Genomic DNA, 72,089 nt, shown 5'->3' with positions numbered 1-72,089 from the left:
TCCTCCGCCACGCCGCCCCTTCGGGCTGTCGCGCCGCGGGCCGCGGTCCCTGCCGCCGCCCCGAGGTCTTCCCGTCGTCACCTCGACCTGCCCGCCGCCGCTGCATCGCCCCTTCGGGCCGTAGCGCAGCGGCCCACGGTCCACTTCGTCGTCCACGCGCGTTGACTTCCCGTGGTATGCGTTGCGCCACCTCCCTTGGCGCGGGAACGCCACCGTCCACGCCGGTCTTTGTCATGCTGTCGGGTTCTTCGCCTACTTCGAGCATCGCCGCCGCGCTCCTAACCTAGCCGCCGCTCTTCTTTGACCGCCGCCGCTACCCACGTAGATGCCGCCGCCCGTCCACCTCCTTCATCTTCGTCCAGCACCGGCCCATCGCCAGTGTCACTGTCATCTACCCCGACCACTTCGTCTACTCCGACAACCGCAGGCGACATCTGTTCGAAATATGCCCTAGAGGCAATAATAAAATGGTTATTATTATATTTCCTTGTTCATGATAATTGTCTATTGTTCATGCTATAATTGTATTAACCGGAAACCGTAATACATGTGTGAATACATAGATCGTAATATGTCCCTAGTAAGCATCTAGTTGACTAGCTCGTTGATCAATAGATGGTCATGGTTTCCTGACCATGGACATTGGATGTCATTGATAACGGGATCACATCATTAGGAGAATCATGTGATGGACAAGACCCAATTTTAAGCGTAGCACAAGATCGTGTAGTTCGTTTGCTAAAGCTTTTCTAATGTCAAGTATCATTTCCTTAGACCATGAGATTGTGCAACTCCCGGATACCGTAGGGATGCTTTGGGTGTACCAAAAGTCACAACGTAACTGGGTGGCTATAAAGGTGCACTACAGGTATCTCCGAAAGTGTCTGTTGGGTTGGCAAGAATCGAGACTGGGATTTGTCACTCTGTATGACGGAGAGGTATCTCTGGGCCCACTCGGTAATGCATCATCATAATGAGCTCAATGTGACTAAGGAGTTAGCCACGGGATCATGCCTTACGGAACGAGTAAAGAGACTTGCCAGTAACAAGATTGCACAAGGTATGGGGATATCGACGATTGAATCTCGGGCAAGTAACATATCGATAGACAAAGGGAATTGTATACGAGATTGATTGAATCCCCGACATCGTGGTTCATCCGATGAGATCATCGTGGAACATGTGGGAGCCAATATGGGTATCCAGATCCCGCTATTGGTTATTGGCCGGAGAGATGTCTCGGTCATGTCTACATGGTTCCCGAGCCCGTAGGGTCTACACACTTAAGGTTCGGTGACGCTAGAGTTGTTATGGGAAATAGTATGTGGTTACCGAAGGTTGTTCGGAGTCCCGGATGAGATCCCGGACGTGACAAGGAGTTCCGGAATGGTCCGGAGGTGAAGATCGATATATTGGACGAAGGATATTGGAGTCCGGAATTGTTCCGGGGGTACCGGGTGACGACCAGCGTGTCCGAAAGGGGTTTCGGAGGCCCCGACAAGCGTTGGGGGGCCTTATGGGCCAAGGGGAGGGGGCACATCAGCCCACTAAGGGGCTGAGTGCCCCTCCCACCCATCTCACATAACCTAGAGAGGTGGGGGTGCCTCCCCAAGGGCAGCCACCCCTCCCGGCTTGGGGGGCAAGTTTCCTAGGGGTTGGGGCGCCCAAACCCATCTAGGGTTTCCCCTGTGGCCGCCGCCCCTCCCCTAGGGAACCCTAGGGCGCCTCCTTCTCCCCCTTCCCCCTATATATAGTGAGGGAGAGAGAGGGCAGCCGCACCCTTCCCCTGGCGTAGCCCCTCCCCTCTCCTACACTTCCTCCTCCTCCTCCGTAGCGCTTGGCGAAGCCCTGCCGGAGAACCACGAGCTCCATCACCACCACGCCGTCGAGCTGCCGGAGTTCTCCCTCAACTTCTCCTCTCCCCTTGCCGGATCAAGAAGGAGAAGACGTCCCTGGGTTGTACGTGTGTTGAACGCGGAGGCGCCGTTGTTCGGCTCTTAGATCGGTACCGACCGCGATCTGAATCGATGCGTGTACGACTCCACCAACCGCGTTCTTGTAATGCTTCCGCATAGCGATCTTCAAGGGTATGAAGATGCACTCCCTCTCTCTCGTTGCTAGTATCTCCTAGATTGATCTTGGTGACACGTAGGAAAATTTTCAATTATTGCTACGTTCCCCAACAGTGGCATCATGAGCTAGGTCTATGCGTAGATTATATGCATGAGTAGAACACAAAGCAGTTGTGGGCGATGATTTGTTCAATTTGCTTACCGTTACTAGTCTTATCTTGATTCGGCGGCATTGTGGGATGAAGCGGCCTGGACCGACCTTACACGTACGCTTACGTGAGACTGGTTCCACCGACTGACATGCACTTGATGCATAAGGTGGCTGGCGGGTGTCTGTCTCTCCCACTTTAGTCGGATTGTATTCGATGAAAAGGGTCCTTATGAATGGTAAATAGCAATTGGCATATCACCTTTGTGGTTTTGCGTAGGTAAGAAACATTCTTTATAGAAACCCATAGCAGCCACGTAAAACATGGAACAACAATTAGAGGACGTCTAACTTGTTTTTGCAGGGTATGCTATGTGATGTGATATAGCCAAAAGGATGTGATGAATGATATATGTGATGTATGAGATTGATCATGTTCTTGTAATAGGAATCACGACTTGCATGTCGATGAGTATGACAACCGACAGGAGCCATAGGAGTTGTCTTAATTTATTTATGACGTGCGTGTCAATGAAAACGCCATGTAATTACTTTACTTTATTGCTAACCATTAGCCATAGTAGTAGAAGTAATAGTTGGCGAGGCAACTTCATGAAGACACGATGATGGAGATCATGGTGTCATGCCGGTGACGATGGTGTTCATGCCGTGCATCGAAGATGGAGATCAAAGGCGCAAGATGATATTGGCCATATCATGTCACTTTATAATTTGCATGTGATGTTTGTCATGTTTACATCTTATTTGCTTAAAACGACGGTAGCATAAATAAGATGATCCCTCACTAAAATTTCAAGAAAGTGTTCCCCTAACTGTGCACCGTTGCGAAGGCTCGTTGTTTCGAAGCACCACGTGATGATCGGGTGTGATAGATTCTAACGTTCGAATACAACGGGTGTAAGCCAGATTTACACATGCAAAACACTTATGTTGACTTGACGAGCCTAGCATGTACAGACATGGCCTCGGAACACGAGAGACTGAAAGGTCGAACATGAGTCGTATAGTAGATACGATCAACATGGAGATGTTCACCGTTGATGATTAGTCTGTCTCACGTGATGACCGGACACGGCCTAGTCGATTCGGATCATGTATCACTTAGATGACTAGAGGGATGTCCATCTGAGTGGGAGTTCATTGAATAATTTGATTAGATGAACTTGTTTATCATGAACATAGTCTAGATTGTCTTTGTAAATTATTTTGTGGATTAATAGCTCGCGCTTTAGCTCTTTGTTTTAATATGTTCCTAGAGAAAGACTAAGTTGAAAGATATTGTAAGCAATTGTGCGGACTAGGGCCGTAGTCTGAGGATTGTCCTCACTGCTACACAGAAGGCTTCTGTCCTTGATGCACCGCTCGGTGTGCCAACCCCTCTGGCGTCGTTTGTGGATGTTGTGAACATCTGGTAGACACGTTCTGATGACTACCTGATAGTTTAGTGCGCCATGCTTTACGGCTTAGAGTCGGGGCTCGAAACGCGTTTTGAACACCATAGAACATATGAGGTGTTCAAAGAGTTAAAATTGGTATTTCAGGCTCATGCCCGTGTTGAGAGGTTGAGACCTCTGACAAGACCTTTGCCTACAATATGGAGGAGAATATCTTAGCCAGTGAGCATGTGCTCAGAATGTCTGGGTACTTCAATCACTTGAATCAAGTGGGAGTTAATCTTCCAGATAAGAGAGTGATTGACAAAAGTTCTCCAGTCGCTATCACCAAGCTACTAAAGTTTCGTGATGAACTATAACATGCAAGGGAAGATAATCCCGGAGCTGTTCGTCGTGCTTAAGGCCGTAAAGGTAGAAATCAAGAAGGAGCATCAAGTGTTGATGGTTAAAAAGAGCACTAGTTTCAAAGAAGGTCAAGGACAGGAAGGGGAACTTCTTGAATGGCAAGCCAGTTGCCGCTACAGTGAAGAAACCCAAGAATCCAAACCCGAGACAAAGTGCTTCTATTAGGGGAACGGTCACTGGTAGCGGAACTGCCTCAAATACTTGGTAGATAAGAAGGCTGTCAACTTCAACAAAAGTATATTTGATATATGTGTGTTATTGATGTGTACCTTACTAGTACTCCTAGTAGCACCTGGGTATTAGATGCCGGTTCAGTTGCTAATATTGGTAACTCGAAACAAAAGCTACGGAATTAACGGAGACTAGCTAAGGGCGAGGTGACGATGTGTGTTGGAAGTGTTTCCAAGGTTGATGTGATCACCATCGTACGCTCCCTCTACCTTCGAGATTAGTGTTGAACCTAGATAAATGTTGTTTGCATTGGTGTCTGCGTTGAGCATGAACATGATTAGATCATGTTTATTGCAATACGGTTATTCATTTAAGTCAGAGAATAATGGTTATTCTGTTTACATGAATAATACCTTCTATGGTCATGCACCCAATGTGAATGGTTTATTGAATCCCGATCGTAGTTATACACATGTTCATAACACTGATGCCAAAAGATGTAGAGTTGATAATGATAGTACCACTTTCATGTGGCACTGCTGCTTAGGTCATATTGGTGTAAAGCGCATGAAAGAACCTCCATGCTAATGGACTTTTGAAGTCACTTGATTTTGAATCATTTGACACATGCGAACCATGCCTCTTTGGCAAGATGACTAAAACCCCGTTCTTTGGAACAATGGAACGAGCAAGTGACTTGTTGGAACTCATACATGTTGATGTTGCGGTCCGATGAGTGTTGACGCACGCGGTGGATATCATTATTTTATCACCTTCACCGGTGAATTGAGTAGATATGGGTATATTTACTCAATGAAGCATAAGTCTGAAATGTTTGAAAAGTTCAAGCAATTTCAGAGTTAAGTTGAGAATCATCGTAACAAGAAGATCAAGTTCCTTCTATCTGATCAAAGGGAAAGTATCTGAGTTATGAGTTTGGCAATCACTAAAAACAAGGTGGAATCGTTTCACAGTTGATGCCGCCTGGAATCGTTTCACAGTTGATGGCATTGAATGTAAACCTTTACCAGCACAGATTAGCGCATCTTATCATACCACCGAAGCTATCAATCACCAAGAGTCATAGGGTCATGTTTACTCATATTTTGTTAGTAAATAAATTGGTGAGGCTGCCGGAAGCTGCACAACATGGTCGGCGTGGCCTTCATCAGCCGGTGGAGGTGACGGGGTGGAGAGGTTTGGCTCCATGTCGCTAGAGAAATCATTGTCAACCCTGACGCTTCCACCATCACTGTTGCCCTCGTTACGGCTGTCGTCAGAGTCATGAACCGCAAAAGCAGGGTCGGGGGAAACTCCTCCGAACGGACAACCAATACTGTGGCAATAGCTTCGAGATCCAAGGAGTCATGCACCGGAATGGAATGAAGAACATTGGTTAAGCTGCAGCTCTTGACCGAGACGAGGGCCACGGAGTAATCAAGCCCAATGAGGCAGACGGTGTCGATCTTGATGGGACAAGCGAAAGAGATCATGGAGTTGGGTGTGAACCAGTATTCAATCGAAAAGTCTTCAATGTTTGAGGCAAAAACAGTGCCGAGACAAAAAAAAAGGAAGCAGTTTTTTGTTTCTTCATGGCGAACGAGATCAGCGGTGTTGATGCGACAGGTAAATGGGCTGGCGCAGCGTTTTTACATCATTTATTGAAATCGCCTACTATCATAGAAACTAGAGGGATAATAGCAAAGAAAATCACGGAGCAGACGAATTTGATGGTAAAAAGGCAGCGAACTGGACGATTGGACGGCACAGGAAGCGCTGCCACTGAGGGTGTCAGGCAGTCACGTCTCAAAAGCAAATTTAGACAAATCCTGGTTGGATGGTTAGGAGGACTATGGTATCCCAAGCCCACCAGGGTAAGTCCTGGTGCTCACATTTACCCCAGCCCATCAGGGTAAGTCCTGGTGCTCACATTTATTCCTGGATTTATTTTAAGATTTTCGACGATGCACATTCAATGAGGAGACGTTCCCGTCGATGACAAGGTGCCTACGGTGACTTCGTAAATTTCAAGATAATATGCCGGCTTAGTCTTTCGGAGGTGCTCATAGGGATAGAGTGTGCATGTGTGCATTTATAGGAGTGAGTGTATGCGCGTGTACATAAGCGCTTGCGTTTGTACGGTGTTCAAAAAACAGCCTATAGCAGTTAGTTAAAACTCTAGAGGATCTGAGCCTACTTGATTCTACACGTTCCACGGCCGTGCATTATGAAAGGTATGCTTTCATCCGTAGATATAAGATTATAATGCAATTGCAAGGTTTGCACTTCCAACTATTCTGTGAAGCTTCAATGCATATCCAGTGGCAAGAGTCGGTTTGACCTTCATATCAAATGTCTCACTGTCCCGCAAATTCTTCAAGGTCTCGAATCAACCAATAAGTTATTACTCCCTCCATACCGAATTACTTGTCGCAGGTATGGACATATCTAGATGTATTTTAGTTCTAGATACATCCATTTCTACGACGAGTAATTTGGAACGGAGAGAGTAGATCACAAGGATTGAAATTCAAACAAAAAAAATACATAGCAGCAGCACACAGACAGTACTTCAGAAAGAACACTTTTACAGGCAGAAGAGGTGAAACAGTCCCTCGGTGACAAAAAGAAACAAGTGTTGAACATCATCGCCCTCATGATAAATTCTGAAGTATTAAGCCTTCGCATCATCGCCCTCACTGCGATTCTGAGAAGAAATACCAGCATTTGAGCCCGAAGCACCCCTCTGAAACATGAGTAAGGTTCAAATACAAGACAATGGGGCTTTCATCAACCCATTCCAGAAAAAGGAAGGGTCTGAATCTTAATTATTTACTTTTCCTCAAAGAAAGATAAAGGCACACAGTTTAATCATGTCGTTAAATTTTGAATTCAAAGCTCAAATCAGGAAGTAGGAAATGAAAAATTTGACGTTAACCAATCAATCCATGGTTCCTACTCTGATGTTCTTTAGAACTTCTTATGTTAATTTGTCTGAGTAGGGCATTTTGGAGACCGAGCTCCATCGAGGACTTCAAAATTTTCAAAATTCAAACCTTTTAGTTTCAAAGAATTCTGAAAAAATACACATGTATACAAGGATGTAATGTGTCTGTGTGTAAAATTTCAGGATGAAACACCTTGAATTGCGAGCTGCACAAAATAAAAAATATCATGGACTTTGAGGATGAACAGTACATATGCTAAAAAGCCCCATTTTTTTTGTAGCTCTCATTTTAACGTTTTTCGACCTGAAATTTTACACACGTGTACATTGTATTTAGGTATATGTGTATTTGTTTTCAGAATTTTTTTAAAGTGAAAAGTTTGGATTTTGAAGTTTTCAAATTAAGGCCTTCATGGAGCTCGGTCTCCATTTGGCATTTTCGAATTTGTCTGCCATATATAGGTGTATGATATAGAACAATTTTAAGTACCTCTTTAATGCAGTACTTGGTAGCAACCAAAGTATAACTTATAATTCGATGCCCTGTTAGCAGAGCCATGCTCAATTAACCATTATTCACTGAGTGTGCTAGCAAACGTATAAGAATGGAACTGCAGACAATAACATGCAATTCAAAGAAGATAAAATTTACAGTTTGGCATATCTATATCTATATGCGTAGGTCTGAAAATATAAACACCCAAAGTGTTTTGCAATGAAGCCCATTTCACAAATTTAGGGCACCTACATAAACCTTGATGAAAAAATATTTCTTATTGATGTAAGATATGTTGACTGTGTGATACCTAATTGACAGCCCAATGAACAAAGTAACTAGACAACTTGCAAAGTTAGCACAAAGAACTAAATCAGAAGTGCATGCATAAATTAAAATATGGGATGGAAAATAATTGTATTGCAGGGGAGGCCATTCATTTGTATGGAGAGAGGTAACAATATTATCTTGCTTATAGTTGCTTATTTATTGTGGAAGAGATTAAAACAGATATAGGAGACAAGAACTAGCGAGCTATAGCAGAAAGAAAAAACATGAATAAATTAGACCAAATGTAAACCTTTACCTGATTTTCTACAGCACTAAGTATCATACTCATGATACTCTTTGAAGCCTCCCTCGATGCCTGTAGACAGGTTAACTTTATTAATTTGACATGTTTCAAGGAAAAGTCCTCAATGATCTGGCTTGTAAATTTAAAACACTATACCTTCATAATGCTACTATAATTCTCCAAACGAGCAGATAAATTTTCCCTATCTTGCTTCTGTGCCACACAATTAAGCCGCCTGAGGGGCCTTGGTTGCTGGAGTCTCGTGCAAAACATGACCAATCATGAGGGTACACTTAAACAATCATTACATCTTCTGCTTTTCAAATGATCATTGAATATTTAAACTTAAAATATGAAAATAAAAGCTATGCTGACTTTCGTTTAGATAAAGAATTACCTGATCTGGAAGGCTTGGACATATTTGATTGATTTTCATGCCTATATCCTGTCGAATCGCATCATCCAAGATACGCGGAAGTAGACCATTGAATGATATGCTACTGCGTTCTGCAAGTGCCTATCAAATAGCAACTCATCCATTGTTAAAATTTCCAGAATAATGAATTATCGATAAGCTAAATTTGAGATCAGCTAACATACAATTCCCTCGTGCTCTTCTTCATGAAGGCAAGTCCACAGTTTTTCATAATCGGAGAGCTGGTGCTCCCATGCCTCCCACTTCTTCAATTCCCAGCCTTCACGTTGTTTTGGCCTACGCGCAATGGCAGTCTTCTTGTATACATCTAAACGTACAAGTGACTTCACAGAGATATAGGATTGCATGTTGTCAGGCTTGTGGGGAAAGAAATCTAACAGCTTTGCCATCTTACACAATTTAGTATTGAAGTTCTCCCCGAGCAACTCATAGGAATATAGGTTGCTGTTGCGACGTTGCAGTATGATCTTATTCCTATGAACCAAATTTGGACCCGGAATGTAATCTGGCGAGTACTGAATATTGTACTTCAGGCTCCACCTTTGCTCCGTTTTGTTCTCAAGTTCCCAGATCTGCAGCGTACCAACAAGCCTTCTGGGAAGAGAAGGACAGGCTTGAGCAGTTGCTATACATATCTTCCCATCTACTCCAGTACCGACAGGGACCGACAGGGACCGCCACCTGCACAATCTTCATGTACAATTGCTGGCAGTTGTATCCGTGCAAAACTTTCTTCACTGAGATCAAAGGTCATAACTGCATGCTGCCAGTTAGCTACCATGTCTTCAATTAGCCAACACACTGTTCCGTCAATATTGACTGCTCCAGAGTTTTTTACACGGTTTAAGCTTAGGGCTTCTGGAGTTTCGATATCTCTCCATTTCTCATCACCAAGTGTGTAAACTTGAATGACGCTGAATCTGCTATTATTATGGGAGCGGGTGCTGCCCACAACAGGATCACCAAGGAAGTGTGTGATCTTGTATTCTTTTGTCAATGGGTGAAATCCAAAGTTGTAGAACAAGAAGTGATCACCCCTCAAATTCTTTACAGGTTTCTCAAGATGCAGGCATTCACCAGTTGCAAAGTTAGCTACCTTGAGTGTTGATGACTTTGTGTATAAGACAAGAAGCCCATTGCATGAACCGCAAAGGAAATCGTCAGGCCCAATCACTGGCACTGCATATGTCGATGGCGACCAGGCTTCATCAATCAGGATAGCATCAGCAGGATGGGGCTCACCTGAGACCGACTCTTGCGGAAAGAATAGGACGGCACATTGGGGCGCATCCTGGAGGTGAGAGGTGACAAACTGGGGATCTCGGATGATTTTGTGCCACTGCTCACAAACACCAGTGCACCTCAACAAAGTGCTCACTGGAAGCCTCAAAAATATCCGCTCAATGAGTTCTCCTGGGAGACCGTTTATAATGCATTCCTCATCTCTTTGCTTCTTTGGTTTGGTTTCCTCGGAAGCCATAGTAAGCAATCTAGTCTCTTGAGGAAGCCTAGGTACCAAATCCTCCTGTAGACACATTTAAGAAAATAGGGGAAGTGAGTAAAGATTATGATTAAAGTAATTTGCAGGAAAATAACATGAAGTTTAGGTAAAGTTTGACAGATGTTTTAGTTCACCTGCTTAGAATTGGTAAAGAAGGAAATAAGTGGCACCACCTGTAGCAAACATGGAGCCCTGTGTTGCTATTGATCAGTAACCATAAACAAATCGATATACATATGATGCCTGCAAAGTTGAAATGACAAGCTGGGTTAAAACTAAAAGCATGGTGAGATACACATATCAGGATGCATAGATGAAACACAAAGTGAGTGCGACACTGCTAAATTTTGCTGGCGAAATTCCAGCCACACGACACGCCCCGAATGACACTCCGCACGACACAATGTGTGCATCAGTGCGACAACCATACAACTTAGAAATAGTTTACATTGGATAAAACAAGCAGATGATGCATTTTTGGCATTAGAAAAGACGTACAAACTCCGGAATCAACCAAGAAAACTGCATCAATGACGAAAGGGACCAGTCTCTGACAGCAATTTGTGCACCTTTTGTGAGTTTCAGTGGCTACGGTAGTATGCAAATGTCTGAACACCTCTCTGATGTATTCCGGCACCGTGGAACAGCAGATCAGGCGAAGGAACGAAATGATACTCAGTTACTCACATGAATCAATTGACGGATACTAGTAGATGAAAAGCTTGCAAGTTCACGCTCAGCAATTTGAGGGCAGCAAAAGGGGGGGTCGGAGCTTACCGCCACCGCGAAAACCTGCACCAAAGACCCAAGACGGAACGGAACCCCGCCGCCTCGCCTCGCTTCCCCTCCCTCGAGCACGCGGGTCGCGAGGCCTCGCTTCGTCTCCCGCCGCAACAGGGCGCCGCACGGGCTGTCGGTGTCTAGGGTTTAGAGCGCGGAATGGAGATTGGGGAATTTTCTGCGCGGTTCGCGCACGACTGCCGCCGCGATCAGGCGGGGAGTTAGCAAAGGGAAAGCGCACGGCCCAGCACACCAAGCGAAGGGCGCACGGCCCAGGACGAGACGGCCTCTCACTAAGCAACTAGTCAACGAGCGCTCCTTCGGAAGCCTCACAACGATCAATGTCACTTGACGCGCTCTCAGTTATTCGACACTTGGCGCGCTCTCAGTCATTCGCCACGTGTCGCGCTTTGGACGCTTCCTTTGAATTTTGTTTCTTTATTTTTTCACACGTGTTTTCGGCTTTTTAAACGGTTGTTTCCGGTGGTTTTCGACGTTTTGGTTTCCCTCGGTCTTTCTTAGCTTTTCGATAAAAAAAATTGAAATTTCTTTTTGCATGAAAAAACGTGTTTTCTTTTATTTTTCTTTCGCGAAAGTCACGGTTTTTCTTCCGCGAGAGGCACGGCCGTGCATTTCGGAAACGAAAAAAAACATGTTTTTTTTCTTTCGCGAGAGTCACGGTTTTGCTTCCGCGAGAGGCACGGTTGTGCTTTTGCGAGAGTCACGGCCGTGCCTCTCGGAAAAGGAAAAAACAAAACGCGTTTTCTATTTTTTTTCGTGAGAGTTACGGTTTTGCTTTCGCGAGAGGCACGGTTGTGCTTTCGCGAAAGTCATGATCGTTCCTCTAGAAAAGGGAAAAACAAAACACGTTTTTTGTTTGTTTTTCTTTCGTGAGAGTCACGGTTTTGCTTCCGCGAGAGGCACGATTGTGCTTTCGCGAAAGTCACGGCCGTGCCTTTAGGAAAGGGAAAAAAAATACGCGTTTTTTGTTTATTTTCTTTCGCGAGAGTCACGGTTTTGCTTCCGCGAGAGGCACGGTTGTGCCTTCGCGAGAGTCACGGCCGTGCCTCTCAGAAACGAAAAAAAATGCGTTTTTTGTTTTTTTTTCCTTCCACGAGAGTCATGGTTTTGCTTTCACGAGAGGCGCGGTTGTGATTTTGCGGGAGGCACGGCGTGCCTCTTTCAAAAAGGGAAAAAATCGTGCTCCCGGTTCGGTTTTTTTCGTCCGATTTTTTTCGTGAAAAAAAAAGTTCGTCAAAACCTATCGACATGGGATTTAGTTTTGTTGATCTCGACGCGAGGAATCCAATGATGAAAACGGTACGAGATTTGGACGCACGTTTTAAGAGATAAAACATTGTAAATAAACGGATCTAGAAAAAAAGGAAAACTCCCAGGTTGCGACAAGTGGCGCGCTGCATGTGCGTCACTTGTCGTGACCTGGGAAATGGAGTGTTCTTTGCAACGAGTACTCCTTAATTAGTGATTTTGCTCTCATTCTCATTTTGAGGTAATTCATTTTTTTTGCTCAAAAAAAATTGGCTACTGTCCGTAAAAAAATTGGTTACTGAATAATTTTCTTCAAAAAAATATTGGTTACTGAATAATTTTCTCCAAAAAATATTGGTTACTGAATAATTGTATTTCCGCTATAAAAAATAGTGGAAAGGGGTAACGCCCAGTTGGAAGAAAAGAAAGAGAAAAGACACCCCACTGGTTATGCTTCGAAAGGAAGCATTTTTTTAGAGGAGCATTTCTTTTTTATACTTTACAAAGTAAAATGTATCGGAAAAGAAGTCTTGAAATGCTGTTAAAAAAGATGAAGATCCTACTAGAAGCCAAACTAAGCGATCAAAAATTGTATAGACGAGTGTTCACGCCTCAGTAATCTACACTCTTGGTTTTTTTCATGCTAGTGCCATGCACAAAAGCAGTGGTGGAGCCAATCTACACCGGCAGTGGTTTAGGACCCTGGGTTGTTAGGCTCGGTTTGGCCTGGGGCTTGCTCGGGCCTAGCCCGATCCTGGTGCCGCCACTGCACAAAAAGACATCTTTCAATGAAAGCAATTTCAATGGGTCAATTCAAACAGATGATGATTTCGTCTGTTTTTTATTCATTTGGGTTGGCCGCTCGCCCTGGGTCCGCCCTCTTTTAGATTTAGGTCGGCGGCGTGTTCAACACGCCGATCCATATATGTCGGCGTGACTGGCTGGCCGTCCAATATTTACATTGATTTGTATTCAAACATATTGTCAAATAACATAGTTTTACAGGATAAAAATATTATAGTTTTACAAGCCGGATACAAATAAAAATGTTTCACATAGTTTTGCAGCCGAATATAAGAAGATACATCTATTGGTTGTCAACAATTGGTTGCCAACATGAGCACACATATGCTCAACCAAATCATTTTGCAGCTGCACGTGAGTTTTCCAATCACGCATGTCTTCATGAAATTGGGTGAACTGTTCAAACATTGCCGCTACTCCATGCTCAGGCACAACATTCTCACCCTGAAACTGAAACTCTTGATCATACAAACGTTCCGGGCGCTCGTCTTCTACGATTATATTGTGCATGATCACACAAGTAGTCATCACCTTTCACAGTTTCTGCGTGCTCCAAGTATTAGCAGGATACCAAACGATGCCCATCGAGATTGCAAAACATCAAATGCACGCTCGACATCCTTCCTGGCACTCTCTTGCTCATGGGCAAATCTTTCCTCTTCTCTCCGACAGGGTTGGGTATTGTCTTGACAATAGTGGTCCACTGAGGATAGATACCGTCACCCGAGTAGTATCCTTTGTCGTAGTTGTGGCCGTTGACAGTAAAGTTCATCGGTGGGTTGTTGCCTTTGGCAAGCCTAGCAAACACCGGCGAGCGCTGGAGCACGTTGATATCATTGTGTGATCCAACCATGCCAAAGAAAGAGTGCCAGATCCAGAGATCTTGAGACGACACGGCCTCTAGGATGACAGTGTAAGCCCTGACATGTCCCTTATACTGCCCTTGCCAAGCAGAAGGACAGTTCTTCCACTCCCATTGCATGCAGTTCTATGCTGCCAAGCATCCCTCCGAAGCCCTTTCTGGCATTCATTGCCAACAAACGGGTTGTATCTTCAGCCGTCGGCTCTCTCAAGTACTCAGGGCCAAACACAACTATAACAGCCTTGCAGAACTTATACAGGGACTCTAGGCATGTAGACTCGCACATACGGACGTACTCGTCAATGAGATCACCGGGCACTCCGTATGCAAGTATTCGGATGGCGGCAGTGCATTTCTGATAAGAGGAGAAACCAATCTTGCTGACGTCATCCTCTTTGCACTCGAAATAGTCATCATAGCCGACCACTCCCTCTCTAATACGGTTGAAAACATGCCTACTCATACGAAAACGGCGGTGGAATTTATGATGTTTGAACAACGGGTTTGTTGTATCAAAGTAGTCCTTCCAAAGAAGGAAATGCCCACTCTCTCGGTTGCGATTCAACGCCGGAAGGTGGCCCAGAATGGAGCCACGAAACAACGGCCGCTGGCTGTTGAGGTGGTGATGGACCAACACGGCAGCCAATATCTCCTCCTCGTCGTCGGAGTCACAAAAGAAATTGTGAAAAAAGAACTCATCGGCGGAGTCCATTTTCGTACCTTGGCAAATTGTTGAATAGCTTGCGGGCGTCGAAGAAGTAGACGGCCGGCGAGGGGAGTCGCGGCGCGCACGGACCAGCTAGTTGCCCTGTCGACTTCCGACGAGTGGGCCGGCGTCCGACGAGCGTGCCAGTGAGGATCTGGCCGGCGCGGCGAGGCGACCTCTTGGTCGCGGGCGGCTGTGCGGTTGGGAGAGCGGCGGTGGGAAACAGTTTGCTCCCCGGCGGCAAGACGGCAGTGGCGGGGCGACGGGAGGAGTGAGCGGCGTTGCTAGGCGGATGTGGAGGCGGTAGCAGCTGGCAGAGTCGCCGGCAAAAAAGGGCGACGGCGTCGGCGACGAAGGAGGCGGGCGAGGGTTGCTGGGGGTGGGGGAAGACCAATGAGCCACCGACCAGTGGGCCCGGGGAGAGGAGAAGGCGAGCGTGCGCGCGCGCGGCCGTCGCGTGTCCGCGCCGACGCAAATCCGGCTCAAAATGGGCAGGGAATGGGTCGCCCGCGGACGAAAAGCGGACGCCCGTCCGTTTGGGTCGGCGCGTTGGGCTGATTTTTCTGTCTGCGCCGACCCAAATGGACAGCGACGGACAGGATGGGTTGCCCCATTGAAGTTGCTCTGAGGGCTGAAATCTAGACATAGCAACGTCGTATGAGAACTATGATTTATGTGCACAAGAAGTTTATCATAATATCATGTAGGGGTGCTTGGCTAGCCTAAAGGATGTGAGATTGTAAGGTTACCAATCGGCGGGGCAGGGACTGCCACACCTTATATAGGTGTTCGTGGCTAGGTTTACAGTCCCGAGTCAGTTGGAGGTGTCCTGGTCTATGTGGAGTAGGAGAAACCTAGGCGGTACATGCCATCGTCACCGCCCAATTGCCAATATCTCCTTCTATGGCGTTGGTACCGCTGCCGTTTCGCCCTCACACTTGGGCACCATGTCGCAGCCCCACACAATCTCCCATAGCAGAACGAAGCCCCTCACTCCCCTTCCCGATGTTGCCACGCACGTTGCACCATGCAACCTGGCCCCGCCCCAGTGGACTCCGAGCATCTCAACTTCGAGTGTCATCGACCTAGATGGGTCGCCGCACTCCGCTACCCCAACCCGTCCCGCATCATCTTCCGCTGTGCCCATTCTTGCATTCCATGTTGTGCACCTCCATGTTGCATGGCGCACTTTGCATTCCATGTCGTGCACCTCTGTGTTGCATGTCGCGATGTGCGCCATACCACCATGCCCTTGTCCCCGGATGCAACATGAGGATGACATGTCGGCCAAGAGAGGAGGAAGGGGATGGACGGAAGGAGCCACTGACTAAATAATCATGCACTTTATAGTGAAGTGCATGTGCTAAAAAGAAAATCAAGATTTCTTTTTGGTGTACTTCGCATCTTAACGTATTTCGTCATGAAACTTCCTGTATAGGTGTTAGAGTACGTAATGGGTCTAATGGGCCTGGACTGAAAGTATAGCCCTTAGTCTTAGGGTTAATTAAAGATAAGGGTCACTTGTTTAGGGGTCAAGTAAGCCTTGTTGGGAGTCAAGTAAGCCTCTCTATATAAAAAGAGGAGATGTATCAATCTATTCAAGCAAGAATTAAGAAGGAAATTCCTTTCATCTTGCCCGGCTGTGGGCAAAAGGCCCCCGGCTGGCCCTCTTGCGCCCTCCTTCTAGTAGCACCGTAACAATTTGGTATCAGTTAGCTTCGGTTTGATCATGTCTTCACCGCTGCCCAACCCGTCTTTTTCGCTGCCGGTCACCTTGTCGCCTCCGGCGACTACCATGACCGTCGCCCCGCTCCTGCCCGGGCTGGGATCCTCCGTCGCGCCCGCCCCCGCCGTCCTCACCCCGAAGGAGGTGCTCGGGGCGCTGCGGGACCTAACCCAGGCGGTCCAGAAGATCTGCTTGTTCTTGGCCGGGTCCTACGGGCCGCAACCGGTTGCGCCGCCCATCGCTGCCACCGCGCCGCCGTGGCAGCCGCCGCACCAGGCGGCCTCAGTCGCGCTCGCCGGGCCGTTACAGCAGCCGTTGCAGCTGACATCCACCGCCACCACCACCCCGCCCTGGTTGCAGTGGCAGCCGCTGATGAAGCTATGTACCTAGGGTAGGGGCATGGACCTGTCCTAAGTACCCTACCCAAGGACATCCCTAGAAGAAGTCACCTTTCAATCGACTTGGAGGTATCCCACTCGACGGATTCAAGACACTCGACCACGAAGCAATCACTCGACCAAGATCCAACCACTCGACTGCCAGGAGATCTAAAGTCACCCTGCACGCAAACGGTCGGTCATTAAGTAGCTTTTATGGTCATCATAGCACTTTATTAGGGGCGTTACCAGTAACCCCCAGTCTTAATGTACTTTAAATCTTGCATTACTGAGGGGTGGAGGGGCCTGACGAACTCTACATAAGCCACCCCCTCCTCAGTATCAAGGGTTCGCACCCCTGTTATTCATACACACATAATTCAGTCGACCGCCTCCGGGCACCGAGATGTAGGGCTGTTACTTCCTCCGAGAAGGGCCTGAACTCGTAATCCTCGTGTGCTTACAACTCCTCAATAGCTAAGATCTAGCCTCTCCATACATACCCCCCCTACATCACTATCAGAGTTAGAACCACGACAGCCGCCGCGCCCGGCGCTCCGCTACAGCAGCCACCGCCAGTCAGCTCTGGCCCCGCATCGACTGTGCCGGTGAGAGTCCCGATCCATCAGATCAAATTCCTGCCATCGCCATCACCGCTTCCCCAGGGCGTCCCCATCCAGCAGATCAAGTTCCTGTCGTCGCCGTCACCGCTTCCGGTTTGGATCACTACCCGCCATGTGTCGGTGGCGGTGAGGCTGCAGGCTGCTGCGCGCGGCCTCCTAGCGCGTCAGCGTGTGCGGGAGATGTGTGGTCTGCAGTTGCCGCTCCTCCAAATTGCCCTTCGCTGCACAAAGGACCTCGATCTCGTCCGCTGCGTCGGGGATCTTGGGCATGCGGTTTCCCCCATGGGCGGCAGGCATGCTGTTTTTCCCGCGGGCAGCGACCTCAAAGTCTGCGACATCAGCGATTGGGGGGTGCACCCCTCCTCGTCATTCTCCATCGCAAGCCCTCCACTCTTCCCTGTGCGGTGCAGACCAACAACCGTCCGGCGGGGAGAAGGCATGGTGTCACCGACAGGAGCACACCGCGTAGCACCACTTCATTCCACGCCGGCCGCCGTGAGGGCGCCTCTGTTGGTCGCTCCTGCGACCACTTCCAGGTGGCCATACACATGCACTCCTTTTGTCCAGGTGGTGTCCATAGGATCCAGGTGGCTGTACACGTGCACATCAGACGTGCGGATGGTGTTCACTTTTTGTTAAGGGGTCCAAAATAAAGCGTTTCAGTCCATTTCAGGTTGAGAGTGTTGGAATATCCTCCTCATGTGGGCTGTGAGGAGATGACCATTTCAGGCCTTTTAGGCAGCCCAAATAGGTGCATAAGCCCACTACCCATTAGGGTTATGACCTAGGGTCATTTTGGACTTTGCACATGTGTGGATGGGGATGCTTTTGTTGGAAATATGCCCTAGAGGCAATAATAAATTAGTTATTATTATATTTCCTTGTTCATGATAATCATTTATTATCCATGCTAGAATTGTATTGATAGGAAACTCAAATACATGTGTGGATACATAGACAACACCATGTCCCTAGTAAGCCTCTAGTTGACTAGCTCGTTGATCAATAGATGGTTACGGTTTCCTGACCATGGACATTGGATGTCATTGATAACGGGATCACATCATTAGAAGAATGATGTGATGGACAAGACCCAATCCTAAGCATAGCACAAGATCGTGTAGTTCGCATGCTAAAGCTTTTCTAATGTCAAGTATCATTTCCTTAGACCATGAGATTGTGCAACTCCCGAATACCGTAGGAATACTTTGGGTGTGCCAAACGTCACAACGTAACTGGGTGGCTATAAAGGTGCACTACGGGTATCTCCAAAAGTGTCTGTTGGGTTGGCACGAATCGAGACTGGGATTTGTCACTCCGTGTGACGGAGAGGTATCTTTGGGCCCACTCGGTAGGACATCATCATATGTGCACAATGTGATCAAGGAGTTGATCACGGGATGATGTGTTACAGAACGAGTAAAGAGACTTGCCGGCAACGAGATAGAACAAGGTATCGGGATACCGACGATCGAATCTCGGGCAAGTATCGTACCGCTAGACAAAGGGAATTGTATACGGGATTGATTAAGTCCTTGACATCGTGGCTCATCCGATGAGATCATCGTGGAACATGTGGGAGCCAACATGGGTATCCAGATCCCGTTGTTGGTTATTGACCGGAGAGGTGTCTCGGTCATGTCTGCATGTTTCCCGACCCCGTAGGGTCTACACACTTAAGGTTCGATGACGCTAGGGTTATAGGGAATAGATATACGTGGTTACCGAATGTTGTTCGGAGTCCCGGATGAGATCCCGAACGTCACGAGGAGTTCCGGAATGGTCCAGAGGTAAAGATTTATATATGGGAAGTCCTGTTTTGGTCGCCGGAAAGGTTTCGGGGTTTATCGATAACGTACCGGGACCACCGGGAGGGTCCCGGGGGTCCACCAAGTGGGGCCACAAGCCCCGGAGGGCTGCATGGGCCAAGTGTGGGAGGGGACCAGCCCCAGGTGGGCTGGTGCGCCCCCCCACAAGGGCCCAAGGCGCCTAAGGGGAGGAGGGGGGGCAAACCCTAAGGGCAGATGGGCCTTAGGGCCCATGCCTGGTGCGCCTCCCTCTCCCCTCCACCTGGCCGCCACCCAGATGGGATCTGGGGGCTGCCGCCACCCCTAGGAAGGGAACCCTAGGTGGGGGTGCAGCCTCTCCCCTCCCCCTATATATACTTGAGGTGTGGGCCGCCCAAGACACACGAGTTCCTCTCCTTCTTGGCGCAGCCCTACCCCTCTCCCTCCTCGTCTCTTGCGGTGCTTGGCGAAGCCCTGCTGGAGTACCACGCTCCTCCACCACCACCACGCTGTTGTGCTGCTGCTGGATGGAGTCTTCCTCAACCTCTCCCTCTCTCCTTGCTAGATCAAGGCATGGGAGACGTCACCGGGCTGTACGTGTGTTGAACGCGGAGGTGCCGTCCGTTCGGCACTAGAATCTCCGGTGATTTGGATCACGACGAGTACGACTCCTTCAACCTCGTTCTCTTGAACGCTTCCGCTTAGCGGTCTAGAAGGGTGTGTAGATGCACTCTCCTTCCCCTCGTTGCTGGTTTCTCCATAGATAGATCTTGGTGACACGTAGGAAAATTTTGAATTTCTGCTACGTTCCCCAACAGTGGCATCATGAGCTAGGTCTATGCGTAGTTTCTATGCACGAGTAGAACACAAAGTAGTTGTGGGCGTTGATTTTGTTCAATATGCTTACCGTTACTAGTCCAATCTTGTTTCGACGGTATTGTGGGATGAAGCGGCCCGCACCGACCTTACACGTACTCTTACGTGAGACTGGTTCCACCGACTGACATGCACTAGTTGCATAAGGTGGCTAGCGGGTGTCTATCTCTCCCACTTTAGTTGGAACGGATTCGATGAAAAGGGTCCTTATGAAGGGTAAATAGCAATTGGCATATCACGTTGTGGTTTTGCATAGGTAAGAAACGTTCTTGCTAGAAACCCATAGCAGCCACGTAAAACATGCAAACAACAATTAGAGGACGTCTAACTTGTTTTTGTAGGGTTTTCTATGTGATGTGATATGGCCAAGAAGAATGTGATGAATGATATGTGATGTATGAAACGTTCTTGCTAGAAACCCATAGCAGCCACGTAAAACATGCAAACAACAATTAGAGGACATCTAACTTGTTTTTGTAGGGTTTGCTATGTGATGTGATATGGCCAAGAAGAATGTGATGAATGATATGTGATGTATGAGATTGATCATGTTCTTGTAATAGGAATCACGACTTGCATGTCGATGAGTATGACAATCGACAGGAGCCATAGGAGTTGTCTTTATTTATTGTATGACCTGCGTGTCATTGAACAACGCCATGTAATTACTTTACTTTATTGCTAACCGGTAGCCATAGTAGTAGAAGTAATAAGTTGGCGAGACAACTTCATGGAGACACAATGATGGAGATCATGGTGTCATGCCGGTGATGATGATGATCATGGAGCCCCGAAGATGGAGATCAAAAGGAGCAATATGATATTGGCCATATCATGTCACTATTTGATTGCATGTGATGTTTATCATGTTTTTGCATCTTATTTGCTTAGAACGACGGTAGTAAATAAGATGATCCCTCACTAAAATTTCAAGAGCAGTGTTCTCCCTAACTGTGCACCGTTGCGAAAGTTTGTCGTTTCGAAGCACCACGTGATGATCGGGTGTGATAGATTCTTACGTTCGAATACAACGGGTGTTGACGAGCCTAGCATGTACAGACATTGCCTCGGAACACATGCGAAACACTTAGGTTGACTTGACGAGCCTAGCATGTACAGACATGGCCTCGGAACACAAGAGACCGAAAGGTCGAGCATGAGTCGTATGGTAGATACGATCAACATGAAGATGTTCACCGATGTTGACTAGTCCGTCTCACGTGATGATCGGACACGGCCTAGTTGACTCGGATCATGTAATCACTTAGATGACTAGAGGGATGTCTATCTGAGTGGGAGTTCATAAGATGAACTTAATTATCCTGAACATAGTCAAAAGGTCTTCGCAAATTATGTCGTGGCTCGCGCTTTAGTTCTACTGTTTAGATATGTTCCTAGAGAAAATTTAGTTGAAAGTTGATAGTAGCAATTATGCGGACTAGGTCCGTAAACCGAGGATTGTCCTCATTGCTTCATAGAAGGCTTATGTCCTTAATGCACCGCTCAGTGTGCTGAACCTCGAACATCGACTGTGGATGTTGCGAACATCTGACATACACATTTTGATAACTATGTGATAGTTCAGTTAAACGGTTTAGAGTTGAGGCACCAAAGACGTTTTGAAACGTCGCGAAACATATGAGATGTTTCGAGGGCTGAAATTGGGATTTCAGGCTCGTGCCCACGTCAAGAGGTATAAGACCTCCGACGATTTTCTTAGCCTGCAAACTAAGGGAGAAAAGCTCAATTGTTGAGCTTGTGCTCAGATTGTCTGAGTACAACAATCATTTGAATCGAGTGGGAGTTGATCTTCCAGATGAGATAGTGATGTTTCTCCGAAGTCATTACCACCAAGCTGCTAGAGCTTCGTGATGAACTATAATATATCGGGGACATATATGATGATCCTTGAGATATTCGCGATGTTTGACACCACAAAAGTAGAAATCAAGAAGGAGCATCAATTGTTGATGGTTGGTGAAACCACTAGTTTCAAGAAGGGCAAGGGCAAGAAGGGATACTTCATGAAACGGCAAATCAGCTGCTGCTCTAGTGAAGAAACCCAAGGCTGAACCCAAACCCGAGACTAAGTGCTTCTGTAATAAGGGGAACAACCACTGGAGCAGAATTACCCTAGATACTTGGTAGATAAGAAGGCTGGCAAGGTCGCTAGAAGTATATTGGATATACATTGTGTTGATGTGTACTTTACTAGTACTCCTAGTAGCACCATGGTATTAGATACCGGTTCGGTTGCTAAGCGTTAGTAAACTCGAAATAAAAGGCTACGGAGTAAACAGAGACTAGCTAAAGGTGAGCTGGCGATATGTGTTGGAAGTTTTTCCCAAGCTTGATGTGATCAAGCATCGCACGCTCCCTCTACCATCGAGATTGGTGTTTGCATTGAGCATAGACATGATTGGATTATGTCTATCGCAATACGGTTATTCATTTAAGGAGAATAATGGTTACTTTGTTTATTTGAATAATACCTTCAATGGTCTTGCACCCAAAAATGAATGGTTTATTGAATCTCGATCGTAGTGATACACATTTTCAAGCCAAAGGTATAAGATAGTAATGATAGTACCACACAAATGTGGCACTGCAATTTGAGTCATATTGGTATAAAGCGCATGAAGAAGCTCCATGTTGATGGATCTTTGGACTCACTCATTTTTGAAAGGATTGAGACATGCGAACCATGTTTGTTGGTAGATATGCACGAAGAAACTCTATACAGATGGATCATTTGGACTCACTTGATTTTGAATCACTTGAGACATGCAAATCATACCACATGGGCAAGATGACTGAAAGCCTCGTTTTCAGTAAAATGGAACAAGAAAGCAACTTGTTGGAAGTAATACATCTTGATGTGCATAGTCCAATGAGTGCTGAGGCATGTAGTGGATATCGTCATGTTCTTACTTCACAGATGATTTGAGTAGATACTGAGTATATTTACTTGATGAAACATAAGTCTGAATTATTGAAAGGTTCAAGTAATTTCAGAGTGAAGTTGAACATCGTCGTGACAAGAGGATAAAATGTCTATGATATGATCGTAGAGATGAATATCTGAATTACGAGTTTGGCACAGAATTAAGACATTATGGAAATTGTTTCACAACCAATACAGCCTGGAACACCATAGTGTGATGGTGTGTCCGAACATCATAACTGCACCCTATTGGATATGATGCATACCATGATGTCTCTTATCGAATTACCACGATAGTTTATGGGTTAGGCATTAGAGACAACCACATTCACTTTAAATAGGGCACCATGTAATTCCGATGAGATGACACCGTATGAACTATGGTTTAGAGAAACCTAAGCTGTCATTTCTTAAAAGTTTGGGGCTGCGATGCTCATGTGAAAAAGTTTCAGGCTGATAAGCTCGAACCCAAAGCGGATAAATGCATCTTCATAGGACACCCAAAACAGTTGGGTATACCTCATGTCTCAGATCCGAAAGCAATAAGGGATTGTTTCTAGAATCGGGTCCTTTCTCGAGGAAAAGTTTCTCTCGAAAGAATTGAGTGGGAGGATGGTGGAGACTTGATGAGGTTATTAAACCGTCTCTTCAACTAGTGTGTGGCAGGGCACAGGGAGTTGTTCCTGTGGCACCTACACCAATTGAAGTGGAAGCTTATGATAGTGATCATGAAACTTCAGATCAAGTCACTACCAAACCTCGTGGGATGACAAGGATGCGTACTACTTCAGAGTGGTACGTAATCCTGTCTTGGAAGTCATGTTGCTAGACAACAATGAACCTACGAGCTATGGAGAAGCGATGGTGGGCCTGGATTCCAAAATGGCTCGAGGCCATATAATCCGAGAGAGGATCCATATATGAAAACAAAGTGTAGACTTTGGAAGAACTACTTGATGGTCGTAAGGCTGTTAGGTACATATGGATTATAAAAGGAAGACGGACAATGATGGTAAGTATCACCATTAAGAAAGCTCGACTTGTCGTTAAGATGTTTTCCGACAAGTTCAAGGAGTTGACTACGATGAGACTTTCTCACTCGTAGCGATGCTAAGAGTCCGTTGGAATTATATTAGCAGTCACTGCATTATTTATGAAATCTTGCAGATAGGATGTCAAAAAAAACATTGTTTCCTCGACGATTTTCTTGAGGAAAGGTTGTATGTGATACAACCGGAAGGTTTTGTCAATCCTGAAAGATGCTAATAAGTATGCAAAGCTCCAGCAATCCTTCTAAGGACTGGATTAAGCATCTCGGAGTTGGAATGTATGCTTTGATGAGATGATCAAAATTTTGGGTGTATACAAAGTTTATGAGAAACTTGTATTTCCAAAGAAGTGAGTGGGAGCACTATAGAATTTCTGATGAGTATATGTTGTTGACATATTGTTGATCAGAAATGACGTAGAATTTCTGGAAAGCATATAGGGTTATTTGGAAAGTGTTTTTCAATGGAAAACCTGGATTAGGCTACTTGAACATTGAGCATCAAGATCTATGAGGATAGATCAAAAACGCTAAATGGTACTTTCAAATGAGCACATACCTTGACATGATCTTGAAGGTGTTCAAGATGGATCAGTCAAGGAAGGAGTTCTTGCCTGAGTTGTAAGGTATGAAGTTAAGACTTAAAGCTCGACCACGGCAGAAGAAAGAGAAAGGACGAATGTCGTCCCCTATGCTTTTGTCATAGGCTCTATACGGTATGCCATGCTGAGTACCGCACCTGATGTGTGCCTTGCCACATGTCTGGCAAGAGGGTACAAAGGTGATCCAGGAGTGGATCACTAGATAGCGGTCAAAATTATCCTTGGAGTAATAAGGACATGTTTCTCGATTATGGAGGTGATAAAGAGTTCGGCGTAAATGGTTACATCGATGCAAGCATTAACACCTATCTGAATGACTCTGAGTAGCAAACCGGATACGTATAGTGGAGCAACCATTTGGAATAGCTCCAAGTGGAGCGTGGAAGCAGCATTTATAATATGACCTAGAGATTTGCAAAGTACATACGGATCTGATTGTTGCAGACTCGTTGACTAAAACCTCTCTCACAAGCAAAACATGATCAAACCCCAGAACTCATTGAGTCTTAATCACATGATGATGTGAACTAGTTTAGTGACACTAGTAAACTCTTTGGATGTTGGTCACATGGCGATGTGACCTGTGAGTGTTAATCACATGGCGATGTGAACTAGATTATTGACTCTAGTGCAAGTGGGAGACTATTGGAAATATGCCCTAGAGGCAATAATAAATTAGTTATTATTATATTTCCTTGTTCATGATAATCGTTTATTATCCATGCTAGAATTGTATTGATAGGAAACTCACATACATGTGTGGATACATAGATAACACCATGTCCCTAGTAAGCCTCTAGTTGACTAGCTCATTGATCAATAGATGGTTATGGTTTCCTGACCATGGACATTGGATGTCATTGATAACGGGATCACATCATTAGAAGAATGATGTGATGGACAAGACCCAATCCTAAGCATAGCACAAGATCGTGTAGTTCGCATGCTAAAGCTTTTCTAATGTCAAGTATCATTTCCTTAGATCATGAGATTGTGCAACTCCCGGATACCGTAGGAATACTTTGGGTGTGCCAAACGTCACAACGTAACTGGGTGGCTATAAAGGTGCACTACGGGTATCTCCAAAAGTGTCTGTTGGGTTGGCACGAATCGAGACTGGGATTTGTCACTCCGTGTGACGGAGAGGTATCTTTGGGCCCACTCGGTAGGACATCATCATAATGTGCATAATGTGATCAAGGAGTTGATCATGGGATGATGTGTTACAGAACGAGTAAAGAGACTTGCCGGCAACGAGATTGAACAAGGTATCGGGATACCGACGATCGAATCTCGGGCAAGTATCGTACCGCTAGACAAAGGGAATTGTATACGGGATTGATTAAGTCCTTGACATCGTGGTTCATCCGATGAGATCATCGTGGAACATGTGGGAGCCAACATGGGTATCCAGATCCCGCTGTTGGTTATTGACCGGAGAGGTGTCTCGGTCATGTCTGCATGTTTCCCGACCCCGTAGGGTCTACACACTTAAGGTTCGATGACGCTAGGGTTATAGGGAATAGATATACGTGGTTACCGAATGTTGTTCGGAGTCCCGGATGAGATCCCGAACGTCACGAGGAGTTCCGGAATGGTCCAGAGGTAAAGATTTATATATGGGAAGTCCTGTTTTGGTCGCCGGAAAGGTTTCGGGGTTTATCGATAACGTACCGGGACCACCGGGAGGGTCCCGGGGGTCCACCAAGTGGGGCCACAAGCCCTGGAGGGCTGTATGGGCCAAGTGTGGGAGGGGACCAGCCCCAGGTGGGCTGGTGCGCCCCCCCACAAGGGACCAAGGCGCCTAAGAGGAGGAGGGGGGCAAACCCTAAGGGCAGATGGGCCTTAGGGCCCATGCCTGGTGCGCCTCCCTCTCCCCTCCACCTGGCCGCCACCCAGATGGGATCTAGGGGCTGCCGCCACCCCTAGGGAGGGAACCTAGATGGGGGCGCAGCCCCTCCCCTCCCCCTATATATACTTGAGGTTTGGGCTGCCCAAGACACGCGAGTTCCTCTCCTTCTTGGCGCAGCCCTACCCCTCTCCCTCCTCGTCTCTTGCGGTGCTTGGCGAAGCCCTGCTGGAGTAACACGCTCCTCCACCACCACCACGCCGTTGTGCTACTGCTGGATGGAGTCTTCCTCAACCTCTCCCTCTCTCCTTGCTGGATCAAGGCATGGGAGACATCACCGGGATGTACGTGTGTTGAACGCAGAGGTGCCGTCCGTTCGGCACTAGGATCTCCGGTGATTTGGATCACGACGAGTATGACTCCTTCAACCTCGTTCTCTTGAACGCTTCCGCTTAGCGATCTACAAGGGTATGTAGATGCACTCTCCTTCCCCTCGTTGTTGGTTTCTCCATAGATAGATCTTGGTGACACGTAGGAAAATTTTGAATTTCTGCTACGTTCCCCAACAGCTTTACCCTCCATCCAGCAGCCACCACCAAGAGTGACGAAAATCAGTTTAACCTCCAAGAGAGAAGATGAGAGAAAACCAAGAGAGCAAGGGAAGAAGAGGAAGATTGAAGAAAGAAGCAAGGGATCTCCTCCCCAAGGTTGTGATGGTCCAGATCCATTACCTTGTCTCCTTCAAGCTTCGGTTCCACCATCTTTGGTGAGGTTGTTCCAATCCCTAGTTCTTGAGCCCCAATCTTGTTGTGTTCATCCAAGATTCAGAAATCTTGATGTATGAGATCCTCTAGTGCTTTCTAGAGAAGAACTTGTTGTATCCCACATTTGATAATAGTGGAAGAGGATTTGGGTGGCTTCGGGCCCGTGGTTTTCCCCCTCAAGTTGAGGGGTTTTCCACGTAAAAATCTGGTGTCTCTTTGTTGATGCTTGGTGCTGTCCAGAAACCTACTCCTACCACAAGACACTAGGTTGAGGAGTGTCTTTCCTGCTGAGTAACATTTTCTGCCTCCATATATGCTGCTGCATATGTTTCCTTCCGTGCTAAGCAACAATCCTTGAATTAGTTTATGATGTGGTGCTGAGATTACTTGTTTCCGCTGCAGTTATCAGTTAACCACAAGTGCATTTGTGTGCTAATTCCCAACAGAGTGGCATCAGAGCCTTGGTTGCTTAGAAGGTTGCAAACCCAGTTGCTTGATTGTTGCTGGAAGTGCTGCTCACAATGGCTTTAGAAGAAAGCGCTACTGCAAGTGGCATGATAAAACTTGATTCCTCCAATTACTCATTATGGAAGCCCATGATGGAAGATATCCTTTATTGCAAGGATTTGTATGAGACAATTGTGAAAGACAAGATACCCACAGGTGTCACGGAAGAAGAATGGAGAGTGTTGCACAGAAAGGCAGTAGGTATGATTCGGTTGTACATCAACCATAATATTTTCCACCATGTTGCAAATGAAACAAATGCTTATGAGATGTGGCAAAAGTTGGAGTCTATGTATGAGAGGAAGACATCAATGAACAAGGCCTCGGTGATCAAAAGACTTGCAAAGCTTGAGTACCGAGATGGCACAAGTTAAAGGAAATATGCCCTAGAGGCAATAATAAAGTTATTATTTATTTCCTTATTTCATGATAAATGTTTATTATTCATGCTAGAATTGTATTAACCGGAAACATAATACATGTGTGAATATATAGACAAACAGAGTGTCACTAGTATGCCTCTACTTGACTAGCTCGTTAATCAAAGATGGTTATGTTTCCTAACCATAGACAAAGAGTTGTTATTTGATTAACGGGATCACATCATTAGGAGAATGATGTGATTGACTTGACCCATTCCGTTATCTTAGCACTCGATCGTTTAGTATGTTGCTATTGCTTTCTTCATGACTTATACATGTTCCTATGACTATGAGATTATGCAACTCCCGTTTACCGGAGGAACACTTTGTGTGCTACCAAACGTCACAACATAACTGCGTGATTATAAAGGAGCTCTACAAGTGTCTCCAAAGGTACATGTTGGGTTGGCGTATTTCGAGATTAGGATTTGTCACTCCAATTGTCGGAGAGGTATCTCTGGGCCCTCTCGGTAATGCACATCACATAAGCCTTGCAAGCATTGCAACTAATGAGTTAGTTGCGAGATGATGTATTACGGAACGAGTAAAGAGACTTGCCGGTAACGAGATTGAACTAGGTATTGAGATACCGACGATCGAATCTCGGGCAAGTAACATACCGATGACAAAGGGAATAACGTATGTTGTTATGCGGTCTGACCAATAAAGATCTTCGTAGAATATGTAGGAGCCAATATGAGCATCCAGGTTCTGCTATTGGTTATTGACCAGAGATGTGTCTCGGTCATGTCTACATTGTTCTCGAACCCATAGGGTCCGCACGCTTAAGGTTTCGATGACAGTTATATTATGAGTTTATGAGTTTTGATGTACCGAAGTTAGTTCAGAGTCCTGGATGTGATCACGGACATGACGAGGAGTCTCGAAATGGCCGAGACATAAAGATTGATATATTGGACGGCTATATTCGGACACCGGAAGTGTTCCGGGTGATTTCGGAGAAAACCGGAGAGCCGGAGGGTTACCGGAACCCCCCCCGGGAGAAGTAATGGGCCATATGGGCCTTAGTGGAGAGAGAGTGGGGCAGCCAAAGGTGGGCCGCGCGCCTCCTCCCCCCTGGTCCGAATTGGACTAGGAGAGGGGGGCAGCGCCCCCCCTTTCCTTCTCCCTCTCCACTTCTTTCCCCCTCCTAGTAGGAGTCCTACTCCTACTAGGAGGAGGACTCCTCCTTGGCGCGCCATAGGGGCCGGCCGGCCTCCTCCCCTTGATCCTTTATATACGGGGGCAGGGGCACCCCTAGACACACAAGTTGATCCACGTGATCATATTCTTAGCCGTGTGCGGTGCCCCCTTCCACCATAATCCTCGATAATATTGTGGCGGTGCTTAGGCGAAGCCCTGCGACAGTAGTACATCAAGATCGTGACCACGCCGTCGTGTTGACGGAACTCTTCCCCGACACTTTGTTGGATCGGAGTCCGGGGATCGTCATCGAGCTGAACGTGTGCTAAAACTCGGAGGTGCCATAGTTTTGGTGCTTGATCGGTCGGGCCGTGAAGACGTACGACTACATCAACCGCGTTGTCATAACGCTTCCGCTGTCGGTCTATGAGGGTACGTAGGCAACACTCTCCCCTCTTGTTGCTATGCATCACCATGATCTTGCGTGTGCGTAGGAAATTTTTGAAATTACTACGTTCCCCAACAGTGGCATCCGAGCCTAGGTTTTATGCGTTGATGTAATATGCACGAGTAGAACACAAGTGAGTTGTGGGCGATATAAGTCATACTGCTTACCAGCATGTCACACTTTGGTTCGGCGGTATTGTTGGATGAAGCGGCCCGGACCGACATTACACGTACGCTTACGCAAGACTGGTTCTACCGACGTGCTTTGCACACAGGTGGCTGGCGGGTGTCAGTTTCTCCAACTTTAGTTGAACCGAGTGTGGCTACGCCCGGTCCTTGCGAAGGTTAAAACAGCACCAACTTGACAAACTATCATTGTGGTTTTTGATGCGTAGGTAAGAACGGTTCTTGCTAAGCCCGTAGCAGCCACGTAAAACTTGCAACAACAAAGTAGAGGACGTCTAACTTGTTTTTGCAGGGCATGTTGTGATGTGACATGGTCAAGACATGATGAGATATAAGTTGTTGTATAAGATGATCATGTTTTGTTGAAGTTATCGGCAACTGGCAGAAGCCTTATGGTTGTCTCTTTATTGCATAAGATGCAAGCGCCAAATAATTGATTTACTTTATTGCTATGCGATAGCAATAGTTGCAAGAGCAGTAGTTGGCGAGACGACCATGTGACGACACATTGATATAGATCAAGATGATGGAGATCATGGTGTCATGCCAGTGACGATGGAAATCATGACGATACTTTGGAGTTAGAGATCAAAGGCACAAGATGATGATGGCCATATCATGTCACATATTTTGATTGCATGTGATGTTTATCTTTTATGCATCTTATCTTGCTTTGATTGACGGTAGCATTTTAAGATGATCTCTCGCTAATTATCAAGAAGTGTTCTCCCTGAGTATGCACCGTTGCGAAAGTTCTTCATGCTGAGACACCACGTGATGATCGGGTGTGATAGGCTCTACGTTCAAATACAATGGGTGCAAAACAGTTGCACACACGGGATACTCAGGTTATACTTGACGAGCCAAGCATATACAGATATGGCCTCAGAACACGGAGACCGAAAGGTCGAGCGTGAATCATATAGTAGATATGATCAACATAGTGATGTTCACCAATGAAACTGCTCCATCTCACGTGATGATCGGACATGGTTTAGTTGATTTGGATCACGTGATCACTTAGAGGATTAGAGGGATGTCTATCTAAGTGGGAGTTCTTAAGTAATATGATTAATTGAACTTAAATATATAATGAACTTAGTCCTGGTAGTATTTTGCAAATTATGTTGTAGATTAATAGCTCGCGTTGTTGCTTCCCTGTGTTTATTTTGATATGTTCCTAGAGAAAATTATGTTGAAAGATGTTAGTAGCAATGATGCGGATTGGATCCGTGATCTGAGGTTTATCCTCATTGCTGCACAGAAGAATTATGTCCTTGATGCACCGCTAGGTGACAGACCTATTGCAGGAGCAGATGCAGACGTTATGAACGTTTGGCTAGCTCAATATGATGACTACTTGATAGTTTAGTGCATCATGCTTAATGGCTTAGAATCGGGACTTCAAAGACGTTTTGAACGTCATGGACCATATGAGATGTTCTAGGAGTTGAAGTTAATATTTCAAGCAAATACCCGAGTTGAGAGATATGAAGTCTCCAACAAGTTATATAGCTAAAAGATGGAGGAGAATCGCTCAACTAGTGAGCATGTGCTTAGATTGTCTGGGTACTACAATCGCTTGAATCAAGTGGGAGTTAATCTTCCAGATAAGATAGTGATTGACAGAATTCTCTAGTCACCATCACCAAGTTAGTAGAACTTCGTGATGAACTATGATATGCAAGGGATAACGGAAACGATTCCCAAGCTCTTCGTAATGCGGAAACTGACGAAGGTAGAAATCGAGAAAAACATCAAGTGTTGATGGTAGACAAGACCACTAGTTTCAAGAAAAGGGCAGAGGGAAGAAGGGGAACTTCAAGAAGAACAACAAGCAAGTTGCTGCTCAAGTGAAGAAGCCCAAGTCTGGTCCTAAGCCTGAGACTAAGTGTTTCTACTGCAAAGGGACTGGTCACTGGAAGCGGAACTACCCCAAGTGATTGGCAGATAAGAAGGATGGCAAAGTGAACATAAGTATATTTGATATACATGTTATTGATGTGTACTTTACTAGTGTTTATAGCAACCCCTCAGTATTTGATACTAGTTCAGTTGCTAAGATTAGTAACTCGAAACGGGAGTTGCAGAATAAACAGAGACTAGTTAAGGGTGAAGTGACGATGTGTGTTGGAAGTGGTTCCAAGATTGATATGATCATCATCGCACACTCCCTATACTTTCGGGATTAGTGTTGAACCTGAATAAGTGTTATTTGGTGTTTCCGTTGAGCATGAATATGATTTGATCATGTTTATTGTAATACGGTTATTCATTCAAGTAAGAGAATAAATTGTTGTTCTGTTTACATGAATAAAACCTTATATGGTTACACACCCAATGAAAATAGTTCGTTGGATCTCGATCGTAGTGATACACATAATCATAATATTGAAACCAAAAGATGCAAAGTTAATAATGATAGTGCAACTTATTTGTGGCATTGCCGTTTAGGTCATATTGGTGTAAAGCGCATGAAGAAACTACATGCTGATGGGCTTTTGGAATCACTTGATTATGAATCAGTTGATGCTTGCGAACCATGCCTCATGGGCAAGATGACTAAGACTCTGTTCTTCGGAACAATGGAGCGAACAACAGATTTGTTGGAAATCATACATACTGATGTATGTGGTCCGATGAATATTGAGGCTCGCGACAGGTATCATTATTTTCTGATCTTCACAGATGATTTGAGCAGATATGAGTATATATACTTGATGAAACATAAGTCTGAAACATTTGAAAAGTTCAAAGAATTTCAAAGTGAAGTGAAAAATCATCGTAACAAGAAAATAAAGTTTCTACGATCTGATCGTAGAGAAGAGTATTTGAGTTACGAGTTTGGCCTTCAGTTAAAAACAATGTGAAATAGTTTCACTACTCATGCCACCTGGAACACCACAATGTAATGGTGTGTCCGAACGTCATAACTGTACTTTATTAGATATGGTGCGATCTATGATGTCTCTTACCGATCTACCACTATCGTTTTGGGGTTATGCATTAGAGACAGCTGCATTCACGTTAAATAGGGCACCATCTAAATCCGTTGAAACGACACCGTATGAACTATGGTTTGGCAAGAAACCTAAGCTGTCGTTTCTTAAAGTTTGAGGTTGCAATGCTTATGTGAAAAAGTTTCAACCTGATAAGCTCAAACCCAAATCGGAGAAGTGTGTCTTCATAGGATACCCAAAAGAAAATGTTGGGTACACCTTCTATCACAGATCCGAAGGCAAGATATTCGTTGCTTTGAATGGATCCTTTCTAGAGAAGGAATTTCTCTCGAAAGAAGTGAGTGGGAGGAAAGTAGAACTTGATGAGGTAACTGTACCTGCTCCCTTATTGGAAAGTAGTTCATCAAAGAAATCTGTTCCTGTGACTACTAGACCGATTAGTGAGGAAGCTAATGATGATGATCATGTAACTTTAGATCAAGTTACTACCGAACCTCGTAGGTAAAACCAGAGTGAGATCCACACCAGAGTGGAACGGTAATCTAGTTCTGGAGGTCATGTTACTTGACCATGACGAGCCTACAAACTATGAGGAAGCGATGATGAGCCCAGATTCCGCAAAATGGCTTGAGGCCATGAAATCTGAGATGAGATCCATGTATGAAAACAAAGTATGGACTTTGATTGACTTGGCCAATGACCGGTGAGCCATTGAGATTAAATGGATCTTCAAGAGGAAGACGGACGCTGGTAGTAGTGTTACTATCTACAAAGCTAGAATTGTCGCAAAAAGGTTTTTGACAAGTTTAAGATGTTGACTACGATGAGAGTTTCTCACTCGTATCTATGCTTAAGTCTGTCCAAATCATGTTAGCAATTGCCGCATTTTTATGAAATCTGGCAAATGGATAAACAAAACTACATTCCTTAATGGATTTAAAGAAGAGTTGTATATGATGCAACCAGAAGGTTTTGTCAATCCTAAAGGTGCTAACAAAATATGCAAGCTCCAGCGATCCATCTATGGACTGGTGCAAGCATCTCGGAGTTGGGATATACGCTTTGATAAGTTGATCAAAGCATATAGTTTTATACAGACTTGCGGCGAAGCCTGTATTTACAAGAAAGTGAGTGGGAGCACTACAGCATTTCTGATAAGTATATGTGGATGACATATTATTGATCAGAAATAATGTAGAATTATTCGGCAAAGCATAAAGGAGTGTTTGAAAGAAGTTTTTCAAAGAAAGACCTCGGCGAAGCTGCTTACATATTAAGCATCAAGATCTATAGAGATAGATCAAGACGCTTGATAAGTTTTTTCAATGAATACATACCTTGACAATATTTTGAAGTAGTTCAAAATGGAACAGTCAAAGAAAAGAGTTCTTGGCTGTGTTACAAGGTGTGAAATTGAGTAAGACTCAAAGCCCGACCACGGTAGAAGATAGAAAGAGAATGAAAGTCATTCCCTATGCCTCAGCCATAGGTTCTATAAAGTATGCCATGTTGTGTACCAGATCTATTGTATACCCTACACTGTGTTAAGCAAGGGAGTACAATAGTGATCTAGGAGTAGATCACTGGACAACGGTCAAAATTATCCTTAGTGGAATAAGGATATGTTTCTCGATTATGGAGGTGACAAAAGGTTCGTCGTAAAAGGGTTACGTCGATACAAGTTTTGGCACTGATCCGGATGACTCTTAGTCTCAATCTGGATGCATATTGAAAGTGGGAGCAATTAGCTAGAGTAGCTCCGTGCAGAGCATTGTTGACATAGAAATTTGCAAAATACATACGGATCTGAATATGGAAGACCCGTTGACTAAACTTCTCTCACAGGCAAAACATGATCACACCTTAGTACTCTTTGGGTGTTAATCACATAGCGATGTGAACTAGATTATTGACTCTAGTAAACCCTTTGAGTGTTGGTCACATAATGATGTAAACTATTGGTGTTAAATCACATGGCAATGTGAACTAGATTATTGACTCTAGTGCAAGTGGGAGACTGAAGGAAATATGCCCTAGAGGCAATAATAAAGTTATTATTTATTTCCTTATTTCATGATAAATGTTTATTATTCATGCTAGAATTGTATTAACCGGAAACATAATACATGTGTGAATACATAGACAAACAGAGTGTCACTAGTATGCCTCTACTTGACTAGCTCGTTAATCAAAGATGGTTATGTTTCCTAACCATAGACAAAGATTTGTTATTTGATTAACGGGATCACATCATTAGGAGAATGATGTTATTGACTTGACCCATTCCGTTAGCTTAGCACTCGATCGTTTAGTATGTTGCTATTGCTTTCTTCATGACTTATACATGTTCCTATGACTATGAGATTATGCAACTTCCGTCTACCAGAGGAACACTTTGTGTGCTACCAAACGTCACAACGTAACTGGGTTATTATAAAGGAGCTCTACAGGTGTCTCCAAAGGTACATGTTGGGTTGGCGTATTTCGAGATTAGGATTTGTCACTCCGATTGTCGGAGAGGTATCTCTGGGCCCTCTCGGTAATGCACATCACAGCATTGCAACTAATGAGTTAGTTGCGAGATGATGTATTACGGAACGAGTAAAGAGAATTGCCGGTAACGAGATTGAACTAGGTATTGAGATACCGACGATCGAATCTCGGGCAAGTAACATACCGATGACAAAGGGAACAACATATGTTGTTATGCGGTCTGACTGATAAAGATCTTCGTAGAATATATAGGAGCCAATATGAGCATCCAGGTTCCGCTATTGGTTATTGACCGGAGACGTGTCTCGGTCATGTCTACATTGTTCTCGAACCCGTAGGGTCCGCACGCTTAAGGTTTCGATGACAGTTATATTATGAGTTTATGAGTTTTGATGTACCGAAGTTAGTTCAGAGTCCCGGATGTGATCACGGACATGATGAGGAGTCTCGAAATGGTCGAGACATAAAGATTGATATATTGGATGGCTATATTCGGACACCGGAAGTGTTCCGGGTGATTTCGGAGAAAACCGGAGAGCCGGAGGGTTACCGGAACCCCCCCCCCCCCAGGAGAAGTAATGGGCCATATGGGCCTTAGTGGAGAGAGAGAGAGGGGCAGCCAAAGGTGGGCCGCGCGCCTCCTCCCCCCTGGTCCGAATTGGACTAGGAGAGGGGGGCGGCGCCCCCCTTTCCTTCTCCCTCCCCACTTCTTTCCCCCTCCTAGTAGGAGTCCTACTCCTACTAGGAGGAGGACTCCTCCTTGGCGCGCCATAGGGGCCGACCGGCCTCCTCCCCTTGATCCTTTATATACGGGGGCAGGGGGCACCCCTAGACACACAAGTTGATCCACGTGATCATATTCTTAGCCGTGTGCGGTGCCCCCTTCCACCATAATCCTCGATAATATTGTAGCGGTGCTTAGGCGAAGCCCTGCGACGGTAGTACATCAAGATCATCACCATGCCGTCGTGCTGACGGAACTCTTACCCGACACTTTGCTGGATCGGAGTCCAGGGATCGTCATCGAGCTGAACGTGTGCTAAAACTCGGAGGTGCCGTAGTTTCGGTGCTTGATCGGTCGGGCCGTGAAGACGTACGACTACATCAACCGCGTTGTCATAACGCTTCCGCTGTCGGTCTATGAGGGTACGTAGGCAACACTCTCCCCTCTCGTTGCTATGCATCACCATGATCTTGCGTGTGCGTAGGAATTTTTTTGAAATTACTACGTTCCCCAACACAAGTGTGATTGAGCACTTAAATGTCTTCCAATGCCATATAAATCAACTTTCAGCCATGAAGATCAACTTTGAGGATGAGGTGCAAGCATTGTTGCTGCTGAGTTCCATGCCTGATAGTTGGAACATGCTTGTTGTATCACTTAGCAATTCAGCTCCGGATGGGAAGCTGACTTTGGAGATGGTGAAGAATAGTATGCTGAATGAAGAAGCCAGAAAGAAGGAAAAGGGTGATGCCTCTTCTTCTGATGCGTATGTGGCTGAAACTCATGGGAAGAATGAGAACCGTGGACGCAACAATACAAGATTTCAGCAAGGCAAAAGCAAATCCAGGGGAGATCAAAGTCAAAATAGAGAAAATATATTACTTGCTTTCATTATGGCAATCCGGGACACATAAAGAGCGAGTGCAGGAAGTACAAAAGAGAGCTTGCAGAGGGAAAACTCACAAAGAAAACCGAGCAAAAGGCTGAGAGCAGTTCAGCAATGACCGCAACAGATGAGGACTATCTAGTCATTGAAGATGAAGATTGCTATAGTGATGTTCGTGATGATGCCATGAGTTGGGTTGTGGATTCAGGTGCGTCCTTCCACATCACATCACACAAGGAGTATTTCACATCTTACACTAGTGGTGTTGCTGGCCAAGTGAGGATGGGAAATAGTGGTTCGTCAGCAATTGTTGGCAAGGGCTCTATATGCATTGAAACAAACACAAGTTGCAGATTGGTGCTCGATGATGTGAGGCATGTTCCCGACATAAGGCTGAATTTGTTGTCAGTGGGCAAGCTTGATGATATCAAACATCCTAGTTATTTTGGTGAAGGAAAGTGGAAACTCACCAAAGGCTCTTTGATTGTGGCTCGAGGGAGTAAGCAAGGTAATCTCTATGTGACTAAAATCAAGTTGTGCAATGAGGTGTTGAACATTGTTGAAAAAGACACTTCGGTTGAATTGTGGCACAAGAGGCTTGGGCATATGAGTGAGAAGGGCATGCACGCTATTGCTCGCATGGAGTACCTCCCTGAGTTGAAAGGTATATCCTTGAAACCCTGTGCACATTGTTTTGCTGGCAAACAACATAGGGCTGCATTTCGTACACTCCCTCCACATCGTGCAGAAAATGTTCTTGATATTGTGCACACTGATGTTTGCTCCACGACTGAAAAATCTCATGGTGGAGCATTATACTTTGTGACTTTTATTGATGACCATTCCAGAAAGGTTTTTGTATATGTGCTGAAACACAAATACCAGACGCTTGAAGCCTTCAAGGAGTTCCATGCCAAGGTTGAAAGAGAAACTAGCAGGAAATTGAAGTGCGTGAGATCAGACAACGGTGGTGAATACAGAGGTCCTTTCGAGAGGTATTGCAGAAATGTTGGCATCAGGCTTGAGAAGAGTCCACCAAAGACACCTCAGCTCAATGGTCTTGCAGAGAGAACGAATAGGACACTCATAGAGAGGGTCACAGCTATGCTCTCTCATGCTCATTTACCAAATTCATTTTGGGCTGAAGCATTGATGAATGCTATGTATGTGGTTAACCTATCTCCCTCAGTTCCTCTTGCAGGTGATATTCCTCAGAGAGTTTGGTCAGGGAAGGAGGTATCATACAAGCACTTGAAGGTCTTTGGTTGCAGGGCATTTGTACATGTTCCAAGGGACGAGAGATCCAAGCTTGATAGCAAGACAAAGCAGTGCATCTACCTCAGCCAACCAAGTGAAGAGTTTGGCTACAGGTTGTGGGATCCAGTAAATAGGAAGATTGTGAGAAGCCGAGATGTGATGTTCATTGAAGATGAAACAATAAAAGATATTGGAAAACCAGAGAAGCCAATGACCAACACACCTCAGGTTGACATGGATCCAATCTGTCCTCCTCTCGTGCATGACAATCATGGGGGAGATGATGACACTGAAGACAGTGGAGATGCAACTGATTAAGGCAGTACAAGTCAAAGTGGCGAGCAGCCATCAAGTGATGATGATGATGATGAAGTTGGTAATGATGATGCCAACGAAAATCCACCTGATTCACCACCAGTGCAGTAGCAAAGAAGAAGTGAAAGAAGTCACATTCCTTCTTCTAAATATCCACCACATCAATATGTGTTGATGACAGATGCAGGTGAGCCCTCATGCTATGAGGAGGCAATGTCTGATGAGAACAAGGAAGAATGGTTAGAAGCCATGCAGGATGAGATGAATTCCCTGTATGAGAATGATACATTTGAGTTGGTGAAACTGCCAAAGGGCAAGAAAGCACTCAAGAACAAGTGGGTGTACAGAGTGAAGACTGAAGAAAACACCTCACATCCAAGGTACAAGGCCAGATTGGTTGTGAAAGGATTCAGTTAGAAAAGGGCATTGATTATAGTGAGATATTCTCTCCAGTGGTCAAGATGTCTTCGATCCGAGTTGTGCTTGGCATGGCTGCCACCATGGACTTGGAAATTGAACAACTTGATGTGAAGACAACATTCTTACATGGTGACCTAGAGAAGGAGACATACATGGAGCAGCCAAAGGGATTTATGGTTGCAGGCAAGAAGCACTTAGTTTGCAAATTGAAGAAGAGTTTGTATGGCTTGAAGCAAGCTCCTCGGCAGTGGTACAAGAAGTTTGAGTCTTTTATGACTGGGCTTGGTTACCATAAAGCACAACGTGACCATTGTGTCTTTATGAAGAGGTACGCCGAGGGTGACTTTATTATTCTCTTGTTGTATGTTGATGATATGCTGATTGTTGGAAATGGCACAAAGAGGATTGCTCTCCTCAAGAAGGCATTGAGTAAATCATTTGCCATGAAGGATTTAGGACCAGCTAAGCAAATACTTGGCATGAAAATCTCCCGTGATAGATCAAAGAAGCTGCTTTGGCTCTCATAGGAAAGATACATTGAGAAGGTACTTGAAAGGTTCAATATGAAAGATGCAAAATCTGTTATCTCTCCGCTTGCAGGCCATCACAAACTGAATTCTAAACAATGTCCTACAAGTAAGAAGGAGAAAGAAGAAATGAGGAAAGTACCTTACAAATCTGCTGTGGGCAGTTTGATGTATGCCATGGTATGCACTAGGCCTGACATTGCCTATGTAGTTGGAGTTGTTAGCCGGTTCATGAAAAATCCAGGTAAAGCTCACTGGGAAGTAGTGAAGTGGATTCTCAGGTATCTCAAGGGTACTTCTACATCTTGTCTATGCTTTGGAAATGGTGATCCTGTATTGCAGGGCTATACAGATGCAGATTACGCAGGTGACAAGGATCGTAGGAAGTCCACATCTGGATACCTGATGACTTATGTAGGGGGAGCAGTGTCATGGCAATCAAGATTGCAGAAATGTGTTTCTACATCAACTACAGAAGCTGAGTACATTGCAGCAGTTGATGCTGGCAAGGAAGTTTTGTGGATGAAGAACTTCTTGCGAGAGCTCGGCATGAAGCAAGAGAAGTATGTTCTGTTTTGTGACAGTCAGAGTGATATTCATCTTGCCAAGAATTCAAGCTATCACTCTCGAACCAAGCACATTGATGTGAGGTACCATTGGATTCGAGATGTCGTGAGTTCCAAGTTGCTAAAACTTGAGAAGATCCATATCGACGACAATGGTTCGGATATGATGACCAAGATATTGCCAAATGAGAAGCTACAAGCATGTTGTAAGGTAGCGGGCATGGCGGTGCCCCCCTCATGAGTCGGAGGGGGAGATTTGTTGGAATATCCTCCTCATGTGGGCTGTGAGGAGATGACCATTTGAAGCCTTTTAGGCATCCCAAAGAGGTGCATAAGCCCACTACCCATTAGGGTTATGACCAAGGGTCATTTTGGACTTTGCACATGTGTGGATGGGGATGCTTTACCCTCCATCCAGCAGCCACCACCAAGAGTGACGAAAATCAGTTCATCCTCCAAGAGAGAAGATGAGAGAAAACCAAGAGAGCAAGGGAAGAAGAGGAAGATTGAAGGAAGAAGCAAGGGGGCTCCTCCCCAAGGTTGTGAAGGTCCAGATCCACTACCTTGTCTCCTTCAAGTTTCGGTTCCACCATCTTTGGTGAGATGGTTTCAATCCCTAGTTCTTGAACCCCAATCTTGTTGTGTTCATCCAAGATTCGGAAATCTTGATGTATGAGATCATCTAGTGCTTTCTAGAGAAGAACTTGTTGTATCTCACATTTGATAATAGTGGAAGAGGATTTGGGTGGCTTCGGCCCGTGGTTTTCCCCTCAAGTTGAGGGGTTTTCCACGTAAAAATCTGGTGTCTCTTTGTTGATGTTTGATGCTGTCCAGAAACTTACTCCTACCACAAGACACTAGGCTAAGGAGTGTCTTGCCTGCTGAGTAACATTTTCTGCCTCCATATATGCTGCTGCATATGTTTTCCTTCCGTGCTAAGCAACAATCCTTGAATTAGTACATGATGTGGTGCTGAGATTACTTGTTTCCGCTGCAGTTATCAGTTAACCACAAGTGCATTTGTGTGCTAATTCCCACCAAAGAGTAATAAAACAAGCCGAGATGTAAAAGGCTTGTTTTTAGCTGTTTGGTTTGTGTTGCCTCGGGTCATGGTTATAAGTTGGTTAGGCTGCAGCTCGAGGACAAGCTGCATGTCTAGGTGAGTTGTAGTGTTATAGTACGTAATGGGCCTAATGAGCCTAGGTTGGTAGTATAGCCCATTAGTCTTAGGGTTAATTAAAGATAAATGTCGCTTGCTTAGAGGTCAAGTAAGCTTTGCTTGGGAGTCAAGTAAACCTCTTTATATAAAGAGAGGAGATGTATCAATCTAATCAAGCAAGAATTAAGAAGGAAATTCCTTCCATCTTGCCCGGTCGTGGGCAAAAGGCCCCCGGCCGGCTCTCTCGCGCCCTCCTTCTAGCAGCACCATAACAATAGGAATGTGCTTTTTTTTCTAAAAAGTTGGGCGCCGTCCAATAGCAATTTCTGGATATTAGGGTGCTTAAAATCAGACAACAGCAGCACATAAAGCCAGCATGAAGTCTGGTAGTGCATTTCAAGTATTTAAAACATGGCAGACTGCTTAAAATCTGTTCAAAAAATCACACCATTGTTTCTGCTTAAGGCAAGGGGCGTGTTGCTGTCGGATTTCTCGGGCCAAGCAGCATTGCGCGCTGGACATCTTGTAGAAACTAGAAACCTGAAAGTGCAATGTAATGACAAGCAACTGATGGAGCAAAAGAGGCCATCCAATCCAAGGGAGGAAGACTCTCCTTGTACAAGTTGCAGAATCACTCAGAGACGAAACGAAGTGCCCCAGAAAGCTAAGTTCAATGCTAAAGGCTCTCTTTCTTCTTGTCATAACCGTCACTGGAAGAAACGCCAGCAGCTGATGTACCCTGCCAAAAGTGAATATGGGTCAGAATATCAAATACAAGAAGCGCTCGCAACTTTCGTCCCATGTGAGGCAGCATGCAAAATTCTGATGAAAAATAAGGTGACATATCAGATATCGATGTTCCTCTCTAACAGGAAACACGGGACACAATGTTGCTAAATTTCAAGACAGGAATCAGAACAATACAGATGAAAATGAAAATTTGTGACAGAATAATCTTCTAGGCTACTCACAAATTCTTTGTTTTAGAACTCTAGCTTGTAACTTAATCTACTGTTCATAGGTATATGGAATAGAACAAGAAGAAGAAGAAGAAACCAGTGAATAGTTACTTATGCACAATCAAAGTAACAAAATCCCATGCTCAATTAGCACAACTATGCTCATCGCTCAGCATGTACAAAATATTCCACCAAACATGAAACTGAAAATGCATGCAAGAAAATGGACAGACAGTAGGATAAGTTGCTTAGTTCTGAAGATAAGTTAATAGGCTTCATAATTACAGCAAATGAGACCAGTACGACACAACAGAAACAAGAAACAAGAACTATAAAGGTTGCTGAAAACATGGATAATTTAGAAGTTAGAGCCCATGCAAAAGTTCACCTGATCCAATATTCTAATACTAGAGATGTTATCCATTGCCTGCTTCACGACCTATACGGAAGACAACTTTGTCAAATATGGCATATTTCACCAACAATAGTAAATAGTGTTAGTGCATCAATAAATGCAAGCACACTGTCACACTGTACCTTAATCATGTGTTTTATCTTACTTGAACGAGCCATTAACTTCTGCTGCTCCCGATTCTGCTCCACCCAATTAAGCCTCCGGACAGACAATGGCTATTAGATAATTGCAAGAAACTTGTTAACGCCATAGTTACAATGCACTTAAAATATTATTATGCATTTGGCCTTAGATAATTATTAATGTTTTGAACTAACACGGAAAAGGTGTGATAACATGTGTTCTATCATTTGAGGAGAGAATTACCTGATCTGGATTATCTGGTTTGCGCTGCAACAGCTGATTGAGTTCCGTGAGTACATGTTCTGCAATGTTATATTGCTTATTCTGCAAAAACTTGCACATTTTACTCGATGTTTCTGTGAGTTCCTACAAAATAGCAAATTAGTAGTTTGTCAAATCTTAAAATAATAATATTCATCAAGGCTTAATAATAACAGTCTGGCACACATACAAGTAAGTCATGCTCAAATTTGTGGATCTGGCTCCGCACATCCGCATCCTTGCCAAGCATACACTTCCATGTCTCCCACTTCTTCAATTCCCAGCCTTCCCGCTGTTTTGGTCTACGTACAATTCCAGCCTTCTTGTAGACATCTAAACGTACAAGTGACTTCACACAAATGTAGGATTGCATGTTGCATGGCTTGCGGGGACTGAAATCCAACAGGTGTACCCACTCTGGTTAACATCAAAGTTCTCACCGAACAACTCACATGAACATACATTATTGCTGCAGGATCCTATCCCTGTGGACAAAATGTGGACCTGGAATATAATTTGGTGAGTACTTAATATTGTACTTCTGACTCCACCTTTGTTGCACTACCGTGTTGTCAAGTGTCCATATCTGCATCTCACCAAGAGCAGTTCCGGGATCATAACGACTTGTTTGAGCAGTTACTATACATATTTTCCCACCTATATCTCTGATCCAGAACTTACGAGGACCGTAACGATCATGATCTTCATGTGCTGCTGGCAGTTGTATCGTTGCAAAACTTTCTTCCCTGAGTGATCAAAGGAAATAACTGCATGCTGCCAGCTAGCTAACATGTCTTCAGTTAACCAATACATTTTGCCATCAACATTGACAATTCCAGAGTTTCTCACAATGATCAAGCTAAGAGCTTCTGGGGTTCGGATATCTTTCCATTTCTCATCACCAAGCGTGTAAACTTGAATGACACCGAACCTATCTTTATTATGGGGGCGGCCCTTAACACAATCACCAAGGAAGTGTGTAATCTTGTATTCTTTTGTCACGGGATGAAATCCAAAGCTGTAGAAAGAGAAGTGATCACCTTTAACATTCTTCGCAGGTTTCTCAAGATGGAGACATTCACCAGTTGCAAGGTTAGCTATCTTGATAGTTGATGTCTTTGTGTATAAGCCAAGGGTCCATTGCATGAACCAAAAAGGAAATCATCAGGCCCAATCACTGGCACTGCATATGTCGATGGCGACCAGGCTTCGTCAACCAGTATAGCAATAGCATCACTAGGGTAGGGCCTGCCTGAGGCTGACTCTTGCGGGAAGAACAGAAGGGCATCTCGGGGCGCACACTGGAGGTGTGATGCGACAAACTGTGGATCCTAGATGAAGTTGTGCCAGTGCTTGCAGACACCAACGCACCTCAACAAAGTGCTGACTGGAAGCCTCAAAAATATCCGCTCAATGAGGTCTTCTGGGAGACTGTTTATAATGCATTCCTCATTTCTTTGCTTCTTTGCTTTGGTTTCCTCAGAAATCAAAGCAGGCAAAATCTAGACTCCCAAGGAGACCTAGGCACCGAATCCTTATGCAAACACACATACAAAAAACAATAGGGCAAACTCTGTAAAGATTATGATTAACAGTAATTTGCTGGCAAGTGACATCAAGTTTAGGTAAAGTTTATCAGATGTTTTAAGTTTATCTACTGAGAATGGGTAAAGAAAGAAATAAGTGGCGGATCTGTGGCAAATATGGAGCCTTGTATGGCCATTGACTAATAATTGTAAGCACATCAATATACGTATGTTCCGAAAATGTTCTCGCTCCAGAGATTGTAGTCGTCGCTAGGTGGTCTACAGACCTGGATGTAATTTTTACTTCTAGTGTTTTTTGTACTACCTTGACAGTTGATGAATAGATCGGAAGTTTTCGCGCAAAAAAAAAAACTAGTTTAAAACTAAAGGCAGGGTCAAGTGCACCACCACAACACATGCCCTGACCGACTCTTTGCACAGCAGAATGTGTGCATCAGCGCAACAACCGTACAACATAGAAATAGTTTACACTGAAGCATCGGACAGAACAAGCAAACTGTGCATTTGGCGTTGGGAAAGGCGCACGAATCCGGATCAGCCAGCAAAAACTGCATCAGCGACAAAGAGAACCGGCCGTGGACAGCAATTTCGGCACCAGTTATAAGTTCCAGCTACGGCGGACATCAATTTCTGCCATTTTGTGAGTTTCGGGTAATACGCGGAGCAGGCAGTAAGAGTAAATGGCACTGGCGGTCCGAGAACTTGTGCTGCGGGTGCACTTAAATTACGGTACTTGCAAACTGAAAAAACCCGTCATAGAACTTGCATTGCGGGTGCAGATAGGTCACATATGACATCTGAATCGGCCAGCTGCCCGGTTTTCGAGAAAAATCCGTCATAGAACTTGCGTTGCGGGTGCAGATAGGTCACATTTCAAATTTTTCGTTTATGGACATTTTTTTAAAGTCACGAATCACAAAGTTTTTTAATAAATATTTTTTAATTTATCGTTCGAGAACATTTTTTTAAAGTCGTGAATCACATTTTTTTAAAATGTTCACAACTTAAAAAAATGTTCGCGAATCACAAATATTTTACAAATTTATCATTCTCGACCATTTTTTAAAGTCGTGAACAAATAGTTTTCAAATTAATCGTTCATGAACATTTTCAAATTTATTGTTCGAAATATTTTCAAATTTTTCGTTCGTGGACATTTTTTAAAATCACGAATCACAAATATTTTTAATAAATATTTTTAAATTTATCGTTCTCGACCTTTTTTTTAAGTCGGGAATCACAAATATTTTTTTAAATGCTCACAACTTTAAAAAAATGTTCGCGAATCACAAATATTTTTCAAAATTATCGTTCTCGACCATTTTTTTAAAGTTGTGAACAAATAGTTTTCCAATTAATCATTCACGAACATTTTCAAATATATCATTCCAAAACATTTTCAAAATTTTCGTTCCTGGACATTTTTTTAAAGTCACGGATCACAAATATTTTTAATAATTATTTTTTAATTTATCGTTCGCGCACATTTTTTTAAAGTCGCGAATCACAAATATTTATTTTTAAAAGTTCGTGGATATTTTTTTAAAGTCGTGAATAAATAGTTTTCAAAGTTATCATTCACGAACATTTTTTTAAAGTCACGAATCACATATATTTTTAAAGTCGTGAACAAATTTATCGCGCTTGACCGTTAGAGGGAGAAAACCAGGCAGCTGGCCGATCCAAATGACCTGTGTGACCTATCTGCACCCGTAATGCAAGTTCTATAACGGGTTTTTCCGATTTGCAAGTACCGTGACTTAAGTACACCCACAGCGCAAGTCATCGGACCGCCAGTGCCATTTACTCAGGCAGTAACATAATGATACCATGAATTAGTTGATTCTCGAAACATGTTTTCTGAGCGTAAATCTGGCAACCTATGCCGAGAAATGCGAGGGCGTTAGGGCGCGCGAGCACTCGGCGAAGGGAAAACGCACGGCCCAGCACCAGGGCGCGCGAGCGCGGCCTGAGTGGCCGGGGAAGGGAGCATAGGAATGCCTACTGATCCTCAATGGCCTAACAAAAAAAAGTCTACTGATCCTTAAAAAAAAGGAATGTCTACTGCTTCTAAAGAAAACCTGACTATACAGGTACAAGTTGGCATGAATGTCGGTGATCTGAACTTTCTTCTCGGGCTAGGCATTTATAAGGCGTGAATTTTATTTTACTTTGCAAAAAGCAAAATGTCTAAGAAGAAGAGGTCTTGAAAATGTTGCTTGTCTACAAATCTTGCGAGGAGATGTGGAACAGAGTTATGGCCGCACTAGATGGCAGGGCGCGGATCCTAAATGTTATGGAGCTGCCAGGGACTGGGGTATGCATTTGCCATTTTTTTCAGTTTGATTGCTACTGCATCGTCCATTCCGTTCAGAAAATCGTTTAATGTTATGTTGCCGATCAGAGGTCACGATTACCGGAGGTTTTAGTGCTGCTTTTAAAAACACAATCGTGGCTCGTGACTTGCTTCTCTCTATAGTAGTTTTGCTTGCTCGGCTGCACCGGCTTCACGGACAAGAGCTTACTGATCGCCTGCACTTCTACTACTCCAACCCTCCCAATTTCTGAGTCCCTACCTCTCTACTTCATCAGGCCTTCCACGTTCTCCTTCCAGATCCAGTCGACAAGACGGAATGAGCTAGGGTTTTGTGTGGTGGACGACCATGTGCCCTAGAACACACACAAGGTGTGAGCAGAAGGTCAGATTATTGACAGGAAACAACAGGGAGGGACAAGACGATATCCGGAGACCTAGTAGCACAGGACGGCGGTGACATCAAAACCTAGCACGGCGAAGGTTTAAATCACGGCGCCAAGTGTATACCGTGAGAACTGGATCAGCAACGACACAGAAAACCAGTATTAAGTCTGGTAGCGTGTCTCAAGTTTTTAAACATGGCAAAGTGCTTAAAATCTATTCATAAAATGAACCACTCTTTCTGTTCGAGGTAAGGAGCAATGTTCCAGTCGGATCTCTAAGGGCCAAGCAGCATTGTGCCCTCGACATTTGTAGAAACCACAAACTTGAATTGCAATGCAATGACAAGCAACTGATGGAGCAAGAGGCCGAATCGGCGCGCGGACAATGGTTGCGCACGTCCAATCCAAGGGAGCAAGAATCTCCTTGTAGAACTTGCAGAATCTCTCAGGACGGAACAGAGACAATTAGTAAGAACTGCCCCAGGAAAGCCAGGTTTAATGCTGAAGGCTCCCTTGTTCCTCCTTGTCAGGACCGTCACTGGAAGAGGCGCCACCAACTGACGCATCCTGCCAAAAGTAAACGTGGATCAGGATATCAAAACCAGAACAATACAGATTAAAACAAAATTTTGTAGTGGATGATAAAAATAATCTTCTTGGCTACTACTCACAAAGTTCTTTGTTTCAGATCTCCATTCTTGTAACTTAATCTGCTGTTCACAGGTATATGGAATAGCTCAATCTATCATGCCTCTCTTATAGTTACTTAACAACAACAGAAACATCTGAATAGTTACTTATGCACCATCAATGTAAGATATTTCAGTGCTCGATTAGCACAAGCACAAGTGCACAACCATGCTCACTGCTCAGCATGTACAAAGTATTCCATCAAACAATGAGACTCGAAATGCATGCAAGAAAATAGATAGACAGTAGGCTAAGTTGCTTATTTCTGAAGATAAGTTAATAGGCATCGTAACTACAGCAAATGAGACCAGCAGGCCAGAACAGAAACGAGAACTGGAAGGTTGTTGCTGAAAACATGGATAATTTAGAAGTCAAGTAAGAACCAATGCAAATTTACCTGATCCAACATATCCTGTGCCTGCTGCACAACCTATAGGAAGGACAACTTTGTCAAATGTGGCATATTTCACCAACAGAAGTAAATAATGTTAGTACATCAACAAATGTGAGCACACTAACACACTGTACCTTGATCATGTCTTCCGTCTTACTTAAACGAACCTCTAACTTCCGCTGGGCCTGACTGTACTCCACCCAATTAAGCCTCCTGATGGACCTTAGCTATTGGACACTTGCAAGACACTTGTTAACACAGTAGTTACAATGCACTTAAAATATTATCATGCATTTGGCCTAACTAATTATAAACGTTTTGAACAAACATGTGAAAAGTGTGGTAACATACATTCTATCATTTCAGTAAAAAAAATTACCTGATCTGGATTATCTGGTTTGTGCTGCAACACCTGTTTGAGTTCCGTGAGTACATGTTCTGCTATGTTATGTTGCTTATCCTTCAAAAACTGGCACCTTTTCCCCATTGTTTCTGCGACTTCCTACAAAATGGCAAACTAGCAGTTTGTCAAATCTTAAAATGATAATTAATATTCATCAAGGCCTAATAATAACAGTCTGGCCAACATACAAGTAAGTGGTCTCAAATTTGTGCATCCGGCACTGCAAATCCGCTAACTTGCTAAGCCTACGCTTCCATGTCTCCCACTTCTTCAACTGCCAGCCTTCCCACTGTTTTGGTCTACGTACAATGCCAGCCTTCTTGTATACATCTAAATGGACAAGTGACTTCACACATATGTAGGATTGCATGTTGTACGGCTTGCGGGGGCTGAAATCTAACAGGTTTACCCCCTTACACAGGTTAACATCAAAGTTCTCGCCGAACAACTCATACGCATATACGTTATCGCTGCAAAGTTGTGCGAGGATCCTATCCCTGTGAACAAAATGTGGACCTGGAATGTAATTTGGTGGGTTCTTAATATTGTATTTCTGGCTCCACCTTTGTTGCTCTACCGTGTCGTCGAGTGTCCAGATCTGCAACTCACCAGCAAGAGCTTTGGGACCATAACGACTTATTTGAGCAGTTACTATACATATTTTCCCATCTATATCTCTGATCCAGAACTTGCGAGGACCAAAATAATAATGATCTTCACGTGCTGCAGGCAGTTGAATCATTGCAAAACTTTCTTCCCTGAGATCAAAGGACATAACTGCATGCTGCCAGCTAGCTAACATTTCTTCAGTCAACCAATACATTTTGCCATCAACATTGATAACTCCAGAGTTTCTTACACTGATCAAGCTAAGAGCTTCTGGAGTTCGGATATGTTTCCATTTCTCATCACCAAGCGTGTAAACTTGAATGGTGCTGAACCTGTCTTTATTATGGGGGCGACCCTCAACACAATCACCAAGGAAGTGTGTAATCTTGTATTCTTTTGTCACAGGATGAAATCCAAAGCTGTAGAAAGAGAAGTGATCACCCTTCACATTCTTCGCAGGTTTCTCAAGATGTAGACATTCACCAGTTGCAAGGTTAGCTATCTTGATAGTTGATGCCTTTGTGTATAAGCCAAGGAGTCCATTGCATGAACCAAAAAGGAAATCATCAGGCCCAATCACTGGCACTGCGCATGTCGATGGCGACCAGGCTTCATCAATTAGGATAGCATCACTATGGTAGGGCTCGCCTGAGATCGACTCTTGCTGGAAGAACAGAAGGACATCTCGGGGCGCACACTGAAGGTGTGATACGACAAACTGTGGATCACGGATGAAGTTGTGCCAGTGCTTGCAGACACTGACGCACCTCAACAAAGTGCTCACTGGAAGCCTCAAAAATATCCGCTCAATGAGGTCCTCTGGGAGACAGTTTATAATGCATTCATCATTTCTTTGCTTCTTTGATTTGATTTCCTCAGAAGCCATAGTAAGCAAAATGTAGTCTCCCGGGGAAACCTAGGTACCGAATCCTTCTGCAAACAGACATAAAAAAAAGGCCAAACTGTGTAAAGATTATGATTAAACTAAGAGTAATATGCTGGCAAGTGACATGAAGTCCAGGTAAAGTTTAACAGATGTTTAAGTTTATCTACTGAGAATGGGTAAATAAGGAATTAAGTAGCGGACAGCAAATATGGAGCCTTGTGTGGCCATTGACTAAATAATCATTAGCAAATCAATATACATATGATGCCTAAAATGTTGAAAAATCAAGCTGGTTTAAAACTAATTAAAGGCATGGTCAAGTACACATATCAACATGCAGATGAAATACAAAGTGAGTACTACACCACCACAACACGCCCTGAATATGACTCTCTGCACAGCAGAATGTGTGCATGAGCGCGAAAACCATGCAGGTTAGAAATAGTTTACACTGAAACATTGGACAGAACAAGCAACCGGTGCATTTGGCATTGGGAAAGACGGCACGAATCCGGATCAACCAACCAAAACTGCATCAGCGACAAAGAGACCCGGCAGCTGTGGACAGAAATTTCTGCACCATTTATAGGTTTCAGTGGCTACGGTGGACAGCAATTTCTGCACCATTTGTAAGTTTCAGTGACTACGGTGATATGCAGATGTCTAAACAGAGAGTAGCATAATGGTACCGTGAACCAGTTGATTCCGAGACATGTTTTCTACTTCTAATCTCTACCTCTGCGCAGCCATGTGAGGGCGGAAAAAAAAGGAGGTCCGAGCTTACCGCCACCGCGTCGAACTGCACGCCGCCGAGAACCAAAGACCACCTCGCCTCCTCTCCCCTCCCTCGAGCACGCGAGTCGCGCGACCTCGCTTCGCCGGCGGAGGCTCCTCTCCCGCCGCAACCGCAGCCGCACCGCACCGCACGGGCGGTCTGTGTCTAGCTAGGGTTAGAGCGGGGAAATGGAGATTGGGGATTTTGAGGATTCGCGGTTCGCGCACCACAAATCGTTTTTTACCTGCCGCGCGGTCGGGTCGGGCGGGCACCCCCACCCAGCAAAACGAAAGCGAGCGCGGCCCAGCACAAAGCAAAGGGCCCAGCCAAACGGCCTTTCCCGATGGAACAAGAGACAGCTCCAACCCCAAAATGCCTCAAAAAAAAAAAAGAGCTCCAACCCCAAAAAAAACTTGTGATTTTTTTGTGTGGAAATTTGACACACTAGTTTTTTTTAGCTTAATTTGATACAGTATTGGCTCGAAAGCTTCTCAGCCGAGAAATTCAGAAGCTCTGAGCTTCCTTTTTTTAGCCTGAACCTACTTGAAACGTGTGCTTCCAGCGGTACCCGCCACTGCTCAGACAATATTATGCGTCTATTTTTAGAAAAAAAAAGCGCACACACACAAAATTACTGCGAAAAAACAGCCTCTATAAGTCAAGATCCCACCATATGCTGCATTACTCTTTGTCCATATGAACTCCAACTCAGACAGCAGAAAATGATCTCACGACTAAAAATGATAGGTGTGATGAATACTCTAGAGACGATCGGGTTGACAGCTATGCAGAGGAACCATATGATCTGCACCAACCAATGGCCAAAATTTGTGGACTGTCACCCTATAACTGAACGGACAACACTCGTTTTGTAAGCGAGTTCTCACGTGATTCATCAAGACCATGGCAATGGTATAATGCAAAGATGACATAATTGCTTCCATTGCCTTGAGTGATTTTCTTCAGAAAAAAAGACACTGCTTCAAAAATTGGAAACTTACATAACATTAGTATGGGAGGCAATTGTAATTCATGCACAAACAAGGTTGGTTTTGCATGCCGAGACGTTCTCTGAAACTTCAGTAGATGTTCATAGTGGCAATAGTCGGTTCAGACGTTCGAACATAGCAGCAGATAGATAGATGTCAGATACATAAACCACCGGCTTACTGGCTGGAAAAGCTAGCAATCACTCGGGACTAAAAAGATGCAATAGCTGGACCATAGTAGGAAGAGTCTAAGCGACCTAAGAAGAATGCCATGATAAGTTCTCAAGTCCCAGGTTTGCATCATCTTACCCAGTACAAAAGGGAAACACCATTAACTCGGTAACTAGGCATTCTCGGCCCAAAAGAAAGAAAAAGCTTAGCAAAATACGCATTCGTTCCAGGTTGGCGCATTTTTAGCCTTCAGACGTTCCAGAATGTTTTCGCCCTCTGCTCACTCAGAGGACACTAATGCACAAGCACAGCCCATTTTGCATTCGAAAACATACTTTGGTTGGAGACAGTTTGGCAGATTAGTCCACACAACATCAGATGCATATCGTGAGAACTAATAAGAGAACTACAGCGCAGAGAGCCAGCATGAAGTCTTGACACTTAATCCCAAGTATTTAAAACATTGCAAATCACATCATTATTCCTGTTTAAGGCAAGGCCATCGTTCCTGTTGGATCTCTCGGCCAAGCGGCATTTTGCGCCGAACATTTATAGAAACTAGAAACCTGAAAGTGCAATGTAATGACAACGAGCAACTGATGGAGCGAGAGGCTAAATCGGACTACGAACAACGGCTGCGCACATCCAATCCAAGGGGACAAGAGCCTCCTTGGCAGAGGTTACAGAATCTCTCTGGATGAAATAGAGACAATAACAAGAAGTGCCCCAGATAGCTAAGTGCAATTTTAAATGTTCTCTTCTTCCTTCTTCTCATCAAGACGGGCAATGGAAGAAGAAGAAGCGCCAGCAGTAGATTTACCCTGCCAAAAGTGAATATGGATCAGGATATCAAATACAAGAAACTGTTCGCTACTTCATCCCATGTGCTAACACGAAACATTTAGAATTCCAATAAAAGAAGAGACATACTATCGTATATCCTCATTGTTCTTCTCTAACAGTAAACAAGGGGCACATTGTTGCTAAATTTCAGGATGAGAAGTTCAAAACCAGAACAATACAGATGAAAGTGAAATTTTGTAACGGATGGTAACAATGATCTTCTTGGCTACTCACTCCATGCTTATGATGATCCATTATAGTTACTGATGCACAATCCGAAAAAAAATCCAATGCTTAGTTAGCACGACTATGCTCATTGCTCATCATGTACAAAGTATTCCAGCAAACATGAAACTGGAAATGCATGCAAGAACATGAAATTTACAGAACTAGGCAACTACTCCCTCCGTTTACAGAAAATGGAGTGAGTACTAGACAAGGCTTACATATGCATGTTGGGTTTGCAATATTAAATAAGAGAATATAGCTTTTTTAGGATGCTGGATATACTCTTTAAAATAAAAGGCATGACATGAAGTTTTTTGACTGCATGTATTTAAACCGTAGTGAATAAATTAATTTCCATACAATGTAAAATATGTGACCCGCTAGATTAAGTGCACGGTGAGTTGAATAAGTAGACAACTTCAATTAAACAAAGTTGCACAGCTGTCAAAAAGTAAAACATACAAGCAGTTGTATAAGATTACGTTTGGTGTGGAAAATAGTCACATTTTAGTGGGCAAGACATTCATTTATTTCTTTCGAGAACATGCAAGTCATTCATTTATATGAATAGAGAACCCAGTTAAGCTGCTTATTTCTGAAAATAAGTTAATTGGCTTCATTATTATGGCAAATGGGACAAGTAGCCAAAAAAGAAACGAGTAACAAGCTGGCAGGTTGTTGCAGAAAACATGGATAATTTAAAAGTTTAAACCCGCAAAAGTTCACCTTATCCGACTTAAAACTTGCAATGATACTCAAGATGTTATCATGTGCCTGCTTCATGACCTATAGGAAGGTCAAGTTTGTCAAATTTGACATACTTCAACAACAGTAGTAAATAATGTTTGCTAGCAAATCAACAAATGCAAGCAAACTGTACCTGAGCCCTTTCTTTCAGTTTCGCTGAACGGGCCATCAACTTCTCATAGTCCTGCTTCTGCTCCACCCAATTAAGCCTCCGGGGGGACTTTGGCTATTGGAAAATTACAAAACACTTGTTAACGCACTAGTTACAACACACTTAAAATAGTTTTGTGGTGTTGGTTGTAATGTATGTCCGGTGGTTGTTAGTTGTGGTCTTGTCTTGAGTGGTCAGTTGTTTAGCCTAGTCTTAGGCCTTGTAACTATATTTTTTCGGTCAAGGCATCAAGATGCAAGCTTTGCGTTTTCTCAAGAAAAAAAATCTTGTTATGCCTTGCCTTATGGATCTTTTTAACTAAAATGTGAAAAGTGTGGTACCCTCGATTCTACCATTTCTGTAGAGAATCACCTGGCTTGGACTATCCGGCATGTCCTGCAACACCTGATTGAGTTCTGCGCGTAGACGTTCTGCTACATCATGTGGCTTATCCTGCAAAGACTGATACATTTTACCCATTTTTTCTGCGTTTCCCTACAAAGTGGCAAGTTAGCGGTTGTCAAAAATTCCAAAATAAGGAACATTCATCCAGGTTGAAGGCTAATAACAGTTTGGCCAACGTACAAATAAGGCATGCTCATGTTTGTGGACACGGCACCGTATATCCTCTGCCTCACGACGCTTACCCTCCCATGCCTTCCACTTCTTCAATTCCCAGCCTACTTGCTGTTTCGGTCTGCGCACAATGCCAGCCTTTTTATATAAATCTAAAGATACAAGTGATTTCACAACGATGTAGGATTGCATGTTGTACATCCAACGGGGTTTGGAATCAAACAGCTTCAACTTCTTGCTCAAATCAATCTCGAAGTTTTCACTAAACAACTCATATGAACACACGCTATTGTAAAGTTGCGTCATGATCCTATCCCTGTGAACAGAATGTGGACCTGGAATGTAATTTGGTGGGTTCTTAATATTGTACTTCTTGCTCCACCTTTGTTGCTCTACCGTGTTCTCAAGTGTCCAGATCTGCAGCTCACCAAGAAGAGCTCTGGGATCATAACGACTTGGTTGAGCAGTTACTATGCATATTTTCCCATGCATTTCTCTGATCCAGAACTTACGAGGACCATAACGATCCTGATCTTCACGCTCTGCCGGCAGTTGTATCGTCGCAAAACTTTCTTCCCTGAGATCAAAGGAAATAACTGCATGCTGCCAGCTAACTAGCATGTCTTCAGTTAACCAATACATTTTGCCATCAACATTGACAACTCCAGAGTTTCTCACACTGATCAAGCTAAGAGGTTCTGGAGTGCGGATATCTTTCCATTTCTCATCACCAAGCGTGTAAACTTGAATGATGTTGAACCTGTCTTTATTATGGGGGCGACCATCAACGCAGTCACCAAGGAAGTGTGTGATCTTGTATTCTTTTGTCACGGGATGAAACCCAAAGCTGTAGAAACAGTAGTGATCACCTTTTACATTCTTGGAAGGTTTCTCAAGATGTAGACATTCACCAGTTGCAAGGTTAGCTATCTTGATCGTTGATGTCTTTGTGTATGACCCAAGAAGGCCATTGCATGAACCAAAAAGGAAATCATCAGGACCAATCACTGGCACCGCATATGTCGACGGTGACCAGGCTTCGTCAATTAGGATAGCATCACTAGGGTAGAGCACGCCGGAAACCAAACCTTGCGGGAAGAACAGAAGAGCATAACTGGGTGCAAGCTGGAGGTGTGATGCGGCAAACTGTGGATCCCGGATGAAGTTCTGCCACTGCTTGCAGACGCCGCGGCACGTCAACAAAGTGCTCACCGGAAGCCTAAAAAATATCCGCTCAATGAGGTCTCCTGGGAGGCGGTTTATGATGCATTCCTCATTTATCTGCTTCTTTGCTTCGGGCTCTTCAGTAACCATGGTGAGCACGCACTGCTGGGGCAGCCGAACTGCCAAACCACTCTGCAAACGCACATTCCAATTAGTGATGCAGTCCCGCAAAAAGAAAAATGATACAGAGCATACTGCTTGGAGTTTGACTTGAAAAATTACTAGACAGAAAGCAGTCATTAAAATTATTTTGCCGGCAAAGAAAGAAGATGAAACATATCCATGTTTGTATCGCTTCCAAATATCTACTGTATTTACCAGCCAATGCGCCAAGGAAGGTAGGTACTGACGGCATCTAAAAAATTCTGCTCTGTTGCAGCGTCCAAAATTTTGACTAGAAAAGTAAATTCGCTTCTTTCGTCTCCACGCTAAAACAATGTTATCAACTACCAAAAGCATAATCTTGCGGTCAAAAGATTAAAGAAACTCTAATGTTATCGTCATCTCTCATGTACCCGAACTGCAGACTAGTGCCAAATCCAAGGAACAATCATGCGCCCTCCCTCCGGCGCCTCAATCCCTCAACTCGGGGCAAGCAGCCAGAAACCCTAGCCGCCGCTGCAGTTACAGATGGAAGGGGCGCGGACGGGAGGGGCGTCGGAGGAGGAGGAAACAGCCCGCAAGCAAGCAAAAGAGGACACGGAGGGGAGTGGAGCACTCACAATCACGGGCGCGATCAGGATCAGGCGAGCTCCGCGGTCGCCGCCATGGGAGGAGGTGACGCGGTGGAAGATTTCCCGCAGGCCCCAAGAGCTGCTGACGAAATGATTTACTGCCGCTCTTTCCCCTCCATTCTCGGCTGCCTTTAGCGGCTTCCGTGATTTCGCCGGGCAGGAAGGAACAGAACAGAGGGGATACAAGTAAAAAAACAAAAAGGGAAGAAGGGGCATTAATTATATGGTAGAGTAGTGTGTATTAGCATGTGGGGCCCAGGTTCGGCCCAGTTAGCGGAACACTTTTTTTTGCGTGCAAGTTAGAGGAAGAGCAGGGGGCGTTTCCTATTTGGCGCCCGTTAGTAGGCATTTTGCAAACGGACGGCTGCAGCCTCCCTCGCTGGGCCGGCCCAACTACCTTATTGTTCTGAAAAATGGTTCATCTTCGTTTTTTTTTCTAAAAAATGTGCTGCGCGTGGGATCAAACTCATGACCTGATCGTTCGAAGGGAGCAACTAGTTAACGAGCGCTCCTTCGGGAGCCTCGCAACAATCAAAGCCACTTGGCATACTTTCAGCCATTCGCCATGTGGCGCGATCTAGGCGCTCCCTCCGGATTTTGTTTTTATTTTTATTTTCCCGCACGCGTTTTCGGCTTTTCCAATGGGTTTTTTCGGGTTTTTTGACATTTTGGTTTTTCATCGGCCTTCCTTAGCTTTTCAATCAAAAAAATGAAAAGGAAAAAAATGCGCAAAAAAACGCGTTTTTTACTTTCGCGAGAGTCACGGCTGTATCTCTCGAAAACGAAAAAAACGCGTTTTTTGTTTTTTTTTGCTTTCACGAGAGTCACGGTTTTGCTTTCGCGAGAGGCACGGCCGTGCATCTTGGAAACGAAAAAAAACACGTTTTCTATTTTTTCCGCAAGAGTCATGGTTTTGCTTCGAGAGGCACGGTTGTGCTTTCGCGAGAGTCACGGCTGTGCCTTCGGAAAGGAAAAAACACGTTTTTTGTTTTCTTTTCTTTCACGAGAGTCACGGTTTTGCTTCCGCGAGAGGCACGATTGTGTTTTCGTGAGAGTCACGGCCGTGCCTCTCGGAAAGGGAAAGAAATGTATTTTCTATTTTTTTTTCTTTCGCGAGAGTCGTGGTTTTGCTTCCGCAAGAGGCACGGTTGTGCTTTCATGAGAGTCACGGCTGTGCCTCCTCGGAAACGAAAAAAACATGTTTTCTCTGGCTTTTTCCTTCGGCGAGAGTCATGGTTTTGCTTCTGTGAGAGGCATGGTTGTGATTTCGTGAGAGGCACGGGCATGCCTCTTTCGGAAAGGGAAAAAACTCATGCTCACGGTTTGGTTTTTTCGTCCCATTTTTTCGTGAAAAAAAAGTTCGTCAAAACCTATCAACATGGGATCTAGTTTTGAAGATCTCGATACGAGGAATCCAACGGTGAAAGCAGTTCAAGATTTGGACACACGGTTTAAGAGGTAAAACGTTTTGAATAAACGGATCTACGGAAAAAGAGAAAACTCCCAGGTTGCGACAAGTGACACGCTGCATGTGCGCCACTTGTCGCAACCAAGAAAACTGAAATGATCTTTGCAACAAGTACTTCTCAATTACTGATTTCATCATTAGAAGGATACGCGACAACCAGCAGGCTACTAACCAGCTTTGTGCACTCTTCGTTCGTTTTCCTCTTGTATTTCTTTGTCAGTTCGTTTTGTTCTTTTTCTTTTTTTCCTTTTTTTCTACTTCATTTCGTTTTTCTTTTATCTTTTTCTTAAATGTGCGGGTTTTTAGTTTGTGAACTTTTTTAAAAAACTGATGAACTTTTTAAAATTAGATGTACTGTTTGTCAAATACGATGATTTTTTTCAAAATTGATGAACTTTTTCAAATTGATGAGCTTTTTTTTCAAAACCAGTGAGCGCCAAACTGCTGAGTCTTTGCGGAAGAGAACCGTGAACGGACTGACCCATTTGGAGCTAGCGAAATCTAGACGCGTAAAAAAATAAAAAATTAACCTCACGAGAAAGCTGTTGCGCAAGGTTCGATCTCCCGCTAGTGGATCCAAACCAGTAGACCAGACAAATTCTAGTCCTATATTTGCAGCGCCCGACTTTAAGAACCAATTTGCATCGCCTGATCAGTTAAAGTGCTAAGTACAACGACAGATCCATTTCGTTATTCAAACTTTTCAACATTTCTTGGGAAAAAATCCTTGATTTTTATAATAATGTTTGAAAATCGTGAACAAATTTAGAAATTTGATTGAACTTTTAAAAGCGTGAAAAATATTGAAAAAATGAACAAAAAGTTTGAATTTTCAAATGATGCTTTTTTGAGAATATACATAGAACATTTTGTGATATACGCCGAACAATTTTGAAGTACGCACTGAACAATTTGTGATATATGCTAAACAAATATTTAAATACACATTGAACAATTGTTGTGATATACGCTGAACAAAAACATTTTTTTAGTATATGTTGAATAACTTTAAAATACACAATGAACAGTTTTTGAAATATGTTGAGCATTTTCTTAATATAGGGTGAGCATTTTCTTAAATATACAATGAACATTTTTGTATATAACATGCAATGAACTGTGTATAATACATGGAAAAAGAGGGGCGTCGGAGGAGGAAACGTCCCGCAAGCTAAAGAGGAGGTCGAGGGGACTAGAGGACTCACAATCATGAGCGCGGTCAGGATCAAGTGAGCTCGGCAGTCACCGCCATGGGAGGACTCTCCACTTGACACGGTGGATGATTTCTCGCAGACCCCAGGTGGTGCTGAAACGATTTTCTGCACTCTTCCCCCTCCTCGTCTGTTTTTGTCGGTTTCCAGGATTTCGCCAAGGAGGAAGGAACATAAAGAGATACTCCTTTCGTCTTAAAATAAGTGTCTCAACTTTAATATAAATGGATGATGTATATAGTAGTGTGTGTGAGCATACGACGGTCGGCCCAGTTAGCGGAACACTTTAGCAAACCGCCATTCTCCGTTGCACTCAAATAAATGCGCTTTTTCACCTAAGGATAAATAGACTTTTCTCTTGAAAAGTAAAAGATAAATAAGTTTTTGTTTTGTTCTCGCAATTTCTACAGGTTTGAGATCCCGCGTATGATGTTAGAACATCTATAGCCAGGCACCCTGAAACCGACGACCGGCACCCCTCATATCCAGTCAAATATGGGGCAGATATGAGGCGCCCGGGCGCGTCCCCGATGTCAAACATGACAACCCTACCCCATCACAAATTGCACCAAACCCACCAAACACTTCCCCTTCCTCCCACCTCCCTCCAACATTTTTCGAGTTCGAGCCCTCGCCAGCCGTCCCCTTGCTCCCCATCATCACCGCCAGTCTCGATCCGCCGCCCTAAATGCCGTCCAGCCCGTCCCCGACCATAGCGACAGAGGTTGTGTGCCTGTGTATGCCTCGTCCGTCAGTGTCGCGTCCTCGGGCTAGTCGGCAAGCCGGAGAACATTCTCCAGAGGAACCACCGACGCCGACAACGAGAGAGGGAAGCAGCGGCGTCGCGGGGAGCGGATGCGGACATGGATGAGCAGTTGTCCCCCCTGCCCGCCCCCGCAGCCACGACCGGAACCCCGCACCCCATCCATCCCACCGCTGACAAGGATTCTGTCGTCGGACCAGGTTGGGATAGAGAAGGATCCGACGTCTGGTTGGGGCATTTCAAAGAGCTTTTCGCCCACGCAGATGCCGCTGGTGGACGTCTGTCACTCGTTGCAACTCATTTGGGCGTGGAGAAGCACGGGCACCGGCGGCGCCCGGGCTGCCCACGACCTGTTCGGCGGAATGACACAACAAGACTAGGTATGTTCTTCTTGCTCTTGTCTGATCAACTTTGCATATGCCATGTTCAATGTTTTGCATAGACCGTTAGTTCATGGATTTTATCAAATCTCAATCCGAGCAAGAATAAGAAGGCAAGGACGACAAAGGCAAGAGGTCCGGCATTCTCAACTTTTCAAGATATCTTGTTGGTCAAAACTTGGTTGGCCACAACAATGAATCCAATACGTGGCACCAAGGAAAAGGGGAACAAGTATTGGGAGAAGATTGGAATGTATATCATTAACAAAAGGAATATGTGCAGCCGCATCGTGTCGTCATCAATTGCAATGTGGGACCTCTCCAACATCGATGGGGAATCATTCAAGGGAAAGTTAACAAGTATGTCAGCTACTACTCACAAGTGATCGGCCATCCTCAAAGTGGGATGGGAGTGGCAACTAGCGTAAGCTACTTGATAACCCACAAATATAGGGGATCGCAACAGTTTTCGAGGATAGAGTATTCAACCCAAATTTATAGATTCGACACAAGGGGGGCCAAAGAATATTTGCAAGTATTAGCAGTTGAGTTGTCAATTCAACCACACCTGCAGATTAATTATCTACAGCAACTTGATCAGTAGCAAAGTAACATGATAGTTTTGATAATAGTGACAACATCAGTAGTAACAGTAACAGTGATAGCAGTATTTTTGTAGCAAGTGCAACAGTAATGATAGCAATGGTAACTTGTCAAGAACAATATAAGATAAATTCGTAGGCATTGGATCGGTAATTTGTTGGATGATATTCATCATGTGACAGTCATAACCTAGGGCGATATGGCACTAGCTCCAGTTCATAAATATAATGTAGGCATGTATTCCGTAAATAGTCATGCGTGTTTATGGAAAGAACTTGCATGACATCTTTTGTCCTACCCTCCCGTGGCAGCGGGGTCCAATTGAAAACTAAGGGATATTAAGGCCTCCTTTTAATAGAGAACCGGAACAAAGCATTAACACATGGTGAATACATGAACTCCTCAAACTACGGTCATCATCGGGAGTGGTCCCGACTATTGTCACTCCAGGGTTGCCGGATCATAACACGTAGTAGGTGACTATAACTTGCAAGATCGGATCTAGAACATGGATATAATGGTGATAACATAAACGGTTCAGATCTGAAATCATGGCACCCAGGCCCAAAGTGACAAGTATTAAGCATGGCAAAGTCATAACAACATCAATCTCAGAACATAGTGGATACTAGGGATCAAGCCCTAACAAAACTAACTAGATTACATGATGAATCTCATCCAACTCCTCACCGACCAGCGAGCCTACGAAGAAATTACTCACTCCCAGTGGGGAGCATCATGGAATTGGCGATGGAGAAGAGTTGATGATGATGAAGAACGAAGATCCCCATCTTCGGAGCCCCAAATGGACTCTAGATCTGGCCTCCCGATGAAGAATAGGAGGTGACAGGGATGTCTACTACACAACCTTCTTCTTGTAGACGTTGTTGGGCCTCCAAGTGCAGAGGTTTGTAGGACAGTAGCAAATATCCCTCAAGTGGATGACCTAAGGTTTATCAATCCATGGGAGGCGTAGGATGAAGATGGTCTCTCTCAAACAACCCTGCAACCAAATAGCAAAGAGTCTCTTGTGTCCCCGACACATCCAATACAATGGTAAACTGTATAGGTGCACTAGTTCGGCGAAGAGATGGTGATACAAGTGCAATATTGATGATAGATAGGTTTTTGTAATCTGAAAATATAAAAACAGCAAGGTAACTAATGATAAAAATGAGCACAAACGGTATTGCAATGCGTTGAAACAAGGCTTAGGGTTCATACTTTCACTAGTGCAAGTTCTCTCAACAATAATAACATAATTGGATCAAATAACTATCCCTCAACATGCAACAAAGAGTCACTCCAAAGTCACTAATAGCGGAGAACAAACGAAGAGATTATTGTAGGGTACGAAACCACCTCAAAGTTATTCTTTCTGATCGATCTATTCAAGAGTCCGTAGTAAAATAACACGAAGCTATTCTTTCCGTTCAATCTATCCTAGAGTACGTACTAGAATAACACCTTAAGACACAAATCCACCAAAACCTTAATGTCACCTAGATACTCCAATGTCACCTCAAGTATCCGTGGGTATGATTATACGATATGCATCACACAATCTTAGATTCATCTATTCAACCAACACAAAGAACTTCAAAGAGTGCCCCAAAGTTTCTACTGGAGAGTCAAGACGTAAACATGTGCCAACCCCTATGCATAAGTTCACAAGGTCACGGAACCCGCAAGTTGATCACCAAAACATACATTAAGTAGATCACGTGAATATCCCATTTGTCACCACAGATAAGCACATGCAAGACATACATCAAGTGTTGAGGATATCACTACTGGGCGTAAACCGGCCTATCTGGGCCGGGTTAACTTCTTCAGTAGTTAACTATGTTGAAACCCAAGAAGGTAGATGAGGGCTCAAGGCCCATAGTCGGTTCAAGGCCTGTAGCCGTAAACCGGCGTTGGTATGTAACTTGTATTGTAAGTTAGGAATAAGTAAAGACCAAACCGGACACAACTATGAGCCGGTATTGGGAATATGTGAACCGACGGGCGTCACCCGTGTATATAAGGGGACGACCCGGCGGCGGTTCAGACAACAGACAACAACTCGAGACTTAGGCGAAGCTTGTTTGCTCCCTAGTCATCGAAACCCCATCAATTCCATCACAACTAGACGTAGGCTTTTACCTTCATCGAAGGGGCCGAACTAGTATAAACTCTCTTGCGTCTCTGTGTCCGCTTTAACCCCTTTAAGCTAACCCGTCGCGATGGCTCCACGACTAAGTCCTTTCTCTAGGACATCTGCCGTGACAAAACCACGACAGTTGGCGCCCACCATGGGGCTATCGCAAGATGGTTTCAAGTTCTTGGAGGGCCGCTTTGAAGGACTCAAGGGCTACGCTGTGGGCCGGATGACTAAGAGTCGTCACGGCAAGCTCTACATCGATGATGCAGGCTGGGGCCCCGAGGCCGGCTCAGTTGAGTACGGGTACCGGGTCCCCTTTGGTGGCATACACGTTTTCATCGGCAAGATTGGAGAACCGGGCCCTGAGCCAGACATTGGCACCGACCTCGTCGAAACGGCTCAGCGTGCGCGATCCGCCCGGGTTAAACCGGCCGTGAAGTGTGCCTTCGTGGGAGTCATCCATGGAGGAAGTTATGAGGATGGATCGGAATCTTGCGGCGAGACCATCATTTATTCCGGCAACGAGTCATCAACCGGAGAAACTGAATCTCTATATCAGCTACAAGATGGCCGGATTGGGGGTTGTTCCGATGGCGACAGTATTCCGGACCCCTCTGATCAACCCAACCGAGTTGGAATATTCATGGCTGGCACACAAGCAGCGCTTCATTCTTCGACCGCTGCGCCAATAACCTCCGGTTCAGTAGCGGCGACAGCTGCCGGGGCAGGAAGCTCTGCACGCCCGCCGGCTCAAGTTCTATCAGATCCATTTGATGCATTGGCTGCGCTCATGGCAGAAGCTAATCCGGCGGATCAGGAAGTCCATAACGCGGAGATTCAAAGGTGAAGGAACAGATCACCCAGGCCAAGGTGGACCTGGCAGCTGAGAATGCCAGGATGACCATGGAGCGGGCCGCTTTAGACGCACAAGCCTACATGCTCATGTTGGACCAGAACGCGTCGCATGAAGTCATGAGGAGGAAGTACCGATCCCGTTTGCCTTCGGTTTTCGAGGCCAGAGACCTTTTCAACACCCCAGGAGCAGGAACTAGCAATCCGTTGGAGGGAAACCAGCCGGAAGCTTCAGGGACCGGTGCGCCGGTTCAGCCCCGTCCGATGAATCCGCCTCGTCAAAACACTGTTATACCTCAGGCTGTTTCAACACCTCCGGGTCACTACTCCAACCCAATGGACAATCTCGTTGCCGCTGCTGCACGGCTGGAGGCCATTCCAATTGAAGGTGACTCGCCGCAGGCGGTAGAGACACGACGGGTCAAGGAGCTTCTTAGGACAGCTTTGGTCCAACAGGAAGCGTACTCCTACAGTCGCGACCGGATCCACTCGACCCCTCATCCAAGCCGGAGCTATAGCAGGCGTATGGATGAACCAGCAGTGTCAAGTAATGAACGACGTGGAGCACCCCGCGGCAACAACCCGGCGGGTGGTGCTGATAACGCTCAGGAAGTGGTGGGCCGGGCCCGAGCGCGCAGGGAGGCCGAGTTAGCCGCACAGTATCAGGCTCGGCAGCTTACGCCGGTTCGTCCAACTATTTCGGTTGAACCCGGTGTTACTTCTAGCTCTTTGGGGGTGCCTTGCCTTGTCCCCGCTTTACGCAATGTGCGCCTGCCCAAGGATTTCAAGGGCCCGCGCAGGGTTCCAAATTACACGGCGGATCAACTCCCAGAGACATGGGTGGAGAGCTATGAGATGGCCATGGAGATGCTTGATGTGGATGATGCGGCATGTGCGAAGTACTTCACCATGATGCTTGAAGGAACGGCCCGCACTTGGTTAAAAAGCTTACCAGCCAATTCTATCAGTTCATGGGCCCAATTACGAGCCCGGTTTATCAGTAATTTCAAGGATACATGTAAGCAACCCATGTCGATAGTAGACTTAGCTGCCTGTGTCCAGGAGGAAGGAGAATCGACGACTCATTGGGTGCGCCGGGTCTCACAAGTGTTGCATTCATCAGACCGCATCAACGCTGACACCGCAGTCTTAACCCTAGAAGGCAACTGCCGGTTTGGGCCCCTAAAGCTGAAATTGGGACGGATGAAGCGCCATTGCACTAACATGGGGACCCTCATGGCTGCTTTGGTAAAGTATGCTGATTCTGATAGTACCAAGGATCCCGAATCTGATGACGACAAGGCAGGGAAGGGAAAGAGGAACAACAATTCCAAAGGTCAGCAGCATCACTTGGCAGGCAATGGTGGTGGAGGCAAGCGTAAAGCGGATGGTAACATGGACTTTGTGGCTAACACCAACGCGCAGGACAAGGGCCATCGACGCAGGGGTAAACCGCCAAATCGCAATGGAGCACCCAACCCTAACCCGGACCGCCTAAATTATCTACTGAGCCAGCCCTGTCCAAGACATGGAACGAAGGAGGTGCCAGCAAACCACCTTTGGAAGGATTGCTTCATTATGCAGGAGTTCAAGAATTCTAATGCTTTCCGGTATGATCACGGCTCCGGCGGTGGCTCAGGATCCGGGCCGGGTTACGGTGGAGGAAATTCCGGTTCAGGATTTAATGGTAATCCGGGCGGACATAATAATCAAAATAATCAGAACAACCAGGGTGGTTACAACCAACAGCAGCAACAGTCAGGTTACCAGAGCAACCCAAAGCAGTTGAATAGTGGGCAGTACCATGTTTTCACCACTACCTTGGACAAGCGAGACCGGAAGGTTCAGAGGCGGGCAGTCAACTCTGTTGAACCGGCTGTGCCCCGTTATCTACGCTGGTTTGAACAGCCAATCATATGGAGCAGAGAGGGTCACCCTCCCCGGGTTGATAATCCGGGTCAGTTGGCTCTGGTGGTGGCGCCTCAGGTGGGAGGTTACAAGTTCACCAAGGTGCTCATGGATGGAGGGAGCAGCATTAATATCTTGTACTATGAGACCTTCCGTCATATGGGACTAACAGATAAAAATCTCAAACCGTCTAATACGGTGTTCCACGTTGTGGTACCTGGCAAGTCAGCATATCCTGTTGGTAAGATAGCTCTGGAAGTGGCCTTTGGAGATGATCGTGATTCCAGGTCGAAGACATTGACGTTTGAAGTGGTGAAAATCCAAAGTCCATATCACGCCCTGTTTGGGCGACAGGCCTACGCCAAGTTTATGGCACGACCTTGTTATGTGTATTTGCAGCTCAAGATGCCGGGTCACAAGGGGACAATAACGGTTCACGGAAGCCGTTAAATCGCTTTGGAGTGCGAGGAAGGAGATGCGGCCTACGCAGAGTCGGTTTGTGCCACCGAGGAGCTGAAGTATTATAGGGACAATGTTGATCCGGCGGACATGACTCCATTAAAGAAGCCAACTACGGAGCATGATCCGGCCCTGAAGTTCAAATCGGCAGCAGAAACTAAGCTTGTTGACTTCGTACCTGGCAATTCGTCCAAGCAGTTCAGCATCAGTGCCAACTTGGATCTGAAATAGGAAAGCGCGCTCATCGAGTTCATCCGTGAGAATCGGGACATTTTTGCATGGAAACCCTCTGACATGCCAGGTGTACCAAGGAAACTCGTTGAGCACACCCTTAATGTGGATCCTAAATACAAACCGGTGAAACAGTTCCTCCGCCGGTTTAACGAAGAAAGACGCAAGGCGATTGGAGAAGAGGTAGCCAGGCTCTTAGCAGCTGGCTTTATTGTTGAAGTTTTTCACCCTGAGTGGCTTGCCAAGCCGGTGCTGGTCCTTAAGAAAAACGACACCTGGCGCATGTGTGTGGATTACACAGATCTTAATAAGGCTTGTCCAGCAGATCCTTTTGCCCTCCCCTGTATTGATCAAATTATTGATGCTATGGCGGGCTGTGAGCGTTTAAGTTTTTTGGATGCATATTCTGTTGGAAATATGCCCTAGAGGCAATAATAAATTGGTTATTATTATATTTCCTTGTTCATGATAATCGTTTATTATCCATGCTAGAATTGTATTGATAGGAAACTCAGATACATGTGTGGATACATAGACAACACCATGTCCCTAGTAAGCCTCTAGTTGACTAGCTCGTTGATCAATAGATGGTTACGGTTTCCTGACCATGGACGTTGGATGTCATTGATAACGGGATCACATCATTAGGAGAATGATGTGATGGACAAGACCCAATCCTAAGCCTAGCACAAGATCATGTAGTTCGTATGCTAAAGCTTTTCTAATGTCAAGTATCATTTCCTTAGACCATGAGATTGTGCAACTCCCGGATACCGTAGGAGTGCTTTGGGTGTGCCAAATGTCACAACGTAACTGGGTGGCTATAAAGGTACACTACAGGTATCTCCGAAAGTGTCTGTTAGGTTGGCACGAATCGAGACTGGGATTTGTCACTCCGTGTAAATGGAGAGGTATCTCTGGGCCCACTCGGTAGGACATCATCATAATGTGCACAATGTGATCAAGGAGTTGATCACGGGATGATGTGTTATGGAACGAGTAAAGAGACTTGCTGGTAACGAGATTGAACAAGGTATCGGGATACCGACGATCGAATCTCGGGCAAGTATCGTACCGATAGACAAAGGGAATTGTATACGGGATTGATTGAATCCGCGACATCGTGGTTCATCCGATGAGATCATCGTGGAACATGTGGGATCCAACATGGGTATCCAGATCCCGCTGTTGGTTATTGACCGGAGAGTTATCTCGGTCATGTCTGCATGGTTCCCGAACCCGTAGGGTCTACACACTTAAGGTTCGATGACGCTAGGGTTATAGGGAATAGATATACGTGGTTACCGAATGTTGTTCGGAGTCCCGGATGAGATCCTGGACGTCACGAGGAGTTCCGGAATGGTCCGGAGGTAAAGATTTATATATGGGAAGTCCTGTTTTGGTCGCCGGAAAAGTTTCGGGTTTTATCGGTAATGTACCGGGACCACCGGGAGGGTCCCGGTGGTCCACCAAGTGGGGCCACCAGCCCCGGAGGGCTGCATGGGCCAAGTGTGGGAGGGGACCAGCCCCAGGTGGGCTGGTGCGCCCCCCCACCAAGGCCCAAGGCGCAAGGGAGAGTGGAAGGGGGCAAACCCTAGGCTCAGATGGGCCTAAGGCCCACCTAGTGGTGCGCCCCCCTCTCTCCCCCCTTGGCCGCCCCCCTAGATGGGATCTAGGGCTGGCCGCCACCCCTAGGGGTGGAAACCTAGGTGGGGGTGCAGCCCCTCCCCTCCCCCTATATATACTTGAGGTTTTGGGCTGCCACAGACACGATTCAATCTTCTTCTTGGCGCAACCCTACCCCTCTCCCTCCTCGTCTCTTGCGGTGCTTGGCGAAGCCCTGCTGGAGTACCACGCTCCTCCACCACCATCACGCCGTCGTGGTGCTGCTGGATGGAGTCTTCCCCAACCTCTCCTTCTCCCCTTGCTGGATCAAGGCGTAGGAGACGTCATCGGGCTGTACGTGTGTTGAACACGGAGATGCTGTCCGTTCGATACTAGGGTCATCGGTGATTTGGATCACGATGAGTACGACTCCATCAACCCCGTTCACTTGAACGCTTCCGCTTAGCGATCTACAAGGGTATGTAGATGCACTCTCCTTCCCTCGTTGCTAGATTACTCCATAGATTGATCTTGGTAATGCGTAGAAAATTTTGAATTTCTGCTACGTTCCCCAACATATTCTGGCTATCATCGGATCAAAATGGCAGTTAAGGACCAGGAGAAGACGGCATTCATAAGTCCCTTTGGAGCCTTCTGCTATGTGTCTATGCCCTTTGGGCTCAAGAGTGCCCAGGCAACTTATCAACGGTGTGTACAAAATTGTCTTCACAAGCAGATTGGCCGTAATGTACATGCTTACGTGGATGATATCGTGGTTAAGTCCAGGGAGAAGGAGACTATGGTTGATGATTTGAAGGAAACCTTTGATAACCTGAGGACGTACAAGATGATGCTTAATCCGGCCAAGTGTGTCTTTGGTGTACCGGCAGGCAAGTTATTGGGTTTTTTGGTGTCCAACAGGGGAATTGAGGCTAATCCGGAGAAGATCACAGCCATCACCTCCCTGGCTAAACCGAAGTGTATCAATGATGTTCAACGCCTGGCAGGCCGGATTGCCGCGTTAAGCCGGTTTATCAGACGCCTTGGTGAGAAGGCAATCCCTTTGTATCAGATGTTGAAGAAGACGGATCAGTTCGTCAGGAGTTCCGCTGCTGATGAAGCATTTGAGGACTTAAAGCGGCAATTGGCCAATCCGCTTGTGCTCGCCGCTCCCATTGACAAGGAGCCGTTACTACTATATGTTGCTGCTAATGCTCGTGCGGTCAGCGTGGCTATTGTGGTGGAGCGAAAGGAGGCAGGGAAGGAGCATCCGGTTCAACGTCCGATCTATTATATCAGCGAGGTACTCATTGAGTCCAAGCAAAGGTATCCGCATTGGCAGAAGTTGGTGTACGAAGTTTTTATGGCAAGCCGGAAGCTTAAGGAATACTTCCAAGGGCACCCAATTACGGTGGTCAGTTCTGCTCCTTTGGGGGATATCATCCAGAACCGGGAAGCGACTGGCTGGATTGCCAAGTGGGCTATAGAGCTTGGGCCGCACGGATTGAAGTATGTGCCTCGGACGACGATTAAGTCTCAAGCACTTGTTGATTTCATCAATGATTGGACGGAAATGCAAGCATCTGAAGAAAAGCCGGATCACACATATTGGACCATCCATTTTGACGGATCCAGGCAATTGGAAGGCTCGGGGGCTGGAGTCGTATTAACTTCCCCACGAGGTGATAAGTTTTGTTACGTTCTCCGCTTAATGTTCCCTTGTACTAACAATGCAGCTGAGTATGAAGCCTTGCTCCATGGTCTCCAGATGGATAAGGAGATGAACCTAAGTCGAGTTAAGTGCTTCGGTGACTCGGACCTCGTGGCTCAACAAGTATCTGGCACTTGGGACTCCAAGGACCCACTCATGGCAGCATATCGTCGTGAGGTGGATATTGTTGCAGGTCACTTTAAAGGCTATCAGGTGGACCACGTGGACTGACGAAAGAATGAAGCGGCGGACGCTTTAAGCCGGCTGGGCTCTCGGCGCAAACCGGTCCCGCCCAATGTTTTTCTGGATGTGCTGCACAACCCGTCGGTCAAGCTCCCTGGTGATGCGGATTTGGCTATTCTTGATCCGGAGGCTCAATTGGTGGCAGCTCTTCATGTCATTCCGGATTGGACGCTTCCTTACCTAGCGTACATGAACTGGGGCGAGTTACCAGAGGATGAGATTCTGGCCCGACAGATAATCCGGCGGTCCAAGTCCATGACTATTGTCAATGGCGAGTTGCATCATTGCAGTGTATCAGGGGCGTTTCAACGTTGTGTGTCTCCTGAAGAAGGCTGTGAAATTTTGCGTGAGATCCACGAAGGAGATTGTGGTCACCACGCTGGTTCAAAATCTTTGGTAGCTAAAGCGTTTCGCCATGGCTTCTATTGGTTAACTGCTCATGCTGATGCAGAGGATCTGGTCAGACGATGTGACGGTTGCCAAAAGTTTTCAAGACGTGCTCATGTGCCGGCTCAAGAATTGAGAATGATTCCAATTACTTGGCCGTTTGCGACTTGGGGGATGGACATGGTTGGGCCTTTCAAAAGGTCCAAAGATAAGAAGACCCACCTTCTGGTGGCGGTTGACAAGTTTACAAAGTGGGTGGAGGCAGAACCTGTTAGCAAGTGTGATGCGGTCATGGCGGTTCAGTTCATCAAAAAAGTGATTTTCCGGTTTGGTTTTCCATGCAGTATCATCACAGATAATGGTACCGATTTGTCCAAGGGTGCCATGAAGGAGTTCTGCGAACGGGAGCACATTTGGCTTGACGTTTCATCAGTGGCACACCCACAGTCCAATGGTCAAGCAGAAAGGGCTAATCAAGAGATCTTGAAAGGCATCAAGCCCCGGCTTATGGTTCCTTTGCAGAGAACACCGGATTGTTGGGTAGAAGAGTTACCATCTGTGTTATGGAGCATTAATACTACACCCAACAGATCAACAGGACACACACCGTTCTTCATGGTTTACGGAGTGGAGGCGGTTCTCCCCAGTGATATCCGTCATGACTCACCTCGTGTGGCGGCTTATGTTGAAGCGGACAATGAGACAGCACGGCAAGATGCTTTGGACCTGTTGGATGAAGAACGTGACATAGCAGCCGCCCGCTCGGTGATTTACCAACAGGATCTTCATCGTTATCACAGTCGCCGAGTCAGAACCAGAACCTTTCAGGAAGGAGATTTGGTGCTTCGGCTCATCCAAGATCACACTGATATGCATAAGCTATCCCCACCTTGGGAGGGGCCTTTCGTGGTCAGCAAGAATCTGCACAACGGGTCATACTATCTGATCGATATTCGAGAGCATAAAGACTCACGTACATCAGAGGAGGAGACCAACAGGTCGTGGAACATAGCTCATCTTCGGCCTTACTATACCTGAGCCATTGGCTCTACTTATGTACATATTACGATGATGTATATATTATGATTAAATATAATAAACCGGAACCTCAGCTAAAGCGGGGTATCTGTTCTTTTACATCATGTGTGGTTACACGGAGTTGTTCTAAAGCGGCCTCCGGTTTACCCCTTGAGTTAGCTTTTCAAAGCATCATGTTATATCACTTGGGGGCTTGGTCATGTCCGAACCAATGCAACACCTCTTGATAGGCGAAAGCCACCAGATCACTTGGGGACTTGGTCACGTTTGAACCAGTCACGCCTCTTGATCGGCCTAAGGCCACAGAATCACTTGGGGGCTTGGTCGAACCCGAACCGTTGCCACGCCTCTTGATCGGCATAAATGCCACAGTTTCATTTGGGGACCTGGCTGACTCGAACCATAGCTACACCTGTCGGGAGCTTGGTCGTGTCTGACCATGGTAACGCCATCTGATCAGCTCAA

The 72,089-nt window shown here is 45.3% G+C and overlaps 2 protein-coding genes and 2 pseudogenes across 2 annotated transcripts; all 4 read right to left on the bottom strand.

Annotated features, from left to right (window-relative positions):
* Window positions 1–6,553: 6,553 nt before the first annotated feature.
* On the bottom strand, window positions 6,554–11,129 carry LOC119301953 (annotated as a pseudogene).
* A 30,741-nt stretch (window positions 11,130–41,870) lies between these two features.
* Window positions 41,871–48,426, bottom strand: LOC119299637 (annotated as a pseudogene).
* Window positions 47,404–51,175, bottom strand: LOC119301952 (F-box protein At3g07870-like). The gene is made up of 6 exons (XM_037578965.1): window positions 50,966–51,175; window positions 48,875–50,228; window positions 48,663–48,785; window positions 48,418–48,510; window positions 48,287–48,319; window positions 47,404–47,766 (listed from the first exon to the last, which is right to left on the bottom strand). The coding sequence occupies exons 2-3, from the start codon at window positions 50,179–50,181 to the stop codon at window positions 48,746–48,748; spliced, it is 1,347 nt and encodes a 448-aa protein (XP_037434862.1). The 5' UTR covers window positions 50,182–50,228; window positions 50,966–51,175; the 3' UTR covers window positions 47,404–47,766; window positions 48,287–48,319; window positions 48,418–48,510; window positions 48,663–48,745.
* A 1,375-nt stretch (window positions 51,176–52,550) lies between these two features.
* On the bottom strand, window positions 52,551–56,790 carry LOC119301951 (F-box protein CPR1-like). Its single transcript, XM_037578964.1, has 6 exons — window positions 56,608–56,790; window positions 54,671–56,017; window positions 54,458–54,580; window positions 54,068–54,160; window positions 53,914–53,973; window positions 52,551–52,937 (listed from the first exon to the last, which is right to left on the bottom strand). The coding sequence occupies exons 2-6, from the start codon at window positions 55,973–55,975 to the stop codon at window positions 52,863–52,865; spliced, it is 1,656 nt and encodes a 551-aa protein (XP_037434861.1). The 5' UTR covers window positions 55,976–56,017; window positions 56,608–56,790; the 3' UTR covers window positions 52,551–52,862.
* Between the last annotated feature and the right edge of the window lie 15,299 nt (window positions 56,791–72,089).

Source organism: Triticum dicoccoides, chromosome 5A (genome assembly GCF_002162155.2).
Source record: "Triticum dicoccoides isolate Atlit2015 ecotype Zavitan chromosome 5A, WEW_v2.0, whole genome shotgun sequence".
Taxonomy (NCBI): Eukaryota; Viridiplantae; Streptophyta; class Magnoliopsida; order Poales; family Poaceae; genus Triticum; species Triticum dicoccoides.
This window is presented reverse-complemented; position numbering and strand designations above follow the sequence as displayed.

Excerpts from the sequence above, each read along its gene's own strand:
- LOC119301951 (XM_037578964.1), bottom strand. The coding sequence starts at position 55,975 with ATGGTTACTGAAGAGCCCGAAGCAAAGAAGCAGATAAATGAGGAATGC. Across the intron at positions 54,581-54,670 it reads AACATGAGCATGCCTTATTT|GGAAACGCAGAAAAAATGGG; the intron begins GTACGTTGGCCA and ends GCCACTTTGTAG. Across the intron at positions 53,974-54,067 it reads AACTGAAAGAAAGGGCTCAG|GTCATGAAGCAGGCACATGA; the intron begins GTACAGTTTGCT and ends ACCTTCCTATAG.
- LOC119301952 (XM_037578965.1), bottom strand. The coding sequence starts at position 50,181 with ATGGCTTCTGAGGAAATCAAATCAAAGAAGCAAAGAAATGATGAATGC. Across the intron at positions 48,786-48,874 it reads AAATTTGAGACCACTTACTT|GAAGTCGCAGAAACAATGGG; the intron begins GTATGTTGGCCA and ends GCCATTTTGTAG.